General features: G+C 59.6%; 4 protein-coding genes across 4 annotated transcripts in view; all 4 read left to right on the top strand.

Moving 5' to 3' along the window:
- Positions 1–779: 779 nt before the first annotated feature.
- Positions 780–8,496, top strand: ABHD17A (abhydrolase domain containing 17A, depalmitoylase). Its single transcript, XM_055430029.2, has 5 exons — positions 780–927; positions 4,371–4,907; positions 5,348–5,542; positions 7,742–7,921; positions 8,020–8,496. Exons 2-5 carry the CDS (start codon positions 4,576–4,578, stop codon positions 8,243–8,245), a joined length of 933 nt encoding a protein of 310 aa, XP_055286004.1. The 5' UTR covers positions 780–927; positions 4,371–4,575; the 3' UTR covers positions 8,246–8,496.
- Positions 8,497–16,557: 8,061 nt separating this feature from the next.
- Positions 16,558–25,807, top strand: KLF16 (KLF transcription factor 16). Its single transcript, XM_055430744.2, has 2 exons — positions 16,558–17,218; positions 25,170–25,807. Exons 1-2 carry the CDS (start codon positions 16,762–16,764, stop codon positions 25,469–25,471), a joined length of 759 nt encoding a protein of 252 aa, XP_055286719.1. The 5' UTR covers positions 16,558–16,761; the 3' UTR covers positions 25,472–25,807.
- Positions 25,808–30,724: 4,917 nt separating this feature from the next.
- REXO1 (RNA exonuclease 1 homolog) lies at positions 30,725–49,515 on the top strand. The gene is made up of 16 exons (XM_055430477.2): positions 30,725–31,025; positions 40,053–41,773; positions 42,744–42,848; positions 43,691–43,901; positions 45,535–45,698; positions 45,814–45,945; positions 46,023–46,146; positions 46,624–46,737; positions 46,846–46,983; positions 47,133–47,246; positions 47,803–47,876; positions 48,073–48,183; positions 48,593–48,708; positions 48,825–48,963; positions 49,117–49,237; positions 49,323–49,515. The coding sequence occupies exons 1-16, from the start codon at positions 30,869–30,871 to the stop codon at positions 49,409–49,411; spliced, it is 3,630 nt and encodes a 1,209-aa protein (XP_055286452.2). The 5' UTR covers positions 30,725–30,868; the 3' UTR covers positions 49,412–49,515.
- A 4,366-nt stretch (positions 49,516–53,881) lies between these two features.
- The window catches only part of ATP8B3 (ATPase phospholipid transporting 8B3), a 22,352-nt gene continuing 9,184 nt past the window's right edge, over positions 53,882–67,049 (top strand). Inside the window, exons 1-19 of the mRNA XM_088838673.1 lie at positions 53,882–54,718; positions 55,287–55,345; positions 55,819–55,910; positions 56,286–56,399; positions 57,453–57,551; positions 57,898–57,959; positions 58,334–58,406; positions 58,637–58,707; positions 59,103–59,185; positions 61,114–61,272; positions 61,804–61,892; positions 62,444–62,634; positions 62,753–62,964; positions 63,920–63,942; positions 64,029–64,185; positions 64,568–64,756; positions 64,838–64,950; positions 66,412–66,576; positions 66,675–66,786. Coding sequence (XP_088694799.1) covers positions 54,537–54,718; positions 55,287–55,345; positions 55,819–55,910; positions 56,286–56,399; positions 57,453–57,551; positions 57,898–57,959; positions 58,334–58,406; positions 58,637–58,707; positions 59,103–59,185; positions 61,114–61,272; positions 61,804–61,892; positions 62,444–62,634; positions 62,753–62,964; positions 63,920–63,942; positions 64,029–64,185; positions 64,568–64,756; positions 64,838–64,950; positions 66,412–66,576; positions 66,675–66,786 — 2,245 coding nt within the window. The 5' untranslated portion in view covers positions 53,882–54,536. The remainder of the gene's footprint in view (positions 54,719–55,286; positions 55,346–55,818; positions 55,911–56,285; positions 56,400–57,452; positions 57,552–57,897; positions 57,960–58,333; positions 58,407–58,636; positions 58,708–59,102; positions 59,186–61,113; positions 61,273–61,803; positions 61,893–62,443; positions 62,635–62,752; positions 62,965–63,919; positions 63,943–64,028; positions 64,186–64,567; positions 64,757–64,837; positions 64,951–66,411; positions 66,577–66,674; positions 66,787–67,049) is intronic.

Consider the following 67,049-nt stretch of genomic DNA (forward strand, 5'->3'; position numbering starts at 1 on the left):
GGATAAAACCTATATTGCAGGCGGATTCTTTACCACTGAGCCACCAGGGAACGGGTGGTGGGGGTGGGGGGGGTGGGGGGGTTGGTTGGGGGTTGGGGGGCGTGGGGAGGGGAGCCTAAAGTGATGCAAAATGACCCATGATGAACAACACATAAAGATTTGAAATAAAGGCTGAATCATCCCAGCCAGGGGCCTAGTTCCACCAAAACTTTATGTTATTTTAGTAGTGCATTAAAATATTTCTTATGTTGACCACTGAGGTTTTTGTTCTGTGCTAAATTGCTTCAGTCATGTCCGACTCTGTGCGACCCTATGGACTGCAGCACGCCAGACTCCTCCGTCCATGGGTCCTCCAGGTAAGAAGACTGGAGAGGGTTGCCATGCCTTCCTTCAGGAGATCTTTCAGACCCCAGGGATTAAACTCCAGTCTCTTACGTCTCCTGCATTGGCAGGCAGGTTCTTCACCACTAGCGCCACCTGGGAAGCCCCACTGAGTTTTTTGGCACCCTGTAAATTTTGATACCAGAAGAGTTCCTCACTAGAGTCCTAGGTCTGGAATGAGAGAAGGATTGAGTGAACGGTTACGAGTCTCCACTCCCAGAAACCTTGATTGGAATCTGAATCTCGGCCCCTGCCCACTCAATCGCCCCGCCCACCATAAGTTCCCCGCCCACCATGAGAGTTAACCCCGCCCCCGGACGCGCTCAGCGTCGGCTCCCGGTCCCACCCCCCGGCCCCTCCGGCCCCCACGCACACCTTTACGTCACTTCCGGGGCGGTGGCGGGAGTGAGGCTCACTTCCGCCCGCGGGGGAGCGGCGGCGGTGGAGGCGCAGGAGACCCGGGCGCCGAGGGATTGACGGGCGCACGGGCGGGCGGCCGGGAGCCATGGAGCGCGGCCCCGGGGCCGGGGGGCGCGGGCCGCGGCGGTGAGTGTCAAGCAGGGGCTGGCGTGGCGGCTCTGAGTGCCTCCCGCGGTCTCCGTGCCTCCCGCGGCCGTTTGGAGAGCCGGGCCGGGCCGCGAGGACGGCCGGACGTCCCTGAGACCCCGCACTCCCGGGGCGGCCGCGGTCCCGGGTGGAGGACCACTGATCAGGGCCCGGGACCGCGGGACAGCGTCTCCGACTCTGGCAGAGCTCCGTCCGCAGTCCATTCAGTCCTCCGACGTGGGATATGCGCTCACTCTCCCGGGGACGCGGCCCCGCCTTCGAGGAGTGCGCTGTCCGAGCCGCGGACTCTGACCCCCGGCCCCGAACAAATGCCCCAGCCAGACGCCCCCGCCCGCCACAGCAGCCGGAGCCGAGCCTTGCTTCCTAAACGTCTCCAAGACACCTTTGCCCTTTCGCAGGCGTCCTGCGTCCGGCTTGGACACCTGGACAGGCTTCCCAGCCTCTGCTCCAGTCCCATCTGCAGGCTGCTACCAGGGCACCATCCACAGCCCCTAACCCATGGGCTCCACCCCAGACCCCTACTCCTTAGTCTCTCCGTTTCCCCCAGGATGAATTTCCCCCAAATTCTGCAGCTGGATTTACGGGTGGGGCCTGACCCAGCTCTCTCCAGGACCGCTCTGCTCACTGTTCCTCCCAGTGTCTGTCTAGTCCAGGACCCCTAGTTCCTGGAACCCGCTGTCACCTATGGGGTTTGAGTATCCTCTCCCCGCTGTCCTGGTCCCTGTCACCAGGCACTTTGCAGGCGCCTTTCAGACTGACTGGGAGAGGTGTGGTCACAGTTGTCCATATTTAGGTTGTCTTGGAAAGTTGTAACTGCCTGGCTCCTTGTTGGTCCTCATGATACCAGCAGCCCACACTAGGCCTGGCAGCGGGGTGCTGGATATGTGCTTGTGGACAGAATCGCTGGGCTCTGAGTGCTGGGAGTGCCTGCCCAGTGAGTGAGGCATCTAGGTGTGCTCTGCAGTTTGAGGCCCGGCACACTCATTGATATCTGGCACCCTCGTTGATATCCGTGTAAGACCGCGGGAGGTCCCAGGTCTGGGAGACCTGAGAAGACACTGTACCTGCTCTGTGTCAGGCATGGCAGACTGTAGAGCCCCCCTTTCCCCCGGGGTCCTTCATCTGTTCATTCAGCCAGTGTTGATTGAGTGAGAACCGGTGGTGGTCCTGCCCTCATGGAATTTCTCTTTGGTTGGAGGTTGGGGGGTGAACGCTGAATTTATACGTACAAGCTATGGGGTCAGATCTGGAGCCTAGAGCCTGTGGGGAAGGGACTAACTTGTTTGGAAGGGCTCTGGGAGATGTGAAGGGTGGATGGGACAGGGAGCTCAGGCCGTGCGATTAGGGGAACTGCTTGGGCTGCAACTCTTGAGGCAGGAGAGGACAGTGTGGTTCATCTGGGGAGAGTGGGTTAGTGATGAGCAAGGGAGGCTGCAGAGATGGTGGTGAGGGATTTGAGCTCCATCATAAAAATAGTGGGACCCCTGGAACAGCCCAGTGGCTGGTAGATTTGTGTTGTGAAAAGATCTTTTGGCTGCAGAGGGCAGAACGGCTTGGAACAGGGTGGCAGTGATCAACGGTGGGGGGAAACCAGCGAGGAAGGAGACTGTGTGTGCCCCAGGTGGTGGTGAGAGGGAGAGAGGCAGTCAGCAAGCCCTGTGATGGGCATGTCTGAAGGTGCAGGGAGGTGTCAAGGATGGCATCCTGGTTTCTGGCTTGATCAGCGGGTCCTTGTCCATCTTGGGGTGCCTGTTCATCCTCGGGTCTCCAGGGGCCTCCTGCCTGCCCACTGGCTCTCAGCCTGGCCTCCCTCTCAAAACCAGCCTCGCCTTGCTGCCCAAACTCTAGACCCGCCACGCCATCAAAGCACCAGTGGAATGTCAACCTGTTGGGGCCAGGACATCTCTGAGACTATGTTGGAGCAGCCTCAGTTTGATTGACACTCTGGGGAGTGTGTCCTGGGCTCGGTGTCTTGTTGAGCAGCATCCCTGGGTTCCACCTACTCAATGCCAGTAGTAACCCCCCCAAGTCATGACAGCCATAGGTGTCTCTCCAGTGGTTGGCCAGTGTCCCCAGAGTGCAAATTTACCTTGGTCTGAGAACCAATGTGATAGACTCTCCCTTCTGAACATACTTGAACGTAACACCAGTATCCCACCTGGGAGTCTGGGGGCTCCTGGAGGCCGTCTGTGTCCCTGCCTCCCTCTCCCACACCCCTCCATGTGCCCCTGATCCAAATGACTATGACATGTAGCTTTCTGCAGCCCCAGCCTCAGGTCTGCAGATCACAGGTCTGCAGAGGGCAGGTGTGTTTCTGGGCCTTGGACTGCACCAACCTGCTCTGTATCTGTGTGACCCTGGCCCAGTGGTTTTCAAATGCTGTGGTGGGAAACAGAATAGGCTCAGGTGCTCTGCTGCCAACAGTGACTGTAAACATGTGTCTCTCCCTCGCTCCAGGCTGTAAGGACAACGTAGTGAGTGAGTAGGTTTTTCTCAAACCTCTGCGTTTTCTTCTGGCCTCTCTGTTGGCAGCTCCGTGCGTATTTGAGTGTAGTTGCTTTCGCAGCTCAGCTGTAGTCTGCTCGAGATTGCATTCAGGACATTCTGTGCCAGTCCTGAGCCCTGCCTGTCCCACCTCTTTCCCCCATTTACTCTCTTTGTGACCTTTGTGGTGTCTATACTGATGGAAGTGTAAACTGAGGCCCAGGGAGGCTAAATGACTTCCCCGAGGCCACAGACCACCTAAGTTGGCAGAGCAGGGGAAGGTGCCCCAGGCTCCTCTGGACCCCAACCCCCACTGGGGCCTGGCCCCAAGCACAGGAGAGAGCCATTGTCCCGGCTCCTTGGGCCTTCCCAGCCTGGAGATGTATCCTGCTTTTGTTCCCAGAGCCTTTGTTTGTTGTATTTCCTCTGCCTGGGCTCCTGTCTCCGGACATCACAGGCCCTGGGAGCATGCTCCTGGGTCCCTGTGGTCAGCAGTCTGTCCTCCCTTGGCTGAGCTGTGTCACCTGGGGGTGGCAGATGGGAGGGGGTGGCAGATGGGAGGGGGTGGAGGAGAGTCTGGGCCGGCTGTGTGGACAGAGGTCTGGGGGTTCCGGTCTCCCTGGACCTGAGGCAGGGGCAGTATTGGGGAGAGTTGGGTAGCCAGGGTGCTGATCACCCAGCACGGCCTGCAGGCAGAGACTGGACTGATGAATGGGGTTAAATGGCAAGACTCACCTGCAGGTTGAGGAAGTGTGGTAGCAGGCAGGGGGCTGGTTGGGTCCCACCAGGGTCACTTGGGAGGCCCTGGTGCCCCAGGGAGGGCAGGCCAGGCCATGGGGCCGTGGGTGGAGCTGTGGAGATTGGGCAGAGGGGAAGGCACAGGGCTTTGGACCTGTAGGAGCCCCAGGGGAACCCCTGTTCATGCTGTCCCCCTACAGGCTTCCCCTCTGTGCCACACGGAGACGCGAGGCTGCGAGGCTCCTGAGGGCTCAGCTTGGACCGCGATGGGGCTGGGCCACGGCCTCCTAACGGGGCTCTTGTCTGGGGCGGTGGCCGGGGGTCGCCCTGTCCCCTGCCCGCGTCTCCGAGCACCCCCAGCCCTCCCCTGCCGGGTGAGGCCCGCCCCGGCACCCAGCACCCGCCATGAACGGCCTGTCAGTGACCGAGCTTTGCTGCCTCTTCTGTTGCCCGCCCTGCCCCGGCCGCATTGCCGCTAAGCTCGCCTTCCTGCCTCCGGAGCCCACCTACTCGCTGGTGCCTGAGCCTGAGCCCGGGCCTGGTGGGGCTGGGGCTGCCCCCTCAGGGAACCTGCGGGCCTTGGCTGGCACCCCTGGGCGCTGGAAACTCCACCTGATGGAGCGCGCCGACTTCCAGTACAGCCAGCGCGAGCTGGACACCATCGAGGTCTTCCTGACCAAGAGCAGCCGGGGCAACCGCATCTCCTGCATGTACGTGCGCTGTGTGCCTGGTGCCAGGTGAGCCATGCAGACACGACCCCTATGGTGGAGGGGCCAACTGGGATGGGGGCCCCAGATATGCTCTGTTGTCAGCCTCTCATTGTGGCCCATGGAGATCACCAGAGGGCCAGAGCCAGCAAAAGCCCATTTGGGGGGGCAGGTGCCCCAGAGATTCTTCTTGCCAAAGAGCAGCAGATGAGATCTGCCCACGCTACTGAGAAACTGCTTGGGGTCCTTTCACATGCAGCCTCTTGCGGGCCCTCTCTGGGAGCCTCCTGCCTCTGGGTCTCAGTGTTCAAATGCCCTGGGTCAGTTTCCCCTGGATGATGGGGAGCCTGAGGCTTCACTGTCTATCCTGGCTTAAGTCCCAGTGAGCAGAACCAATCCTCTGCTCCTTTTGTAAGGGCGCCAGCTCCCTCCCTCCATCATCTCTGACTTGTGCTTCCCCGCCTCACCAGGTACACAGTTCTCTTCTCACACGGCAACGCAGTGGACCTGGGCCAGATGAGCAGCTTCTACATCGGCCTGGGCACGCGCATCAACTGCAACATCTTCTCCTACGACTACTCTGGTTACGGCGTGAGCTCCGGCAAACCCTCCGAGAAGAACCTCTATGCTGACATTGATGCTGCCTGGCAGGCCCTGCGCACCAGGTGAGCCCAGGCTGTAAGGAGGGGCAGGGGTGCTCATCTTCTCACAGGTGACTGGACCCCGTGGGAAAAAGCCCAGGTGGGGGGCTGCAGGGTGAAGCCTGACCCGCGTTCTGTCTGCTTGGTGTGCAGGGAGGCTGGATGGGGCCCTCCGCCCTCCTTGGAGTGATCTCCTCCTGGGAGCCCCAGTCGGGGAGGAGCAGGGAGGGACAGGGCCTGCCCCTGCTGAGGGCCTCCCTCTGCCTGGTGGGATTAGTTAGGCAGAGGACCCAGGCCTCTTCCTGGGCCTGGCACGTGGTGTGTGAGGGTGGTGTGAAAGGACTCAGAGATCCCCACGCCTAAGGGAGCACTTGAGGGGTGGGGAGGGGCCAGACCCCTTGTGGAGCTTGGCTTCATTCTGGGGAGGGTCTCTGGGCCTGGAGGTGTTGTCAGACAGCTTAGTTCCCAGCACAGCCCCTTTGGGAGGTCAGCTAGCAGAGGCTGGGGCCTCCCCAGCACAGTTGCTGGCTTAACTCAGACAGTGTCCCTGTGGTCTGGTCTACGCCTCTGCCCCTGGAGCCCACCGCCCTTATCATCCAGGTCCTGGCAGCCCCCTTCCACGCCATGCTTGCTCACTGAAGCATGGTGGCTCAGTCTCAGAGCCAGCACACACAACCTGTGGCCTGGTGCCACATGCTGCCCTGGAGGGAGCACCTGACCCCCAGCCTCCCGGAGGCGGTGCCCTCTGCCTGCCCAGGGCGGCCTGACCTCGGCCCTGCCTAGCCAACTGGTGCGACCAGCTCCTGTAGGGCCCACAGCCAGCCTGCCCTGGGGAGGCGGGGCTCTGGTTGTTGTAGCGATGCATCAGGAGTCCTTGATGCAGGCCCTGGGAGCAGGGTCCCCTGGCACCTCTGTGGTACTGGGGACTCATGCTGGGTGGCCTGGTGCAGGTGTTACACACTCAGCTGCCTCAACCTGTCCCCGTTGGCTGGGGGTTGCTAGCAGAATCATGCCCTGCCGAAGGGTGATGATTCTGAGCTCTGTCATCTGTCCATCTGTCCTGCTGCCAGCATTGACCTCCAGCAACTTTGTCCCTCAGCCCCAACAATTGAGAATCATTAGGAGGGCGGGAGGCATGGGCCCAAGCAGTGGTGCAGGGTAAGGAAGGGCTGGAAAAGCTGTGGAATCCGGCATCTGCTGCGTTTGTCCAGGTGGAGACAGCCAGGTGCAGCTGGGAGTCCTGCCCGGAGCTGGGTGATAGGACCGGGCTGGTGCTCAGCACAGCGGTGCTCCTGGCAAACCAGGAAGCAGACTGGGGTGGAGTGGCTAAGGGGGCTTGGCATAAGCGTGGCATCCCCAAGGCCTGGGGTTGGGGCCAGAGGGCAGGGACAGGTGCTGATGACCCCTGGTTGCCCAGGTGCCTGAGTGCATTTGGAAGAGGGGCACCCCCTTTGAGATCACAGCTGGGGGTGTGTGGAGGGAAGGCCATGGAGACCTCCTATACTGGGAGGGTGGTGAGTGGGTCCTTGAGTGGTCAGGGAAGAACTGCGCCGAGGTGGTGCTCCGGGAGGTCTGTGTGGAGTCGGGGGGAAGGGGCATAGGACCTGACCACTATGTAGGAAAGGTGCCCAAGGAAGGAAGTATTGACCACTCACTCCCCTTAGGGGCCACTGTTCCTGCTCACCCACATTTTACTAAGCACCTGAGGGGCTGCATACTGGCTGAGATAACTGGGCAGGACCGTCTTCATTCCCCAAGACCAAGGGAGTGGGTGAGGGTGACTGGAAGACACGCCCCCTTGCAGTGGGACCAGGAAGGGCTATCAAATTCCGAACTGCAGCGGCAGGAAGGCCCCAAGCAGGTTCTGCATGTGGCCCTGGTCTAGTGTGTGTATGGATCGGGAGGGCTGGGTGACCAGAAGAAGCAGGAGAAGCCCCAGGGACCTGCCTCCAGGAACCACAGCGCTGATAGGGCTTTCACAGGTGTACTGCCCAGGTGTGACCAAGTAGATACTACCGAAACTGAAGGTCTGGGCTGCGGGCAATCAGTTCTCACACCTAGGGATCCTGCCTCCCCTGCTGAGCCAACCCCCTCGGTGCTGGCAGGTAGGGGAGGGTCCCATGTCCCTATCATATTTCCTGGAGCCTGCGCAGAGAATGGAGGGCAGGCAGTGGGAGGGGTGTGTGAGTTCTTCGCTGCTGATCCTGCCCCTACCGCCGCCAGGTACGGCATCAGCCCGGACAGCATCGTCCTGTACGGGCAGAGCATCGGCACGGTGCCCACTGTGGACCTGGCCTCGCGCTACGAGTGCGCCGCGGTAGTGCTGCACTCGCCGCTCACCTCGGGCATGCGCGTCGCCTTCCCCGACACCAAGAAGACCTACTGCTTTGATGCGTTCCCCAAGTGAGCGGGGCGGGGGGTGGGGAAGCGGGGGCGGGGCGGGGGCGGGGCGGGACCTTGGAGGGGCGGGGCGCGGAGGCCTAACGTGCCCCGCCCCGCAGCATCGAGAAGGTGTCAAAGATCACGTCGCCGGTGCTCATCATCCACGGCACGGAAGACGAGGTGATCGACTTCTCTCACGGGTTGGCGCTCTACGAGCGCTGCCCCAAGGCCGTGGAGCCTCTGTGGGTGGAAGGCGCCGGGCACAACGACATCGAGCTCTACAGCCAGTATCTGGAGCGCCTGCGCCGCTTCATCTCCCAGGAGCTACCCAGCCAGCGCGCCTAGCCTAGTGGCCGGCCCGAGCCGTGCCGGGACCTCAGCAATAAGGCGGCGCCCGGACCCTGCCCCGGCCCCGGGGGCTGCATGTGAATCCTCGGGCGCCCCATGCCCTAGAGGCAGCCGGCCGGCAGGGGTCGGGACCTGCTCCGGCCCCTGGGCCGTGGACAATGTACAGGTGACGGAGCTATGCGCACCTTTCCTTTTGGAAGCAAAACGAAGGAAAAACGTGAAAACAAATTAAATATTTAAAATTTTAAGGTTCCTCTCCTTTTCTTGGCTTGTGCGTGCTCTCCATGTGGCTCAGCGAGCCCATGACGAGGGGACCAGGCTTTGTCCCCAACCCCCCAGGGGAGTTCACAACTGCAGATGCCTGGTCAGAGTCCGGTCCTTGAGGCTGTCGGTTGCCTAGGTGGTGATGGAGGGGCGACAGCATTCGAATCCAGGACCCTGCGTGCTCCGAGGGCACGCCTGGGGAAGGTGGTTGGCTCCTTGTCCGCAAGACAACCCTGGGGGTGGAAGTGGCCGCCGCGGGTTTAGGCTGGGACTGCTCTAGACCCTCAGCGAGACAGGCACCCTTCCGTACCCGTGTGGTAGACATCGCAGGGTTAGGGTTAGCTCCCCCATGCGGAGAGGGCCAAGAAGAGTCTTGCACGCTTGGGTCCAGTGGAAGGAAGTGGCAGGTCCGAGGCCCCGTGCGGCCTCCCCAGGAATGGGGTCACGAGGAGCACTTCCGCAGCACACCTCCGGACCTTGGTCTGTGCTCAGTACTCCGCGGGGGATGCCCTTAAAGACAGGGACGGCCTAGGTCTACCCTGGCAGAACGCCAGGCTCTGCGACCTCTAAGGGAGGCGCTCTAGAGCGCGGAAGGCGTCAGAGACTGGCAACCTGTTGTCCACGCCGAAGTCGTGCGGCAGCTCCGTGTGCCCGACACCAGGCAGTAGCGAGGCCGGGGGCCACCGCTGCTTCCGCCTAGTCCCCTCGAGGTCCGTGGCCCCTTTAAAGGGGGCGGTGTCTCAGACTGGGGGCGGGGATGATGCCGAGCGGAAGCGGAAGCGGAAGTGGGGTGGCGCGCGCTTGGCTGCGGTGGCAGGCGTGGAGCGCGTGGAGGCCACGGCCTGGCTGGTAAGTGGCTGCAGCCCGGCGGCCGGCCCTGCCCTTGCCGCCGTCCCGGCCGTGGGGCCGCGCCCAGCGGGCTGGCCGACGCCGGCGGGTGTGTGTCAGCGCTTTCTGTGGCTCTCAACTGGGCTTCGGGCCTGGGGTGCTGGGAGAACCGAGAGTGGCCCCGGGCACGCGAGATCGGCCCGGCGGGAGCCCTGGTCCTGCGGTCCCCGACCGAGGACGGTGCCCAGGCTTGTCCCTCCCGAGTCCCCGGGCCCTCCCGCTGGGAATCTAGGTTCCCGTTTGATAATCCAGGACGTCTGGGAGCAAAACTGAGCGTGGGTGTGTACTCCCGGGAGCAGAGAGCCTCCTTTGTACTGGCTGGTCCTGGTGACCTAAGTAGCCGTGTCTTTACCGATCCCTCCCAGCACGTCCGATTCTTCGACCGTCAGCTGCAGTATTCCTTCCGCAAGCCCCTACCTTGATCATCCTGCCTTGTGCTGCCACTGACCGCCGCTGCTGCCCCTGTCAGAGAGCCCGCCGGCTTTTCACCCCATCAGAATGCAAGTTCCCCGAGGGCTGGGGCTCCGCTGTGCAGCAAGTCCAAAGCGACGGCTTACGGTTGAACAGAAATGTTTTCAGGCACAGAGTAAAAACTTAAGAGTATAAGAGTGTTGGGTGATAACTCTCTGCTCTTCCCACCCCTGACCTCCAGTGTTCCCGTCCGCGGCGGCACAGACAAGCAGTTTCTTAGGTGTCAATAGAGAAAGTGCATGTGTAGCCAAAGAGTTTATACAGAAATGTGATCCTGTTACCATCATGGCTTGGAGAATGTTCAGTTACCCCTACATAGATTGGATTCAGTTCTTCTAATGGCTGCACTATATTTTATTAGCACTCTAATTTATTCTTCCTGTTAGTTTTTGGGTGATATTTGTTGTTTTTCCCAAGTCTGTAACAGGCAATGCTAGGTCCAGTATCCTCATACACTTCTCTTCCTAAGTATGGGTATTCCTGGAAACTGAATTCCCTACTGCAGAAGGGCTTTCCATAGATCTATAAATGGGCATATGATCTCTTAAAATAGTATTTCATTGTAGCTTCATTTGTGTTTTCTAGAAATATAATCAAACATCTCAGTGCTTCTGTCAGGCTTATTTTTTTATGTTGATCATTTCTATCACTAATATGGTCATTTTGAAACTGGAAACTATTTTAAACAGTAGATATTTAAACGCCATTTGTATTTCACATTCTTTGTCCATTTTTCTATTGGGTTCTTGGTGTTACTGTTTGCTAGGAACAGATTTAAGAAAATTATCCCACTGTGAAGAAAAAAAAATACCTTTTCCAACTTGTCATTGGGTTTGACTTGGATTGTATGTGGATTTTTTTGTGTTTATTAATTTTATTTTTGCCAGGCATTTAAAATCGTTATCAGTCATTAATTTATCAATTATGGCTTCTACATTTCAAATTATGCTCAGAGATATCTTCCCTACTCCAAGATTATAAAACATTGACGTTTTCTTCTGTAAATATAATAATTTGTTTTTTAAATATGCGTTTAAATTTTTTATCTAATTCTAGAACCGACTTCTGGGAAGGAGTGAGATAGGAATCCAAACTGCTTTTCCCCAAATCGTTTGTCCCCAATTTCATTTCCCCAAAAAAGCCATTCTTTGCCGACTAAAGCCCACGTTTTAGCCTTGACCACAGGAGAACTCTCCGTGCCTAGGGGTCTGTTTCTAGACCATATCATCCCAGCTAGCCTGAACCCTGCTGACTTCTCTACTGGGTGTCCAGAGGCCCCATGTCCCCTCAGGAAAGTCAAGAGAAAACTGTCTAAGAAGTAGTCAATGGTTTGCACGCCTTTTGTGTAATGCTAGTTCTGTTAGAAAGGGTTCTGAAAACTTAAGACTTTAGGGCCTCCCCTGCACCCCAGTGCTGACCTTGCTTGAGGCAGCAGCTTTTGTCAGGAGCCCCACACCCCTGCATGCCTGCCCAGTGAACAGAAGGGATAAGCTAAGGCCAGGGGCTCCTCAGTCTGGCCTTGACTGTGGGCTCTGCCCTTCTGCAGTGGGTACCTCTGAGGGGCTCACTCTGTGGCCTCTGGGGAACCACAGAGGGGCCTCGATGGGGAGGATGCCAGTGGTAGCTTCCACGATGCTCCCCTCTTCCTTTAAGTTGGTACGGCCCATGGGCCAGGCCGCCTGGGACAGGGGCCAACTTTCGGTTCTCCATTTTGTGGATTTCCCAGGACACATGTGTTCACAAGTGGCAGCGTTCTCCCCCTGGTGAGCAGGCGCCACGGCTCCCCAGAACCTCAGGTCCTCCCCTCAACACCTGGCCTGCCACACCTCACCTGACACCTGGCCCCTGGGTCCCAGAAGCAGGTTTCTGGCGCTCTGTTAGCGCCTGGGTATGCCCTGACACCCAGAGACCCCAGGGGATACAGCCTGCCCAGGGGCTGTGGGGTTCTCGAGGGTGGGATCTGGGTTGTGCACAGGCCCCTCACCCTGAGGAGCCCCTACTGGACTTCCTGTGGGCCCTGGAGTCCCAGCCCCCAAGGGCCAACCATCCATCTTCCCCTCCCTTCCTCTGGCGACCCTGCTTCACTGACCACCTGTCAGTCAGACTGAGCTGGTGGGAACCGCCTCCTCTGGTTCTCCATGTGAACTGGGGGCCTCAGAGGTTCCAGAAGAGTTGGGGGGAGTTAAGTGTCCTCAGCCCCTTGTGGCTGTGGTTGACAAGCAGGGACCTTGGGGTGGGTGCCACCTCTCAAGGCCCCCTGCACCCCCATCTGAGGCCTGGGTGTTCCCCCAGGCAGGCACTTGTCTGTCTGGTTCATGGTCAGGGTGCAGGGTCAGCCTGTTAACCGTGGAATTCCATGAGGTGGGGGTGCCAGCCTAATGTCGGGGTCCCCCTTTCTTAAGTTTTGAAGCTCCTGCCGTGTGACAAGGGGATCTTCACGTCAACAACACTGGGCTGCTGGGGTTGCTGTCCCCACTTGGGGGGAGATGGCTCAGGCCAAGCTGCCCAGAGAAGCAGCTCTAGGGTTCAGGCCTAGACTCTCTGCTGCTCAAGACGGTCTCAGGACACAGGCATGCCCCAACTAGACAGCGAGCTCTGTGCTGCCAGACACCAGGGCTGGGGACACAGGTCAGAGCCATGTCTGTGTCCACAGCATGCACTGGCAAGGTGGACGGACCTGGCTGCGGTCACGGTCACAGCTGGGAGGAGCTGGGCTGGGTACTCTCCAAAGCCTAGCAGTGCTACCCAACCTGCCACGTTACAGAAGAGGGCTTGCCCCCTCCATCAGAAGGTCATGGGGAGGCCAGACCCACGGGTGACACCCATTGCAATTGCCCATCTGAAAGGCACTCTAGGAGTGGATGCTTTTCAGGGAGGATCCCGGGCCAGCGAGGAGTGGCGGATGAGAAGGAGCCCTGATCCTGCAGGCCAGATCCCATTCCCTCCTGCCTCCTAGAGAAGGGATATGGGGGCCCTGGGTCTCTCGCTGCAGCTGGGAGAGGGGCCTGGCACCTCCCATGGGGGAAGACAGCCACATGCCCACTGCCTGTCTAGGCCTGGCCAGAGGCCCACTGCACCTCCTCCTTTGTATGACGACCCCTCGGACTGCAGTGAATAATCTGACATGTTAGAAATAAACACGGATGGGTTATAGACGAGGCAAAATGGACATGAATCTTTAAAAAAAAAAAACACTCATCAAAGTACAGCAACCTCATCTCCAGGAGGGATGGGGGCTTTGGTCCTTTGAGAAACATAAGAAGGACCCACACGGAGAGGCTGAAGGTCACATACACACACACCTGGTGCCAGGCAGGTGGCAGAAATGGGTGCATCTGCCTGCCCAGTGTGCCGCTCTGAGAAGATGGACCCCTACCCCTATTCCCTGCCATGTCCCCTTGCTTTTCTTGTGTCTCCTGGCCCCTGCAGAGGTGACCACTGTGGACAGGCTGGCAGAGGCCACTGCACCAACAGGCTGCTGAGACAGGTGGAAACACCAAGAGTTCACAGTGTGAGGGGGCACGTGACTTCCAGTGAGCTGGAGCTTGTGGCTGACCCTGTCTGTGTCCTGGGCCCCCATGGCCACATGCTCCATGATGCAGTGACCAGCACTCAAGTTCATCTGTCCATTCTCCTTTTCTCCCATTACAACAGTGCAGCCATACACAGACATACTTGTTTCCTTAAGAATATTTCTGGGGGGACTTTGCTGCTGGTCCAGTGATTAGGCATGGGTTTGATCCCTGGTTGATGAACTAAGATCCCACATGCTGTGGGGTACAGCCAAAAATCAAAACAAAAAATGGAAGTAATAGATACACATGGATTAAAAAGCTTGAACTATAGAGAAAGTACTATTAAAAAGTAAAGGCTTGGGTGGGAGGGAGACCCAAGAGGGAGGGGATATGTGTATACATATGGCTGATTCACTTCCTTGTACAGCAGAAACTAACACACCATTGTAAAGCAACTGTACCCTAATTAAAAAAAAATAAAGACTTCACAGTTAAAAAAAAAACTATCCCCCTTCCAGCATGTCTATACATACACACACACATACACATCTGTACAGCAGCCTTGATTCTGACCCTGACCTGTCAGGGACCCCCTGTATGTTGCCTTCTCCTCCCCTTCTGTAACTTCCTCTGTCTGCCGCCTGTGCAGCATGGTTCTGTGGGGCCCATGGTCTGGTGAGAGACCCCTGTGAACCCCTTGGTCCCAGAAGGGAAGGCTTGAGATGGACCCCCGTTTATAGATCAGCAAACTGAGGTCTGGAGAAAGACAGGACTGACGGTCCGCTGCCTCTTAGCTCTGTGCACAGGCAGCCGCTCCAGGCCACTTCTGGATCCTCTCCCAGCCTTGACTTCTTCATCTATGAAATGGGGCTGACAACTCTTGAAGGGTATTAGTGAGGACGGAGTGACAGAACTTAAGGTGGAAATGAGCACACAGTCAGGAGGGTCATCAGGCTCCACGGGACACTCACATTCCCCTGGGCCCAGAGTGTGAATAGAAACACTGTGAGTCGAGAGTGGGCCCCGCTGGGGTCTCCTGCCTGCAGGGTGGCTGGTAGATGAAAACCACAGCTCCAAGACCCTGATTCTCCCTGGGAGTGGGTGCACATTTGAGGCTTGTCCAGGGCCACGAGGCCTGCCAGGATGGCAGTGCTGACCACTGCCCTGACAGGCTCCACCCCCCACCTTGCCCATGGGGAGAAGACCCCCCTCAGTTATTGCCCCACTTTCCTCTGGGTGCCCCCTTGAACAGCAGGCCCCAGGTGAAGCCAGCTCTGGGATACTCCCCCAGCCCCTCCACGTGTCAGGTTTGAGTCCCAGTTGCCTTGCCCTAGACTCTGGGCCCCTGGCAAGGTCACAGGGGGTGATGTTGCTCTGGGCCCAATAAACACCACTGGAAGGAACTGACAAAGGGTCCCTGCCTCCTTCTTGTCCTGCTTCTTCCCCACATGCTGGGGTGAGCTGGGGCCCATGGGGCAGCCTGCAGAGCACTTCCTGCCTTACCTGGACATGGGAGAAGCTGGGCTCAGGGCCTGGGGACCACCTGTGGGCTGGGGTGCTGAGGCCCTGGAGGGCTGTGGAGATGGGGGAGGGTGAATGCCTGCCCAAGTGGTCCACCCAGCTTGAATTTCAAAGGCATGGGAGGCGCAGGCCAGCAGGAATGCTGACCACCAGTGCCCATTGGGTGCTCACCTGGACAGTGGTTGTCCTGAGTGGGCTTCTCTGCTAGAGGAAAGGGCTGAGTGTCTCTGCAGCCTGAAGTCAAAGCTCTAGCACGCCTCTCTTCCTCTCAGAGAGGGAGGCGCCACCAAGGATGGTCAGGCTTAAACCAGATGGACCCGAGGGACAGCAACAGGCCTGGGGACAAGGGTCTGAGCCAGGCTATATAAGCCACAGGGCGAGGGAGACGGGGTGCTACAGATGGAGAGGGTGTGAGAATACTGCCCTGGGAGGGGGGTCGGGCGAGTCCCCGGCTGCTGTCCACACCCAGACCTGGGTGGGTCACTGAGAAGACTGGAAGCCGTGGCGGAAGGCCCCCTGGAGGTCGCTTCGGCCACTGCAACGTCCCATGGCCAGCCTAGGAAAGGGCGGGGGCGTGGCTGAAATGGAGGGGACCACCCCCACGCCCTACTTCCGCCGCCTGCTGCTTCAGACCTGCGGGTTAGGCGGACCCCGGGCGTCTGCTTTCCCGCGTTACTACAAAGTTAAACAGTTTAGCCTGGACGTCCTCGGGAGCGAGGTACCACGTTCCCTGTTCGCGCCCCAAAGATCCCAGGCCGGCGCCGGGGAGCGAAGTTCCCAACCCCCGTATTCTGAAAAGGCTGGGCCACTCTTTCTCCCCAAAGCACCCCGAACCCTGCCCGCCCTTTGTGACGGCGGTCTTCCTAACTCCCAAATGGGGCTCAAAAAGAGAAACGAGCGTAAGCTCGCTCGACACAGCCAGGAGAGGAGTTCCTCCCTCCCCTGTCTAGCTGCGGGTCTACGAGAAGGGCGATGGGGTCCCCCATAAGAGAGGGCGAGGAAACGCAACGGCGTGCGGCCCAGCAGGGCCACAAGCTGGGGAAGAAGAGAGGGGGAAGGGTCGCGCACGTGGTCGGGGGGCGGAGCTGGTCGCTTCCGCACCCCCACCGGGCCACGTGGGGATAGGACCCCTCCCCCATCCCGACCTGGGGCGCGCCCCGGACCGGGTGGAAGCGTCCGGGGAAGGGGCGGGCCTCCGCCGGCCGCGCGCTCTAGCGCGCGGTGGGCGAGCCCGCGAGGAGGCGGGGCGCGCCTCAAGCAGGGAAGGGCTCGCCCTAGGGGGCGGGCCCACCCAAGGAAGGAGGGGCGTGCCGGGATGGGGCGGGGCTCGCTCCGGAGGCGGGACCCTACCAGGGACGGGGCGGAGCTTCCTGGCGTGAGGAGGGGGTGCTCTGGGGACGGACAGGAGGGAGCTACTGAGGGAAAGGCGCGCCAGAGGGGGCTGGCTCCTCAGCCTGCTGCCCGGCGTGGAGAAGGCGCGCTCGGGGAGGGAGGAGGGCGTACTGCGGAGCCAGAGTGGGCGCGACAGGGGGCGGTTCCTTCGGCCCGGGATCCGCCCCCGGAGGCCTCGCGCAGAGGGCAGGGTGGTGGAGGGCGCGCCGGGCGGGGGGCGTGGCAGCGCGCCCCGAGGGGGCGTCCTCCGGGCGGGGCGGGCCGCGGCCGCCCCCGCGGGCTCCGGTGCGTCAGGGCGCGTCAGGCGGGGCGGGGCGGGCAGAGCGCGGGCGGCGGCGGCGGCGGCGCGCGCCGGCCTCCTCCTCCTCCTCCCGCACTTGAGCAGCCACCACCGGCCGGACGGGCGCCGCTCCTGCCGCCTCCGCTCCGCCCGCTCGGCCGCGCCGCCCTCCCCTGCTTGGCATGTCGGCAGCCGTGGCGTGCGTGGATTACTTCGCCGCCGACGTGCTCATGGCCATCTCCTCGGGTGCCGTGGTGCACCGCGGGCGGCCGGGCCCCGAGGGCGCGGGCCCAGCCACCGGCCTGGATGTGCGCGCGCCGCGCCGCGAGGCCGCCCCGCCCGGACCCCCTGGGCCTCCGCCGCCGGCCCCCGCTGTCCTAGGCCCAGGCCCCGGCGCCGCCGCCGCCGCACCCCACCTGCTGGCCGCCAGCATCCTGGCCGACCTGCGCGGTGGGCCCAGCGCCGCTCCGGGGGGCGCCTCGCCCGCCTCCTCTTCTTCGGCCGCCTCGTCCCCGTCCTCTGGCCGCGCCCCCGGCGCCGCGCCCGCCGCCGCCAAGAGCCACCGCTGTCCCTTCCCGGGCTGCGCTAAGGCGTACTACAAGTCCTCCCACCTCAAGTCGCACCTGCGGACGCACACAGGTGAGCCCGATCGCGAGGCGGACCCGCGCAGGGGCAGCCTCCCGCGCCCCCTCCCCCGCTGGGACCCCGAAACTGCGTGGCGCGTCGGGGGCGGGGAGGGGGGCGCGCCCGGGCAGCCGCCGCGCCGGCCAGGAGGGCGGGGCCTCGGTGGGTGGGGCGCGCGCGGGGGGCGTGGCGGCCACGCGGTCGGGCGGCGAGCGGATGGCGGGCGTGGAGGCAGCCGCTGGAGCTCGCCGGGTGCGGGTTGCTGCGGGGTCCGCGGGCGGGATCGGGGCTCCCGGGTAGTCCCCTTCGCCCTCGGCCTGGTTTCTCTTTTGTTTTCCGTTGGTTTCGGATGGGCGCGGTGGGCAGCGTGGTCGAAGCGCTCAGTTCTGAGGTTCTCGTCCCCTCCCCTACCTTGGTTTCCTTATCTGTAGAAAGGCAGCAGGCACCGTGGCGCTGCCTCCGAGGTGGCCGCGAGGATTCACCCCGGCGAGCGGCCGAGCGCCTGGTGCTCGGCGAGGTTGGGGGATGCCCGGCACGTTTTCTCTGTCCTTTTGCTGTGTTTCAATAAGGCGGAAGGCGGGGCTGGGAGTGCGGGTTAAGACTTGAGCCTCGGGAGGAGGGGGATCCCTGAGGGCGTCACGTTATCCCCCCGTTTCCCAACGTACTGGATCCCTCCCACCTGCTCCGGGAGCCGAGAAGGCTTGGTGGCGGGGGAGGGCTCGGCGATACTGTCACGTCTCACAGCGCAGCCCGGCGGCAGGGGCTCTGGCCACCCTTTCACTCGGGCACCCCCCTCTTTTTCCTCTTGCAGTTCCTCCCAGTTCTCCCTATGAAGTCCCACCTTCAACCCTGAGAATTTTTTCTTAGGCTGGGGGCCAGGTGTTGGTGGTTACCAGCCTGAGGTTGAGCATTGGAGGTGATCCTTCGGTTGGGAAGGGCAGGGAAGCTGGGTGGGTGTGGGCTTGGACTCGGTGGTTCTGACACTTTATAGCACAAGACCTCCTCTTCTTGGTGGGTTTTTAGTCTGTATAAAGGGCCCTCTGACCGCCTTCTCCTGAGGGTCCTTACGTGGGTCACGTCAGCGCACATGGACATGGCTCGGTGGACATGCTCCCGTTGTAGGGACACATGGAGGGCCGAGGTGGGGCTGGCCCTGGAATTGTGGCAGAGACACGGATGGTGTGACCCCTGAAAGTGGCTCAGACCCCCTGGTGCCTTGGTTTTAGGGCAGGCCACCTCCCACTGTGGCTCCCCAGGGACACCTCCCCAGGGTTTGCTGGGATTTTAAGGACTTCCATGAGTCCCTAGGCAGTGTTGAGTGCCCCCTACACCCGTGAAGGAGAAAGGACTCCTTGTCCAGTGCCTGTGTGTATGTCAGTATTGCCATCCCTGGCTTTAAAGAGAAACTGAGACCCAGGAGACCGAGTCGGGGTGTTCCAGTGATGGGTGGGGGAGGGCAGGGAGCCATTCCTCCATTCCTTGCTCCCTTGATAATAACTCCTGGGCACTGGTGGGCACCGAGGTACTGAGAGGCAAAGTCCTACAAAGTCCTGCACCCAGGCTCCCTTGGCTCCTGTTTTGGATGCTTTGGAGTACCTTCGTGCTTAATGATGGCTAATGCAGCATCTTTCTGGCACTCAGGACCACCAGACTCTTACCTTACCAAAAGCCTCTGTATCAAGGCCTCTTGGCTTTTCCAGCCCCCAGGGGTGGGGAAGTCATGCCTGTCTTAGGTCTGTACGATAGAGTGGTGTTGCCCACAGCCAGGGGCAAGCCGGGGGACAGATCTGATGAGCAGCCTTAATTAGATGCTGGCTGTCCGCTTCAGGAGCCAGTGTGCCCCAACGGTCTTTGGGAGGGGTCCTGTCTCACCCATCACTGCCTGACAGCAGCTCTTGTCTCTGTAGAGAGAACTCCCTTCCTGGTCTGGCCCCATTTTACAGATGAGCAAGCAGGCCCAGCAGGAGCCATCATTGTCTCTGCTCCATTTGGCACAGAGGGTTGGGTGGGGAGATGTGGAGGGGTGATGGGGTCTTCTTCGGGGCCACACAGCTGCATGGAAGCAGCTGGGAGCAGGGATGGCTGCTGTCCCCTGCATTTGGCCTGCAGTCCCTGGCCTACAATGAGCTCCCCTGCTTCCCGCGTGGGGCAGGGAAAGACTTGGAAGCTGCAGGAGATGTTGACGCGGTTGCCATGGATACCGAGATGGAGAGGGAGGGAGGTGGGGCGGGGGCGGAGGCGAGCTGGCAGTCTACTCCTTGCTCTTCCCACCTCCCTCATCTCCCACTGTTTTCCTGCCCCAGAGCCCCCAACGCCCAGCACCTCCTGGGGGGCTCAGGCCCCTCCCCACAAGGAGCTCAGATCTGGAGTTGGGGGGACTGTTAGTCTTTGGCACTGCTCACTCCTAGACCGGGTCTTCTCTGTCCGGCATCCTGGCTGCTGTAGGGTGTTGAGCAGCCTCCCTGGCCCCCACCTGGGGCACCTTTAGTTGTGACAATAACAGATGTCCTCAGACAGCACACAGTGTCCCCTGGGGCTTGCGGGATCTCTCCTGTTGAGACCCCTGTCTGGTTACGCCTGAGAAAGAGTAGCAGAGCGTTGATTGTGTGTGGGAGGGGCACTGTGGGGATGACCCAATCCCTGTCCCCCGGGACCCCTGGAACGTTTGTGGGTGGCGGGGACAGCAGTGGTGATGGAGATGAAGCCTTCCTGGAGGAAGCAGCTTCTCCGGCGGATGCTGTGGGTTGACTGCAGCCTGGAAGGGCGTGTCTCAGGAGAAGGGCAGCACCGTGGCTGCAGGGGTTGGGGGCAGGGGCCCAGGGGGTTGGACTGGGAGGCTAGAGGCTCTGGTGGAAGGTGGGGAGGGGGCAGGTGAGCAGTCTGGTTAATCCCCAGGGCAGGGTGGGGGTGGGCGGGGAAACTGGCCGGCTTTGCAGAGGAAAATCCGTTTATGAGGACGGGATTAGGGTCCAGGAGAGGGGTTGAGGAACGAGGCTGTGGTGTGGGAGGCAGAGGGAAGCCCCGTGACACTGGGGACAAGAGGTGGCTAGGGGAACCCCTGTGTGCTGACCGAGGCGGGTGGGGGTGCAGCTTGGGGTATTTTTTTGCTGAACAGGAGGGGAAGCAGATGGGGAAACTGAGGCAGCAGCAGACATGGGGGCTATGTATGGAGGCAGACCCCACCTCTACTCCTTGCAGAGCCATGAGTGCCCCTAGGGCCAGGTGGGGCTCAGGAGACTATTGGCTTATCTGGGGGACCAGAGTGTGGCAGTGCCGAGGTGGGGTGGGGCATGCGAGTGCCCAGGGCTGCCTCTCCATCTAGCCCCCTCCTCTTGGCAGCAGTGCAGTGAGCAGCAGGGACTGGCCCCGCAGTGTCTGTACCCCCAGCTGGGGGCGGATGCACCAACATTTTTTTGGGGTGGAGAGGGTGCCCCAACATTGTGGGGGCGATAACCACCACCCACCCAGGCTCCCTGATAAAGGTGGCCCAGATGGCCTGGGAGGGGGCACATGATACCAGCCTGAGGAGCCAGCCTCCCGGAGAGGGAGGGAGCCACCCTTGCCCAGTCCTATTTCCAGAACAGCAGGGCTCCAGAACATACATGCTCTAGGAGCCTGAGGGGGCCGTGACCCCTCAGCCCTAGGCACTGAGAGGGCCACCAGCCCCCACGCTGAAGATGCCAGTCTGGGTGGGGGGTGTGGCAAAGCCAGGGCTGCCTGGTTTCCCAGGGAGGAAGGCAGGGTGTGAGGCAGCAGGGGACCTGCCTTTTAACTAACAGGGGTGGGGGGTGGGGTGGCTCCTACCTGGGGGTTGGGGGTAAACCAGATGATGCACCAGCACACTAGGCAGCTGGTTAGCTGCTGCTGGAGCCAGTCACTCCAGCGTCATTGTGTCTACTCGGGCCCTGTAGACTCTGCACATGTGTATCACTGCACCCTCGGGGTCGGGGGCGGGGCAGGCTTGCGCCCTCAGACTTAGTGTTGGCTGGGGGCACAGATCACATCCAGGAGAGACTCAGCTCCAGCATAGGAAAGCTGAGAACGGAGACAGTGGACGGGGTACGCCAGGAGAGTGTGCTCTGAAGGATAGAGCAGACATGGGATGGAGGAAGGGGCAGAGGTTCCAGGCAGCAGGAATCAGGGGTGTGAGGAGCAGCTAGGCTGCGGTAAAGACTTCAGCCTCCACCCTGAGCCCAAGAGCAGAGCACTGAGCGGGTGGCTCCGGCCCGCACCAGTCCAAGCTAGAGCTAGGGCCTGGAGACAGGGAGGTGTGGAGATATTTTGTTTGAAGGGGGCTCTGATGGGATCTGCTGCCAGGTACCACCTGGGAAGGTGAGAACCTGGGAGATCTCGGCCTAATAAGCTTTTGGTGCAACAGGCAGAGCAATTGAGATGGAAAACCTGTAGGAGGAGTGGGGACTGGGAGAGAGGGAGGGAGGCGGGAAGTCTTGGGTTTGGGGGAAGGGGGTAACATCTGGGGGGTACTTAAGATCACAGAGTGGATCCTCACGCCTGCTGGTCCTTGTAAAGCCTTCAGGATGGCCAGCGCACAGGGTCCGTGGGCCCGGCTCTCCAGACTTCACCATTAATTTTCCATTCTTTTGGCTGCATCTCTGTACTGCCCTTTGGGTTCTTTGTGGCCTGTTCAACCCCATCTCCTTTGGAAAGCTTCCCTGCTTCCGGCCCCCCACCCTGCCACCTGCTGCAGCCCCAGCCTTCTCCAGCTGTCCTGGGATGCTGCCTTACCTGAGCCCCGCCCCCGGTGCTGTCCACCTGGCAGGTGGGCATTTGTGCAAAGGTTGGCTGTGGGCTGCACCTTCCCCTCCTTAGATTAGAGATGACCTCCGGAGGTCAAGGAGAAGGTTAGCTGTCGGACCCTTGGCCCCCAGCCCGGGGAGGTGGGGCACTGGCTTCCCGGCCCCACCCCACGCCCTCTTAAAAGGCGGAACAGGCTGAGCCAGGCCTAGCGCACGGTCGCCCGGTCGCCCGGACCTCCTGGCCTTCATTTTCTGGCTGTCCTGAGTTCACCCCAAAGCCCAGCCCAAGCCAGAGGGTCGTCCACCGCAGCCCCGCCCACCGCATCCTTCTCCAGCGCCCAGGTACACTCTAGAGACAAGCGGCAGGCCAGGTGTAGCCAGGCACGGAGCTTCCGAATATTACAACACGCCCACCCCCCACCTCCCTTTGCACCCCCGCCAGTGGGCTGAGGGGGTGGCAGGACATGGCATCCTGCAGGCATTCGCCTAACGTTGTGGGGGCGGGAAGCCTGAGCTCCGGGACGGCCACCCACGTGTGCACGTGCGCCGCACTCCCGGGCAGCCCGGCGTGAGGCGGGGCTGGCAGGCGTCCAGCCGGCGGGGCGACCCAAGGCCCCGGCGGGAGAGGGACCACGTGAGCAGGGCCGGCTGGGCCTGCGGCTGTCCTTGCCGCCGCCGAGCTACGTGCGGCAGCTGTGTTCCCGGCGGCTGCGTGCGTTCGGCCCCTACGGGCCTCGGCACCGCTCTTGCAACCTGCGGGTGGTGGCGAAGGAGAGCTGCGGGGCGGAGGGAGGGAGGGAGGGAAGAGGAGGGCAGGGTGGGAGGCGGAACCAACCCCGTTGCCCTAAATGGGGAAGTGAGCCAACCCGGGCGGGAGGGCCCTCTTCCCCGCCACCGGCACCACCTGCCCCCTCCAGCCCCTCCGCTCCTCCCCGCCTGCGCCTCGCAAGATGGCGACAGGGCCGCATGCTCCACGGAGGGGCGTCCCTCCCCCCCCCTCCCGTCACTGTCTGCCTGGAAGCCAGCAGCCCCGCCCCCATAGCCAGATTCCCCCTCCCCCAGACTTCGGCCCTCGGGACCTGTCCGTTCCAAGTAGGGTGGGGGGTCCTTTCCCGCACTGTTTTGAGCCCCGTGATTCCGTTGAGGAGGTCCCCGCCCCGACCCCTCCCCCAGCTGCTGCGGACTTTGCCCTCTGGATTGTTCCAGGGGAGGCGAGTGGTGGTGGGGGACAGCCTTGGGGATTTGGGGCCACCTGTGGTCTTGGGGACAGTTGCTCTTGTGGCCCGTAACTCGCCTCCCCCAGGGAGGTGGCACCAGCACTGCTGGGTTCGCAGCTTCCTGGGGTCTAACCTCCCCCAGCTGCAAGCATAACCGACAGGTATTCCACAAGAAATCTTTTGGGGAGGGGTTCTACTGGAACCCTTTTGTGCTGTGCTGGGGGTGTCCCGAGTCTGGCCAGGAGGAAGGATGGGGGGAGGGGAGGTTTTACTGGGCCTCCTGGGCCGCGAGTGATAGTAGGAGCCTCTCTGGTCTACCGGTGCCCCTCTGCGGTTCCTCACTCCTGGCCTTTCTGCCTAGGCAGGCCTTGCTTCCAGAGCGGAGATGTCACTGGGTCACCCTGAAATTCCAGCCCTCCCCTACGGCTGCGGCTCTGTCCCATGGCCCCTGCCGCTGGCTCCTGGTCATCTTTGTATTCCCCCATCAGAGCGCTTCTCTGATCCCTGGCAGAGGACACCCTTCAAGTCTGTCTCCCTCGCCACCTCCCCCCAGCGGTGGGCGTGTTCTCTGAGGCAGGGTCAGCCTGGGTCACCAAAGTCCCCAGGGCCCGGTGTGGGCCTCCCTAACCCCACTGTGGCTCCCCCCTTCTTGTCCCCCAGCTGGCGTCCCCCCTTCCTCTTCTGGATTCCATTCTGTGCCGCGAGGGGAGACCCTGCCCACATGTCCGCATCTATTTCCCCCAACACAGCCCGCAAAACCCCTGCGCATTGGGCACACAACGTCTGGGGGGTTCCAGGGTCCCAAGAACCCCGCCGCGCTGGGTCCCGGAGAGTGCAAACTCTGGGGAGCTCACCGCCCCTAGGACGGGCGTGGCGGGGGTCCCCCCGAGTTGGCTGGGGACACGCTGACGATACACGGTTGAGGAGAGGGGATGGGCGGGCGGGGATGGCGGCGGCCGCCGGGGCAGGATGGGCGAGGCCGGCCTGGCGGTGGGAGGGGTCTGCGGAGGAAGTTGCCGGTGGCGGCCCGCCCCTCCCCTAGCCTTCTGCTCTGCGGGGGCGGGACAAGTCCTGGGCTGCCTCGGGCTCCGCCTCTTCCCGCGCCAGGACCCAGGGCCAGTCCCCGCCGCGCCTTCTGACCCTTCCCACCCGGCTAGCGCGGCCCGGGGTTGGGGGTGTCCCTTCACATGTTCCTCTGCTCGTAGAGGGCCACAAGGGTCAGTGGTGGCGTCAGGCCCGGGAAACCGCCCAGATGATGCCCGGCACCAGCGCCCCTGGTGGTCATTTCCCAGAGGAAGGGGCTTAGCTGGGATCGCCAGCACCTGGGAGCCCTCGGAATGCCCCACAGGAAAGGTAGAGGGAGTTTCGCGGGGGCGGGACAGCAGTAACTGTTGCCTTAAGATCGGAGCGGGCACGTGTGTGGCAAGTACATTGGGAGACACATGTCACCGAGATGACGCCGTCTTGGGGGTAGGGGTAGGTGGACAGGCCTGGGAGAACCGGGTCTCTAGGTTTTCCTTTCAACTCGTGGCAGCTGCTCGCAGTCTGTAATTACCATTGTGCTCAGTCGCTTCAGTCGTGTCGAGTCTTTGAGACCCCATGGACTGTAGCTCACCAGGCTCCTCTGTCCATGGGATTCTTCAGACAAGAATACTGGAGTGGGTTGCTATGTCCTCCAAGGGGAATCTTGCCGACCCAGGGATCGAACTGTCTTCTGCATTCGCAGGCGGATTCTTTCACTGGCGCCACCTGGGAAAGCTAGTAATTACCATTAGTCGTAGGAAATAGACGGGATATTCACAGGGTTTGGGAAATGAGTTGGGGTCATTTTCTTTATACATTTACGCGTTTTAAATTCACACCCAGAATTCAGCCTCTGGAACAAGTTTTGCGGGGGAGGAGGGTGTGAGACAAATGACCAGCACCCTTTGAGATCTGATGGGACGGCCCTCTCTCCCCCCACACACTGACCACTGTCTGTCCTCCACGCAGGTGAGCGCCCCTTTGCTTGTGACTGGCCGGGATGCGACAAGAAGTTCGCACGCTCTGACGAGCTGGCCCGCCACCACCGGACGCACACCGGCGAGAAGCGCTTCCCCTGCCCGCTCTGCTCCAAGCGCTTCACCCGCAGCGACCACCTGACCAAGCACGCACGCCGCCACCCCGGCTTCCGCCCGGAACTTCTCCGGCGCCAGGGCGCCCGCAGCACCTCGCCCAGCGACTCGCTGCCCTGCAGCCTGGCGGGCAGCCCTGCGCCCAGCCCAGTGCCCAGCCCGGCCCCAGCTGGCCTGTAGAGCCCTGTTCCAGCCGCCCTGAGTGCACCCCCGCTGGGCCTGGGCATGGAGAACCAGCAACCCGCCTGCTGTCCCGGGCCCTGGTGGGGCTCGGACTGACTGCCAGACCGGCCCCTTCCAGTGTCCCCCTAAAGGCCCCCCGAGTTGCCCCTGCCCCCTCGAGAAAACCAGGAGGGGGCCTGAGACTGGACCGGGGTCATTTGGGCCTTGGAGGTCGCTCTCCGGGAGGAGCATGGCCCCGTGTCTGTATATAGCCATGATGTTAACTCTTCCCAGCTGTTGAACAGGGACCCTAGGTGGGGGGCCAGAAGGCATCCCTTCTCCCTCGCCACCTTCCTGCTTTGGGTGGCATGTGGGCCTTGGGGGAAGGTGGGGGGATAGGCACCCCTTAACCAGCGTTCAGACCTGGCCCCCAGGCCCCTCTCTCCAGGTTGGGATGAAGTGTGCAGAGCCATAGGTGAACTAGGGGTTACCGCGTGGGCTGCCTCTTGTCCCCCCATACCCCGCCCGGGAGCCCTTCACCCCATCGAAAGCCATTGGAGATGTTCAGGGAAACAGGGTGCGGCCTGGCCGCCCCCATTCGGGTACTCAATCTCAGGTGTCCACAGGCTCTGGCCCACTGCCCAAGGGAGGGGCCCCTCAGCTCCCCAGCCTCCTCTGGGGTGGGGTGGAGGTGGGGGAAGTGGTAGGGTCTCTACAAGGGGTCCTGATTTTGCTTCTGAGACTTGGGGTAGGGAGGGAGAGAAATGGGGGTTCTTCCAAAGAGCAATTAGACTCACTTGTGGGGGTGGATATCACGGGATAAGAGTAAATGCAGGCTTATTTATTGTCCTCTGTCTGCTGGAGTGGGGGCTGCACTGCCCCTGGTTGGGTGGTTGTGCGAGTGTGTGAGTGAGAGACTGGGAGAAGCTGGCGCCATTGCCGGCCTCCTTCCTGCAGGGGAAGAGTCCCCGACACTGGCCTTGAGCAGCATCATGTGACAATCAGTCCCTCCTATTTGGACCAGAACAGCCTTTGGGCCAAATGGACCCTTCCCAGCACTGCGGATGGGGGTGAAGAGGCCCTGGGCCCTGGCTCCATCCTGCCCCCCTGGTGGTGGCGGCCGGGTGGCCCTTGGATCCGCGGTTGAGGTCCTACCCAGGGGGGCGGGAAGTATAGCTCGATTTTTTTTGGACCGGGTAGAATATTTTTTCAGGCTCCAATCCCTTCCTTGATCTGGGCCCCTGTGGGTGGTCTGTTGTCCTCAGGGGTTGTGGGTGTAGGGGGAGGATCTTCGTGGTCTGAACTTAGGGTAGGGGAGGGATAAATGCCACATCCCCTCCTGGAGTTCCCCCACTGTGGCTGAGGTTGGATTTCATTTTGGACAGAGACTGAAGATCCCGGCCTTGGAATGGGAAGGGACCCACGCTCCCTGTCCCTTACTTTGAAAAGGCCTATTCCATAGCGTTTGGCTGCAGATCTGTGGTACCCTCCCAACCTGTTCCAGAAACTTCCTGTCTCCCAGTGGGGGGGCTGGGGCGTTTGGATGGCACTAGTGTGGACCCAAACCGGCCCTGGCAGGATCCAGGGGCAAAGCCTAGGCTCCCGGGGAGGGGGGCTGCGCCGTGGTGAGATGCCTTAGCCCGGGGTTGGGGGGGAGGAGCGGGGCGCCTAACCTTGTTTCCCTTTGTGTCCGTCTGGATGCCCCCTCCCCGTATTGTCCCAGCGCTGGCCAGTGCTTATCCACAAGAGGTGGACTGTGGTCTGAGGACCCAGAGAGCTGAGAACTCGCCCCTCCCCAGTGTCCGGGGGCCTGAAGTGACCGGTGGTCACTGGGACCTGGTTCCAGCCATTTAACTGTGGCCTCTAGAGGTGGGGGGAGGGGGAGGGCCCCAAGGGACTTTGCTTTCAGGTGACTCCCTTCCCCCTGTCCTGCCTGGCCTCATCCTGGTATTTAATTAAACAAGTCTTTTTTAAACCCGATTCCGGAGCCTGTGTGGTTTTTCCCTTCGCCGGTCCAAGGCGGTGGGCCTTCTGGGACTCTCTGTCCCCCTTGCTAGTGGGGGTCTTCGGCTTCGTCTTGCGGGAACTGAGCCAGTGGGTTGGTGAATCCGCGGACCTGCTGGCGGTCCTGGCAACGCCCCTTAGCCCTAAAGCCGGAGGAGGGGGCTGCCCTCTTCAGCTCGCGCTGCAGACTAGAGGCACCCACACCTCGCGCATCTGAGCCCCCAGCCCGCCTTCCCGCTCCGTTACCCGGCAACTGAGGCGCGGTGACACGGCGTCCGGGGGCGTCTGCTGCCCGCCTCTTTCCGGCGCAGCGGGCGCGGGGAGCCCGCACTTCTCTACACTGCTCTACAGGGTTCCTCCCGAGGGTACCCCGCACCCCCGCCCGGCTCCTGTGTCCAGTCGTCTGGCCGCTCCTGTGTCTGGCCGCTCCTGTATCGTATGCCTGCTGTATGCCGGCTCCCAAATGGAAGGGAGGGGAAGGAGCCTTCGGAGTGTTGAGAAATTGGTGAGCATTCTGATCCCCTTCTTAGGAAAAGTGCACCCCAGATTCCAGCCATCTCTAGAGCACGGAAGGACAGTGGGGCTGCAGTGACACGCAGCGCAGACACTCCCCAAGGGTTTTGCTACTTCCCGCCCTCGAGAAGGCGGCAGCCCCGCCATCTGGTGGTCGCCCACGGCATTGCAACACCGGCTCCGTTAAAACCCCTCCCCAAGGTCCTGCCCTTGGGACCACCAAGGTCGCTCCAATCTAGACACGTGGCCCCCGTCTTACCCTCTGGAACCCCCTTCCACCTTGCTCTCTTTCTTACTGGAATATGGCCCGAAAGCCCGCAGATATCCCTCCCCGGACCCCTGTCCCACTCCAGCTCTGGCAGGTTTCTCTGCTCCTTTGCAGCAGGGTTCCTGGAATGCTAGGTCCGCAAGCTCAGAGCCCCCTTAAATCTCTCTTGCATGCACTCCCCGTGTCCCAGAATCACCAGGAGGATTTCTGCTTCCTAGACGCTTCATTGGCAGGTGATCTCGGGGACCCCTAGCCCCCCTCCCCAGGTTCAGGTCTCCCTGTGCAAAGACAACCCCTGGTTCATGCCAGCCTCACCCTCAATTTAGGGCCCAGTATGTTCTTATCCCTCCCCCACTGCATATTCATCTTTCCAAGCATGCAAAATCTTTGGGGTCGTCCTTGACTCCCCGCTTTGGCTCACCATCCACATCTAGTACCTCCAGAAATCTCCCTGGAGCTCTACCTTCAAAACGTATCCAGAGTCCACCCACTTCTCCCCTCTCTTTTTCCTCCATCTGGTCCCACATCATGGCTCACCTGAACCAGTTCAGCCTCCCGGCTTGGTGCACCCACAGCCGCCCACAACAGCCACCAGGGGGTGCCCCTGAGCACCTGAGTCAGGTTTCCTTTCTCTGCCCACAGCCCTCAGGGCTCCCACCTCCCTTGGGTAAAAGTCCAAGTCTTCCCCAAGGCTCACAAAGCCCTGTATGACCTGCCCAGTCCCCTCCCTGCTCTCCCCTCTTCCCTCACTCATTCTGCTCCAACACCGGTCTCCTCCTCGCCAAGGTTGCTCTGATAAGCTTGATGCAGTCCTGCCCCTGGGCCTTTGCCCGTACTGTGCCCTCTGCCTGGAATGCCTTTCCACCAGATGTCTGCTCAGCGTCGTTTCCTTCTTCAGAACTGCTCAAATCCCACCTTTCCCATAGGACTACATGGACCATTCCCTTTTCCCAGCCCCCTACTCTGTTCAATCGTAAAGGAAATCAGTCCTGACCATTCACTGGAAGGACTGATGCTGAAGCTGAAACTCCAATACTTTGGCCACCTGATTCGAAGAACTGACTCATTGGAAAAGACCCTGATTCTGGGAAAGATTGAAGGCAGGAGGAGACGGGGACTACAGAGGATGAAATGGTTGGATGGCATCATCAACCCGATGGACATAAGTTTGAGCAAGCTTCCAGAGTTGGTGATGGACAGGGAAGCCTGGCGTGCTGCAGTCCATGGGGTCACAAAGAGCCGGACACGACTAAGCGACTGAACTTCCTACTCCGTTCTACTCCCCCCACCCCATAGCACTTTTCACCTTATACTGTGATATCTCACTTACTGATTTCCTGTTGTCTGTCCACATGCAGACACTACCTCCACCAGGGTGAGGATATTTGCTTTCTTAAGGAGCCCACCCCACTGTTGGCAGTGGAGGAGAGGCATCTAGAGATCCCGAGGGGTGAGGGGTCTCAAGCTTCTGTGTCTGCAGGGCCAGGTGGCTGAGGTAGGGAGAGAAGTGGGCTGGGAGAAATGGGAGGTGACCTAAGAAGACTATCCCCTGCTCAGGGGGATCCTTGGTAATTGCCAGATGGTGGACAGCCTGGAAACTGTAGTTTCTTGCGACATTTCCCCCAATTTTTTTTTTTTTCTGACCGCACCATGCAGCCATTTGGGATCTTAGTTCCCTAACCAGGGATCAAACCCATACCTCTGCATTGAGAGCGCAGTCTTAACTACTAGACCACCAGGGAAGTCCTCCCACAATTTTTAAAACGGGCAACAAACACATTTACACCATTTGAAAAACTAGTACTGAAACAAAACTGGTGCTCAGATACATATATACGCATGTTCACACTAGCACAGTCCACCATAGACAAAAACCAGAAACCACTGAAATGCCCATCATCTGGTAACTAGATAAAATACTTTGGGGCATGGCCTTGATATACAGTAGGTGCTCAAATGTTAGGTAGACCAATGAATGAATCGGAGCAGGTCTCCTCTGGTGGATCTGGAGATTTAAATGCCGCAAGTGTCTAGGTGGAAAAAATGAAGCACTTCCGGCGAGTCAACCGGGGCGGAGTTGTTTCAGAGCCTGAACTGGGTAACTCAGGTGCCTTTGAGATGCATCTGCAGAACTCGAATATACCAGCAGAGGGCGCCTTAGGAAGACAAGCTAATAAAACGCAAATTGAATGCAAATAAGCCATAGCAGGACAGTGAGGGGCTTTTTTTTTTAATCAGGCGCGCCTTGGACAGCCCTGGCGCCGCAGGGGCCTGGGGCTCAAGATGGCGCTGCTGCCGCTAAAGGACCCGGCGGGGGCGCCGGCGAGGCACTCTGAGGCCTCAGACAGGGCAGCCTGTGTCCTCTATCCCTCCCTTGGGGGCCATCTGTCTCAGACCAGAAGTCTGCGATCCGTCTCGGCCCCTCGGGAGCAGGCGTTTCTGATCAGGCGCACTTCGGACAGCCGCTCCCGGGGTCCCTTGCGGCAGCATCCCGGGGGCCTTCGGGGACCTCGGAGCAAGATGGCGGCGGTGGCGGGGTCCGTGAGGCGCGGGCGGCGGAGACCGCGGCGCCAGTGAGGGGGCCCGGGGGCCCGGCGGCTCCGGGCCGGGGCGCCGCCGCGGGACGGACCATGCTACGCTCCACCGGCTTCTTTCGGGCCATTGACTGCCCCTATTGGGCTGGGGCTCCCGGGGGACCCTGCCGGCGGCCCTACTGCCACTTCCGGCACCGCGGGGCCCGGGGCCCGGGCGCGCCCGGCGAAGGTGGAGCGGTGTCCCCCGCAGCAGGTAATGTCTGCCTGCCCGCTTGGAGTTCGGTTCCCCGTCGCGGGTTGGACCCCAGTGCCCGGGCTTCCCCGGTTTCCCGTTCCCCGCTCAGCTCTCTCCCTCTACACTCACGAGCGACGTTTCTACAAGCCGGGGCCACCCACCCCAGAGCCCAGTGCCGGTCTCGGGTTCTCTGAGCCTGCGTTTTCGGGAGTGTAAAACCTAAACAATGAGAGGACCTGCCCTCCTAGAGGTGTCGCGAGCGTGAAGCGCGTGGGGGTCGGGAAAAGAGCACGGCCAGCACTGGTCAACAAGCTCGGGACTCCTGCCGGGGAACCGTTCCCGCCTCCCATCCCCGGCCCGGGGTGTTGGTTGCAGCCGTTGTTTACTTCCGCGCTCGTTCTCCCGCCGCACCTCTGCTCGTGGCCGCTCCTCTGCTCGTGGCCGCTCCTGTTGACAACAGCGGAGTCGCGAGGGTCTTGTTTAGGAGCTCTCCGACTGGCAGTCAAGCCCTGTGTATCATGCTAGGGTCAGGGAGGGAGTCAAGCCTGATTGATTGCGTGTGTGTGTGTGTGTTGGGATTGGGGGCAGACTTCCGAGAGGACGTTCAGAGGCTGCGCGTCTCTCTGCGTGGTGATTGTCAATGTCACAGAGTTCAGGTGAGAGCTGCCAGGAGGCAGGCACTGTTTTTCTTAGGAGGTGTGGGCCTTGAGCAGAGACATGAAGAACGGGGGCAAAAAGAGGGGTATCACAGGAAAAGTCATTAGGATGTGTGTCGTTCCTTTTAGGGGAATTCAGGCTCCGGTTGTGGCCCCTGTTCTCAGGGACTGGCTCCCTCTTTCCATCAGACCCAGATTTCCTTGTTCAGTATTCTCTTTTTTTCTGCTTAAGACACAGATCTTCATCTCAGAGCTTTTTTACTTAAGAAGCACTCTTGCTAGTATGAAGTCATAGGCCTGTTTCCCCCACCCCTCAAAAAAGGGGGAAAAAAAGGTAGAATTGTCTCAAATTTCCACCCTAAATTTTGCTTGGCCCATTGGCCTTGTATCAGCCGCCCAGATGCCATCATTCAAGGTCAGGCTTCACACCTGGGTGGGACACTGGCCTGGCTCTTGGGAACCTTCCCTCAAGGAAGGAAGATAGCTGTGCCCACAGGTGCCTGCGCTTCACGTCTGAGTGTGGGACGCTTCTTGGTGGTCGCCCTGTACTGTGCAGTTTCTCACTCCATCTTTTGGCATGCTGGTGCGGTCTGTGTGGTGTTCTGTAAAGAGCTCCTGATGTCTAGGGGCAGGACAGATGGGGCAGGCCAGCTCCTTCAGACCCTGGACAGCGACTGTCTGCAGGCCCACAGGTTGACTTCCAGCCATCTGAGCGCGCTAATTTATCTCTTCGTGTGTTCTTCCAAGTTCATTGGTCTCTTGATGTCTTCCTGCATCACAAATGGCCAGTTTCCCAAAGTGTCATTTTTGAGAACCCTTTGGTGATGTGGTCCTGTCTGCTTCACTTTCCCGCAGGAAAAAGTGCAGCTGCCTACCCCTGACCCCAGTGTGTCTGCATTTTCCTTTTGCAGGTGAGAACAAGTAGTCCTCTTCTCCTCTGGGGGGGTGGGGGTGGGGGCTCTTCCTGCAGCTCAGCCTCTGTCTTGCTGTGGGGCCTCTCTGATGCTCTGTTTCCTCCTCTTTGGCGGACTCAGGTGTGCCTCCCCCCGCCCCCGCACCTTTCAGCTCCCCCTTGCTCTGGACTTTGACAGACACACTTCCTGTGGGGCTTGGAGAGGCTGCAGGCACAGGCCAGACTTTGTCTGGGTCCCCCTGTGAGCAGACTGATATGACCCAAGAGCAGATGCTCTACCAGGGTGGGCTGGGCAGGGATGGAGATGGTACTGACTGCCTGCAGGTGGGATGTAGGGGTTCCAGCACCTCCGGCCTTGGTCTGCTGGCCCCCTGAGGCCCATGTAGGGCCCATCCCATTCTTTCTGGCCCTTAGATCCGCCCTCCTGTGCTCCAGGGTCCCTGCACCCATGCTCCGCTGGGGTTGCCCAGTTACTGCCACCCTCAGGCATGCTCTTTATTCATGACCCTTAACCGGTGGGAGGGACAATTGTCCCGATTTTACAGTCCAGGAGACGGGCCCAGAGAGGGGAAGCCACGCACCTGTGTACACATGGTCGGTAAGTGCGCCTCATGGGGTCGGATCAAGGTGGTCAGACCCTTGCCCCCTCACTTCCTGCTGCTGGGCACATGGGTGCCCATCATGTGTGGGCTCAGTGCTGTGTCCGGAGGCTGAGTGGCAGCAGTGAGACCTGGGGAACGGCCTCACCCATGCTGCAGGGCCTGAGCACTGAAATCTCCCGAAGACTGGACTGGAGGAAGCCCTGACTCATGCTGGAAGGCAGGGTGGCCCCAGCTGGTGGTAGTGGCAGCTCCCCTGGGTCTCACATTGGGCCTCTGAGGGACCCTTGTGGTCTGGTGTCCTGAGAACAAGCCTTGCTTCTTAAGGGAAGCTAAGGGCCAGGAGTCAGGTGGGAAGGGAGGGTGCAGCCAGAGAAGTGCATGCTTCCGAAGGGGCAGTAGCCCTTCTCTGCCTTCCCCGTGGGCTGGGGGCCATCAGGATTCACGAGGGCATGACTCCCCGTTGTCCTGATGGCCGTGCTCAGAGACAGAAGGGAAGTGTTCCTCTGTCTGGTGCTTTCTTTTCCTGAGTGAGCCATACACACCCTTTCCTATCCTTCCTGGGAGAGAAAGCCCAGCAGAGCGCAATGTCACCTGTGTATCTGAAGGTCTGGCCGGGTACTTGACTACCCTCACGGCTTCCCTAGCTTGCCACCAGATGTGGTCTTGGGTCAGGCCTGTCACGGGCCTCTGACTTTGTCGGGAGAGGATGGAGCTATGAAGAATACCAGAAACTGGTGGGGGTGCCATAGGGGGATATCCTGGGCTCTGTGCAGGGTGGAGCAACCTCCCTGGCCCCACCTCTTTGATGCCAGGAGTCCCCCAGTCTTAATAAGCACAGGTGTCCCCAGACTTCACCCAGTGTTCCCTGGGAGCAGGAGCACCCCGGAAAAGACCCCTGGTCATCAGTCTCACCTCCCTACCCTTCTTGGGGCGCTGTGTGCACAGGTGCAGCTCAGCCAAGGGAGCTGGGCCACCAGGCTCAGGGGACCCAGGCTTGCCACCTCCCAGGGGAGGAGCCTGCATTGCCATCCGGTGGGTGGTTCCATTGTTCTTGACTTTTCTGTGAAGACAGAGTGGAGGAGAGGTGCTGTGGATTTTCAGAGCAGCACGAATCCCTTTCTTAAGCCAGGACGAGGGCGGTCTAGGTTCAGTGGGTGGTACAGCCCCTGTCTTCAGAGGCAGTGTCCCATCCCAGCTAAGTCGTCTCTGTTCAGAGTGCTTTTTTTTGGACTCGGAGTAATGTTCATTTTAAACACACGGGAAAACGTTGGAAAGTCAAAGGAGATGCGTCTTGTATATGGCGATGCCCCCAGTCCCACATCAGCAGGCTTGCTGTGCCTCCTCCCAGCCTGGAACATAGTCTGTCCTTCCTGTACTTGTCCCTGCCCTTCTTGGGAGCTGGGTCCTTCTGTCGAGGTTGCAGAAACCCCAGCGAGGTGTGAGGCCTGCCCTGTGCTTCTGGTTCCCACACCTGGTGGTCCCTCTTGAAGTACCTGGGGAGCTTTCTAGACCAGCCTTCTTGCCCAGATCCAGGCTCGGGCCATTTGAATAAGGATACACCTGCCCCCAGAGCTGTATTTTTTGGCATTTTTAGGGTTCTCTTCTTAGTGTCAGCAAAGCAGTGTCTCGCCTGGGTTCATACTGACCTTCCTGGGGACACATCTGTGGTTGTCAGGAAGTAGGGGGCTCCTGGCACTGGGGGGGTGGAGGGAAGGGGTGTCCAGGGATGCAGCTCAGTGCTTCACAGTGCCCAGGACAGTTCCCTTTCCCTGCACACATGTGACCTTGTCCAGCTCCAAGTGTCGGTGCTGCCAAACGAGATGGAGGAGTCTGAATAGTGTCCCAGCCCTGGCCTGTTTCTGTATTTGAGGATGGGCTGAGAGAGCACCACCCTGAGAATCGCCACATCAGCCCCCCAGCTCCTCTGGGACCCAAGGTGAGAGGCAGAGCAGCCCAAGCGCCAGGGTTGGATCAGCGAGGACAGCACAGCAGCCCGGAGACCTCGGGGGCTATGCGGGATGCTTGAGTGCACCCCATCCCCAAGGCATCCAGCAGAGGGGAGGCACAAGTGCCACGGCAGGCTTGCAGCCCTGCAGGTGGAGTAGAGCCTCAGATGAAGGCGTTGGGGCAGCATCCTCCATGGTCCGAGGAGCCTAGCCTCCCACTGCTTAGTGTCACCGCCTCAGCCTCGGCCACCCCTCCTGCAAGGTGGGGTCATGATGTAGGCCCCTCAACAAGCAGTGCACCTCTCCTGTCTCACCCAGCTGTCCTGCACAGTATCCTGGCCCTGCCGTCCTCCTCTGCCCTGGCTCCTCCCTCAGAATCCCCTCAACCAAAGCATTGCACTTGAACAGTGGTTGTGCAGGAACTTGGTTTGTTGGTGTCGAAGCCATCCCTGTGTGGAAGGTCAACTTCTGTCAGTGTGATCTCACAGCAAAAACTGTGCCAATTGTTTTAGGGTGATGGGTCCATGGCTGAGGCTTTCTGTGAAGGCTGAACCCACCCTGAGTGGTCTGCACAGGTGGCAGGCAGGGTTGGAAACCCAGAAAAGTGTAGGGAGCAGGACGGATGGCTGGCGGACCTGAGCACTCTGGGGGGCGTGGGCTTTGGCCATCTTAGCTTTGAGCTCGGCACAGACACACATAATCATGGTCCACCCAGCCTCTTGAGTCAGCTGTGAAATCCGGAGCTGACTCTGGCACCCTCAGGTCTGTCTGAATTCAGTACTCATCTGTAGATCACCTGGGGGCCTCTGGGAGGGAAGGAGTGTCCAGCAGCACATATCTGGGCCGAAATTCAGGAGAGCGAGCCATTGGCACCTGTGGTTGCCACAAACGGTTGCTGAGCTGGGTTTTGAGGGATGAATAGGAGTTTGCCTGGTGTCTGGAAGCTGACAGTCCTCCTCTCTCTCTGCCTTCAAGGCTTCTGCCACCTGGGCAGCTTCTTGCCGAAGGAGTGGGTCTCATTGCTCTCCTTTGACTGGTTCTTTTGTCCTACTCATCTCTCATGTGGCAGGGATGGTGTCTGTCTCTTCCTGGCCCCTTGGCCTGCCCCCTTGGGTTGTGACCATCCCCTGGGGTGAAAGAGTTCCCACTGTTGTCTAACCAGGGCACAAAGTAGGGGGTGGCACTGCATATCGTCTTTTGATGGGGGGGCAGAGGCCTGAGGGGAAGGTGGGTAGTGGAGAGTCCTTCGGACCGTAGAGAATCAGGTGGCACTGGGTCTTCTGGTCTGGGGAGGGGAGCCAGGCTTTTGGGGTATGGCACTGCCCCAGTCCCAGCCTCCTCTGTGAGGGGGGGCCAAAGCAGGCAGGATGGACGTGAGGATTAAAGGGGAAGACCTCAGAGTTGGAGTCGATTGGGTTGGGGCCCCTGCCTCCCAATGGGGCCTTCCTGCCCACTTGTCTGCTCATTAACTGCACTTAAAGCTGGAGCTTGTGGGCCAGGTGTCTGCGGAGTGTTTCCTCAACTGAGGGTGGTAGGGGGAGCAGAGGACAGGGCTCAGAGGTATTGGGGTGGCTGCCACCCCACACTGTCCTTCCACCCAAAGTGGGCTCTGGGCGATCTGTTCCCTGAGCACTGTGGCCATGAGTGTCTGTTCCTGGTTGGAGGTGGGACAGCCGGCCTGGGCTCTGCCATGCTGGATGCCTGGTCACCTGCAGCTGGTGACCAGGGCATATTGGGACCAGGTCATGGGGAGAGCGGCCCCGGGATGCCAGAACCAGGAGAGGGCTGGCTCACAAAGACTGGCACGGGGACAGCCCAGGAGCTTCCCAGGGGCCTTCTAGGGTATCTCTTCAGTGGTGGCCCCGCTTGGCAGCCCATTTCTTGCCCTTGGTCTGAGGCAGGAACTTCTCCTGAGAGTGTAACCCTTGCAGCCAGGCCTTCCAGGAGCTTTCCCAGTCAGCTTGAGAGTCGACCCCTTGCTGAAAAACAGCCAATTAGTCTTGTTTACCAAAGGCATTCTTTCTGGTGCAAACCCCGAAGGAGCGCCCGTTGACTTCCAGCCAGAGTAACTCTCTGTTAACGGGAAGGTGCTTCTGTGGCGCCACGGGCCCTCTCCACCTCTTGAGGGTCACCTGTCGCTTGGCAAAGGTTTTCTTGGGAAGCTTCTCCAGTTCCTCCTGGTCCCCTGAGGACTGGTCCCTTGAGGCAGGGTGGGGTGGGGGATAGGTAGCATCACAAATGCCTTCTTCATCCACCTGCCTCCCCCCAGAGGCCTCCAGAAGCTTCAGCAGAAGCATGGGGGTCAAACTCTGGGCCCCACACACTCATTTCTGGGCCGTGGGGCTGCGGCCAAACCCCGGCAGCTGTGTGCTCGATGTGCCTAGACCTGCAGCCTTGTGTCACCGCAGGGACACTGAGACTTAGTGGGGAGGGTCTTGACCTAGACCCTCTGCCCTTTCCTAGGACTGTTTCTTTTTTTTCAATTTAGCCTGGTGGGGTGTGGAGAGGGAGCCTCCCTGGTACTGAAACATCCCATCTTGGCAGGACTCTGGTATGCCCAGATCGTGGGGACTGGGCCTGGCTAGGGGCTTACTCCTTTCAGAGTCTGAGTGTTGGGCCGTGGAGGCTGCTGGAAGTGGAGGGGAGGGGGTACTGCCCTCAGGAAGCCCCCTGATGCTAGTGCAGGCCCTCACAAGAGAGCAGGAGCTCCTCACCCCATCATGGTACCCAGTGGGCCCCCTGGGGCCTTGGCAGCCTACCACCCTCTTCCTTACTTGTGGCCTGGCCCTTTGGGCACCTCCTTCCTCTCCTTGCTTCCTAAGTGCAGGCTTGTTTGTGATGGGATTCCTGTCACACCGTAAAGTGCAGAGGTCTGAACTTTGGCATGAGAAGGGCATGAGGCACTCCAGGGGGGGTGGGTTCTGTGTTGCTGGGGCACCTTGCCACCTGTTCCAAAGCTGGTCAGAGTGGGGAGGACCTCCATCCATTAGAACCTGACTCCCTCCGGGGGGAGAGGCATTTCCCCCAGATGAGCCCTGCTACTGGGAGCCATCTCAACCTCAGGCGGGGAGGTCAGGGAGTGAAGGGGGTTGGGGCTGGAGGCCCCCCAAGACTTGCAGGACCCAGCCCACCGCTTGCTGGACATGCCGCGTCAGTGCCCCCCAGCTTGTGTTCTGGGCCCTCCACTCTGCTGGGCAGCCAAGACTTGGAGGGGAGGAGAGAGCACTGGCTTTTCTGTTCATGTGGGCCATGGGTGGCTGGGCGGGTCTGTGGTCTTGCCTGTGAACCTGCTGTGGGTTAGGGTTAGCTGTGGGGAGGGCCCTGGATCCTGCCCTTGGGGTTTCTGGCCCTCTCTCTGGACCTCTGGATGGTCCCTTTGTCTTGAACCTCTTCTGGGGCAGAGGGGCAAGTGGCTGTGTGTTCTGACCCGTCACCAGCACCCAGTCCCGCTGTGGCCTGTGTGACTCGGTTTTACCACCCTGTCTATAACCTGCAAGCTGGGGGTGTGTGTGTGGTCTGAAGCGCAGATACACACGTCCTTTTAAGCGTCACCTGAGAAATAGGTTCCAGGGTAAAAGCCAGACAGTTGGTTTGTGATGGAACCTGCACCCCGGCCCTGGTCCCCAACAGCCCAGCTACCCGCCCTTGTTCTGCAGTAGCACCGGTTCTCCTGTGCGTCCTCTCAGGGGTGTATGCATTTCCCGGGGCTTCTGCAGTAAGAGCCCCACTCACCAGGTATCTTAGAAGAGCACAGGGTTTTCTCTGGCGGTTCTCGAGGTCAGAGGCCCAGAGTTGGGGCATAGCTGGTTCCATCCTGAGGCTCCTGGAGCATGGCCAAACACAGAGCATCAGAACAAGTCACTTTTTCTTCAGAGTTGCATAGACTCGTGTCTGGGAGACACTCTAACCAGGAACCATTTTAAATTCTGAAACAGTTGAATCTAGTTACTTCTGGGAGCATTGGGCTTTACCTGCTCACATTTTAGGAGAAGCTTTGCACCTTTGTCCATAAGGGAGTCTCCTGTGAGTCCCTGCCATCTTGGGTGGTGGTGGGCTGCTCCTGTGTAATGCACCCTGGAGGCGGGTCAGTAACAGCAGCTGCTTGCCGGCCAGCTGCCCCACCACCCCTGTTCTGATGCAGACATGAGTGTGTCCCACACCCGCCCTGCGGTCCACCCCAGTGTGCTTCCGCAATGTCACGTGTTGTCTGAACATCATCGTTGTGGGGATAGCATGCCTCGCTTCCCCTGTGAAGTTTGCCATGTTGTCCTGCATACACCCCAGCTGCCACCTCCTCACAGTTGACACTTCAGGACCTTCCATGTCCTCACTGGTATATGTGCCACTGGTGGAGTTTTCTGTGGGCGAGAAAGCTTGTGGGAGGACAGAGCCCTAAAGGCACAGTCACCAGGCAGGGCTGTGCATGTCTCCCCGCTGCTCTGGGTGGGCTGTGTCATGCCCACCTTCTGCTCCCTATTCCCCAAGTCAGACGGCTCTGTGCCCTGTGCTTCTGGCCCTGGCTGGCTGGCTGACTGGTCTTCTGCCAGTGTCCTCCTGCCTCCCTGGCTTCAGGGAGCTGTGTGGTATGGCTTAAGCGTGGGCTGAGCCATGTGGGAAGCCCACCCTTCCCCAGCTCCCCAGACCTCAACATCCATGTTCCAGGTCAGGAGGACCCCAGCCTCTGCGCCCCACACCCCACTTGGTGGCAGGACCTGCATGGAAGGACCCTCCAGGATCCTTGACTTGCCGCCAGAGCTTCTGTGTGGTCAGCCGTAGACCTGGCCCTGGCAGATTCTGGAAGGCCAGTTCTCTGCTCTTCCCTGCTGGCCCCAAGGGTCAAGGCCTGGGATTAGGCAGTGGCCGGTCACCGGCTCAGGTGACCGCTGCTGCACCAGTCTGCTCATGGCTGTTTCTCTTCTCTGTTTCAGGGCTTGGTTATGACCCGTACAACCCTGAGCTGCCCAAGCCCCCCGCACAGAGGGAGAATGGCGCCCTGGGCAGAGGCATTGATTCCCGCTCAGACATCCTGGAGCTGGAGCTGGTCAACCAGGCCATTGAGGCTGTGCGCTCTGAGGTGGAGCTGGAGCAGAGGCGCTACCAGGAGCTCCTGGAGACAGCCCGGGAGTGCGGTTCGGCTGAGGCCCCTGTCCTGGCACCTCATGGCCCTGCTGCCTGCCCCGCCACCAGCCTGGACGGGGACGCCTTCCCACTGTCCTTCGATTACAACCCCAGCAGCCATGGCCTTTTGAGCCCTGATACCAGCTATCAGCCCACCCCACTGGCTGCCACCGCTGAGCCTGGCTGCAAGTACTCGCTGGCCTCGCCAGACCGGGCTCAGGGCCATGGTGGAGGGGGTGGCGGCGCCCTGGAGTATGTCCCCAAGGCCGTGGGCCAGCCCCGGCGGTATGGCCGCCCCGTCTCCAGCAGCAAGTATGTGGTGGACAACTCTAAGCCATCTACAGACCTGGAGTATGACCCCCTGTCCAACTTCTCTGCCCGTCTGCTCAGCAGGGCCAGCACCAAGGACGAAAGGGCCCCCAAGCGGCCCCGGAGCTCCCGTGGCAGCGAGCCCTACACACCTGCACCCAAGAAGCCCTGTGACCCCTTCGGCAGCTGCGACGCCAGGTTCTCGGACTCGGACGATGATGCTGCTGTCGCTCCGGGTGACAAACCCGTCACCACCAGCCCCCCAAGAGCTCAAGGGGGTACTGAGAGCAAGACCCTGGGGAAGCCGGGCTCCAGGGAGGGCCCTGAGCTGGAGGAGGGCAGCCTTCGGGAGACCAAGGAGATGGCGGTGCAGTGTGACGTGGAGGATCTTGGGCCACCTCCTCGGAGCCCGGGCAGGCCACCCCTGGCTAAGCCCAGCTCACCAGTCAGGGCTGTGCCAGAGCACAGCAGCCCCAAGGAGGGGAGGCCTAAGAAGAAAAGTGGGGTGCCACCCACCGCCAGCCACAAGGACAGCATCCGGAAGACAGATAAGGGTAAGGATGGTGCACGAGGGAGGCCGGCTGAGAAGCCCGCTGCAGACAGGAGGGGCCCGCAGGCCGGCAGCCCCTGGCACAAGGCAGAGCGGCCCCAAGGGACCAAGAAAAAGCCATCCTCAGCCACTCCGGTGGCCAGCTCAGGGAAAGGCCGACCTGAACGGCCAGGACCGCTGCCGAGCCCCACACAGGGGGCAGCCCGCCAACCATCAGATAGGATGGCTGGGAAGACCCTATCAGGGAAGCTGGCAGAGAGGAAGGCCCGCTCGCTGGATGAGGGCGCCCCCCGGGATGCCCCCAAGCTGCCCAGGCGGACCCTGAGCCATGCCGAGCTCTTCGGGGATGAGAGTGAGGACGAGGACCCGCAGCCCAAGGCGCCGGCCACCCAGCCTCCTGCTCCCCCCAGCCTCAGCTCCAGCTCGGACTCGGACTCAGACTCGGACTCCAGCCTTGGCCTGTCAACTGCGCGGGGACCGCCCAAGCGCCTCAAGGCCTCCTCGCCCCTCTCCTCCTCCTCCTCCTCCTCCTCGGGGGCGGGCTCTGACGTGGACTACTCGGCCCTGGAGAAGGAGGTTGACTTTGACTCTGACCCCATGGAGGAGTGCCTGCGCATCTTCAACGAGTCAACGGCCATCAAGACTGAGGACAAGGGCCGCCTGGCCAGGCAGGTGAGGGCAGGCGAGCCAGGCAACTCCCCGACTCCCCTGTGACCAGAGTCACAGCACCCAGTGGAGACGGCTTTCTCAGCGTCAGCTTCTCAACTCATTCATAATTCAGAGCCCTCGATGGCTGCCATTTCCCCTGCTCCTGATCCTGCTTCTCCCCTGCCTCTCTCACTGCTTCTGTATTCCTTGCAGCCCCCTCTCCCCTCCTTTCCCCTCTCCTTCTCAGACCCCAAAACTCAGCCAGCCTCCCATCTTTCTCGTTTCCTGCTGCAGTGTCCCCACTTCACCACCAGAGGGAGCTTTGCTCTGAACAAAGCTGGCATAGCCAGTCTCACAGGCAACCTGCAGCTGCTGGGGGATCCCTACTGGGACCCTGATCCCCCCTCCTTAGTGCCCCACCCTGTTTCTGGCCATCTGCTTTTCCTATTTCTTCCTTCATTCCCACAGTTGTGAACCTGCACCAGTCCCTGTGCTGGGTGGGCGGAAGCGTGGGCTGGGTGGTCTGCAGAACTCACCCTCTGGTCCCTCTGGGGACCTTGAGAGGTGGGCCCAGGTGCCAAGTCTGTGTCCTCACCTGGAGGCAGGGCCTGTGCGCGTTCTGGGGGGAGTGAGAACCCTATAACCCCCTCCAGCTGGGCAGCCAGTTAGTGTCTTCCCACCTGCTCTTTGGGGTCGCTAAGGGTCGGACACGACTGAGCGACCTCACTTTCACTTTTCACTTCACTTTTACACATTGGAGAAGGAAATGGCAACCCACTCCAGTGTTCTTGCCTGGAGAATCCCAGGGGCGGGGGAGCCTGGTGGGCTTCCATCTGTGGGGTCACACAGAGTTGGACATGACTGAAGTAACTTAGCAGCAGCAGCAGCAGCACCTGCTCTTGTCTCAGGCCTGGGTATACCCCAGGCCAGAACGAGTGAGAGGAGCTGTGGCTGGTGTAGGGTGGGCTCGCTGAGGGACAGATCTGTGTCTCAGCCCCCAAAGGAGGAGAAGACTGAGGACAAGGGGCATTCAGGCCTGACCACGCTGTTTCCCGGGCAGAAGAGGAGGATTTCTCACCTCTCCAAGCAAGGCAAGGAGGTAAGTGTCTGCCTCTGGGTCCTGGGGAAATGGGCAGCCATCTACAGAGGCAGGGCCTCCTCACGCTCCCTTGCTGCTGGGGACCTCTAGCTCTGCTCGTGTCCTGCAGAGCAGTTCTTGGGACCCACATCTGGTCATCAAGGTGTGCTTAGTGCTGGAGGGCAGAGCATGGACCATGGTGAGCCAGGTGAGGGCAGCCCTCCAGCAGGGTCACACTGTCCAGCCCCAGTTCAGAAGTGGTCTGTGATCCTGGGCAAGTGCTTCCACATTTCTGAGCCTAGAGTTCTTCCCTTGTAGTGTACAGACAGGATCAGTTGTCAGTCACCGTAGGGCTGGTCAGTGAGCTCGCACTCGGAAGGCTGGGGCAGAAAAGAGGAATGGAGGTGATCCACTCACCAGTCCCTCTGCACCCTGCTGGGCATTCTGGAAGGACCGTTCAGAGAAGATTGGATCGAGCAGGATATAATCTAGCGGGTGGGTGGGAACACACAGCCTGTGCCTACATAAGGGCTGAGGGGACTGGGCACACAGAAGCCAGCAGGGCAGGGCTGGGCAGGGCCAGGGATAGTGGAGTGTTATGGTGAATTTGAGTGCTGAAGTGCCAAGCTGGTTCCTGCCTGGGTATGAGCACACTTGGGAGGAAACCCAGCTGGTTCTTTCCAGGCGGTCAGCAGACTCAGATGAAGGCCAGCTGCTTCCCTCCAGGGCACTTGCCCGCCCAGGAGAAGGTCCCTGGGCTGGCCTGCCCCATTCCACAGTGCTGCCCCTGTCCTGATGCCCTGGAAGGCCTGCTCTGGATGCCTCTGATCCAGAGCGTCCTGGGCTTGGAATTCTTCACCCAGGCGGAGCCCACGAGGAGAGGCCCTGCGCCCCCTGCCAGGCCCCCGACCGCCCAGGAGGTGTGCTACCGACGGGCCCAGCAGGCGCAGAGGGAGTCAGCCGGCTGGCTCCAGGCCACCCAGCAGCTGGGTGAGAAGCCGAGCTCTGTCCACATCTCGGCCCCAGGAGAGAAGCGGAGGATCGCCCATGTCCCCAACCCCCTCCTGGCTGCAGGTGGGTCCCAGGGGCTGGGGAATGCTGCCACCAGCAGGGAGAGCCCCGGCCTGGCTCCTGCTCTGTCCTGGGCTGTGGCCTTGAGCGGTGCTGCCTGGATGTCTATGCTTATCTGTGACGCAGCCCCGATGCTAGTGGGAGGTGCCTGGTGGGGCTACCCTGGGGAATCTGAGGGTGGCTTCCTCCCTTCCCTGTCTGTCCCCAGACCCAGAGTGACTCTCTACTCCTCCCCTGCCAGTCTGGTCTAGGAGGCTCCCACCCAGGTGTGGCACCTCACAGGGTGTTAATGAGGGGGTGGCTCTGGAGGCCCTCAACCCTCCAGTCAAACCAGTGGATCTGGGGTAGGGGTTGGGACTGGGTTTCCCCCCTGCCACCCTGAGGCCACTGTCCTCTGACTTGGGTTTGTCTTAAAGATGTGTTACACCCCAGTGGTCCAACAAGCGTGGGACTTAGGCATGCAAAGGGAGCAGGGCTGTGTAGCCCCTGAAGGCTCATCCAGATGTAGAGAATTCGGCTTCCCTGGGTTGGAGACCCTGCTGTGTGACCAAATCCCTGGGTGTCCCTGCTGCTGCTTCCAAACCCCTCCAAGAGCCAGCCCCAAGGAGATGGCTCCAGGTGTCTGAAGGCTCCTTAGGTTTCCTGGTGCTAGAGCCTCCCATAGGAGAAGCCCTTGGCATTCCTGGCCTTCCCCCCGGGGTGCCTGAGGCAGCGCTTCCAGAGGCCATGCAGTCCATCTCCAGCAGGGCATGAGGGGACAGAAAGGGAGACAGCACTGAACCATGGCCCTGAGGCGCACATTCAGAAGCCTAACCTTACTCTGGGCTGTCTGGTCATCTCCGATGACTTAGGACAGTTCTGTGGCGGTGTCACTGCCTGCACTCTGGTGGCAGGGTAGTTCCCCCAAGCCTCAGGGGGACTCACCTGCCAACGCCTCCTACTCTACGAACCCTGAAAGCGCTCCTGTCACTGATAAGTGTGCATCCTTAGAGACGAGGCTGGTGGGGAGCTCACTTCACTCATGGCTGAGCCTGGTGTGGGCAGGCTTCGGTCACATTGCTCTGTCCGTGCCTTGGGGGTCTCACTCTGTCCCCATGCCCCTTCCCCAGCCTCCCTGCCAGCTGCTGCTCCACCTGGGGCCCTTGGAGACAGCCCTGCTGGCGGCCCCCTCCTCTGACTGGTTTGTGACCTCATCAAAGGGAGCGGCAGAACTCTGGGGCAGCTGCAGGCAGCCGGCTGGTCACAATGAGCGGGCCAGGGGTGACCCGCATGCTCTGGTGCTCAGCCCAGGAGCCAGGGCCTTTTGTCCCTCACACTTCCATGCCTTGGAGTCGGGGGCCGGAACATGTGGCAGAGGCTCCCTGCACCCCCCACCACTCGCCGCACCACCCTGGCGGTGACCTTGCCTGAGCCGGCCTCTGAAACCCCATTTTCGCCCCTGCCCCCTCGATGGACTTACCTGAAAGCCGATAGAGCCTGATGTCATTCCACAGCCCTCGGGCCCGACCCCGGCCCCTCCCTCTCTGCTCCCAGATGCATGTCCTACTGGCACTGCACGGCCGCGGCCGCCTGGTGCTTTGCAGCTCGGTGATGGGCGTGCTTTCCTCCTGCTCTCACGGCCCCTGTCCCCCCACAGCCCCCACAGGTGCCAAGAGGACCCTCTCAGCCAGCAGCAGTCAGCCCCCCAGCGGCCCCGAGCCAGGCAGCCAGCCCCTGAAGACACGCACATTGTCGGGCATGGCGTCCAAGACCACCACCACCGTGGCCCCCAAGCGCGTGGCGCACAGCCCATCCTTACAGGTGAGCCCTCGGTACTGCCTGCTGTCTCCCTTTAACTGAGCCAACCCTGAGCTGGGTCAGGCCAGGGTCAGGTGGGAGCAAGCGTGCCACCCTCTGCTGATCTCTGTTTCTCTAGAGTTTAAAGAAGCCCATTATCCCAAAAGAATTTGGGGGCAAAGTCCCCACTGTCATCCGCCAGCGGTATCTCAACCTGTTTATTGAAGAGTGCCTCAAATTTTGCTCTTCTAACCAGGAAGCCATAGAGAAGGTGCGTGATGAGGGTGGGAGAGTGGGGGCATGGTGGGAGGTGGGGCCGGGTGGGGCTGAGTCCATGTCCTCCCACAGGCACTCAACGAGGAGAAAGTAGCCTACGACCGCAGCCCCAGCAAGAACATCTACCTGAACGTGGCTGTGAACACCCTCAAGAAGCTGCGCGGCCTGGGCCCAGGTGCCGGAGCCAGTCTCAACAGTAAGTCATATCAGGAAGACCCAGGCCTCGGCCTTCAGCAGCCCCCCTCCTGTCAGGAGGCTGTCAGACAGGCTGTGCTGTCCCTGGTTGTCTGGCTCCTGTGGAGGATAATGTTGGCCCTGTGCCCTGAAAAGAGCCTCCTCTTACTGTTAACCGTCCTCCTAAGTGAGCAGTGGGGCTGCTGCTCATGGGGGGGCCTTTTCAAAAGCTTGAGGCAGGAGGGGGCTTCCTAAGCTTCTTAAAGGATGCATTAGCACCTTCTGCACTTCTGTCTGCTGCAGATCATCCCCCTTCTCCCATGTGGAGGTCTTGTCCTTCTTTTCTGAGTGGTGAAGACCCCAGGGAGGGGGAGGGGCTTCCAGGCAGCCTGCTGGTCCCCAAAGAGTTAAGGTCATAGGAGGTTAGGCTGTTCCCTTCTTTGGGGAGCCAGACACTTGGAAGGACTCAGGCTGAACTGTGTTCACTACCCTCTTCCAGAAACCAGCGGCCGGAGGGTGGTGTCCCATGAAGTGGTGCTGGGGGGCAAGTTGGCTGCCAGGACCAGCTTTTCGCTCAGCCGCCCTAGCAGCCCCCGTGTGGAGGATCTGAAAGGTGAGCCTGGCTCCTGCAGGGCTGCCCCGGCAGCTCTCAGCCCCCTTTCCAGGGCCCTGGTGTGGCCCCAGTGTGGCCTTGGGCTGACCGCCTTTCCCGTGTCCCCAGGGGCCGCCCTGTACAGCCGCCTCAAGGAGTACCTGCTCACGGAGGGCCAGCTCAAGGAGAATGGCTACCCCTTCCCGCACCCCGAGAAGCCTGGTGGCGCCGTCATCTTCACAGCCGAGGAGAAGAAACCCAAGGATTGTGAGTACCTCCTGCATCACTGCTCTGGGGTGGCGGGGCTGGGGAGTGGGCTGTCTGGGGACAGGAAGTGTTAAAGCCAATGGGTGTGGACACAGTTCTGGGCCGGGCAGGCTGGCCTGATGCTCCCCACCCCCACCCCCACCTGGTAGCCTCCTGCAGGATCTGCTGCCGCTGCGGCGCCGAGTACCTCGTGTCCTTCTCTGGTCGTTGCATCCGCGAGGAGGAGTGTTACTATCACTGGGGGCGGCTCCGCCGGAACCGAGGTGAGACCCCTGCCCGGCTGGGCTGGGCTGACCACCTGCTCTGATTGTAACTTTTCTTCCACTGTGGGTTTTTATGGAAAAAATAATACAAAGGCCTTCCTGTGACAGCATTCATAAAAGGAAAGTCTCCGGCCCCACCCACCAGGTGCCCTTTCCACTTCTGCTGCCTTTGAAGAACGGGGGCAGTTTGGTCCAAGGGAACCAAGGCTTCATCCTGTCTTGTGGCTGCTTGCTTCCTTTTGTCCCCAGTATGGCCATTTCCCACTCACTCACAGGGCTCCTTAAGTTCTGCCTGCTGGCTGCCCTAGACCCTCTCTGGGTGGGCAAGCCTCCCTGGGGCCACACCAAGCTCATCCTCACTGCCTAGTGAGGAGAACTGGTGCTGGGTGAGGGTGGGATGGGGTCTGCTAGGTGTCTCGGCCCCTCACGCCCTGGTTGGGCATGGCGCCCCCCTAGGGAAGGGGCCTGGGAAGAAGCCCCTGCCCAGCAGGCAGACGGGGTGTGGTGGACTGGGCCGGGGCGTTGGGTGGACCTGCTTGACTGCATCTGTTTGTAGTGGCTGGTGGCTGGGAGACTCAGTACACATGCTGCTCAGCTGCCATAGGCTCTACCGGCTGTCAGGTTGCCAAGGTGAGTGTCCTGGGTCATTCCTTGTCCTGGGGAGTGCTGGCCCCAAGCCTCCCTTTTCCTGTCCTTTATTTTCCCGCCTGGTGTGGGGACCTTGGGTACAGAACAGTCTGTGACTGCTGCCAGCACCGCCCAGCCCCTGAGCCCAGCCTTGCCCTTCCAAGCCTGCCACCTGATCTTCCCTTCCTCCCATCCCAAGCAACACGTGCAGGATGGCCGGAAGGAAAACTTGGAAGGGTTTGTGAAGACTTTTGAGAAAGAGCTTTCAGGAGATGCGCATCCAGGAGTCTATGCCCTCGACTGTGAGATGGTGAGTGGGCCCGGCTGCCCTGGACTTCCTCAGTCCTCAGGGGGCTTGCTGCCCAGGAGGGGCTTCCCAGTCCCTCTTTGAGAACCTCGGGCCTGTGCCGGCGTCAGAAGAAGAGGGTGTCTGGCAGTGAGTCCACCTCCCCGCCAAGCTCATGTCACAGCCTAGCCAGCACCTGAGCCTGAGGACCTGGTGCACAACACAGCCCCTGGCTCAGCTCTGGCGTGGGGAGGGCACCCATGTTCTTATCTTCCTCTGACCCCCCAGAGAAGCCCCTGGAAGCCCTCTGGCATGGGTTTTGTATCTAAAAACGGGGCCTGAGTTGCCACCTGTGGGGCTCAGGGACTCTGGGCTGTGGAGCAGGAAGGGCTGTCGGGATCCTCTGTCTGAGGCGTGTCCCCTGGCCCCGCAGTCCTATACCACGTACGGCCTGGAGCTGACGCGTGTCACGGTGGTGGACACAGACCTCCAGGTTGTGTACGACACCTTTGTCAGGCCAGACAACGAGATTGTCGACTATAACACCAGGTGCGCACCCTCTGCCCGTTCCCCGCCACAGCCCAGCCCCCTGCCTGCAGCCCAGCCCCCACCCGGCCCCAGGCTGGGGCCTCCCAGCTCCATAACACCTCCGTCCTCCCGCCCAGGTTTTCAGGAGTGACTGAGGCTGACCTTGCAGACACGAGCATCTCGCTCCGGGATGTTCAGGCCGTGTTGCTTAGCATGTTCAGTTCAGACACCGTCCTCATTGGTCACAGTCTGGAGAGCGACCTGCTGGCCTTGAAGGTACCCTGTCCCCTCCGTCCTGGTTCCCAGAAGGTTCCCAGGAGGAGGCTGGGGCCCATTGTTCTCAATCCAGGGAGGGAGCTGTGGAGTCTGAGGCCAGCCCCCGGCATGCCCTCTGGGACCCTCCCTGACCACCCGCCCACCTGCCTGCAGGTCATCCACAGCACCGTGGTGGACACGTCCGTGTTATTCCCGCATCGCCTGGGCCTTCCCTACAAGCGCTCCCTGCGGAATCTCATGGCCGACTACCTCAGACAGATCATCCAGGACAATGGTGAGTGCTGGGGCACGGGCACATGGGGGCCTTGGGGGCTATGGGGCCACAGGCTCCCGGCCCTGACACACCCGTTTGCCTGCAGTGGATGGGCACAGCTCCAGCGAGGATGCCAGTGCCTGCATGCACCTGGTGATCTGGAAGATCCGAGAAGACGCCAAGACCAAGCGGTGACCGCCGCCTGCCCGCCCGCCCGCCCGCCTCTCCCACAGCCCCGGCCCGTCCTCTACCCCAGGCCTCTTCCAAAACAGTGCAATAAATCTCGAGAGCTAACCCTGTCCACGTCGCCGAGACACAGAAAACCGAGAGAACCAGATGAGCTGGCGGCAGAGAGCCCAGCGCCGAGACCAACCCTGGAGCCATGAGCCCCTCCACGCCCGTGCCCGTCCCCGCCTCTGCCCCTAACCTCTGTTCTCTGAGACTGCTGCTGACTCCACAGGCGGGGCCGGCCTGCCACCCCAACAGGCCCTGCTGGTGCCCCTTCTTGTGGGTGGAGGGTGCTGGGGTGGCAGGCTTGTCAAGGGTTTGTTTGTGACAGGGGTTTGTCTTTTTATTTTGTATTGTTATTTTTATTATTTTGAATTTAAACCTGATGACTTGACAGTTGTCTTCCCCACCCGGAGGAGCAAGACCCCGGTGCTGCCTTCCCTCCTGGGGGGTGGGAGTGGAGCTGGGAGCGCAGCCGGCTCCCCAAAGGCCACCAGGACCAGGGAGTTCCACCTAGCCTGGGCCTGGACAGTGGGATCTGGCCTCCCCAGCCTACCTGGACCCTGGGGCTTCTGGGAACCAATCCAGCCCCTCCATTTAGCCCCCCAGGTCTCGCCTTCTGGACACCCTAGGGCCTACTGGCCTCTGGACATTGTCTTATCGCCAGAGCCCCGCCCTCCCCTGGGGGCTGTCTGTAAAGCCCTACAGGCCCCCCATTCCAAGACCCCCTCCCCCCCCAGGCAGGGGCAGAATAAATGTTTGTATGGATTTTAGAGCTTGTGACATCTGGTGGTGTTCTTGGTGCCAGGTGTGGCTCTCCATGCACAGTGGAGGTCACTGTCACCCCTAGTCAGGGAGGGAGGGCGGGTCAGGACCTTGACCCAGGGCCCCACGCTTACAGACCCTTCCCAGTACTGGTGATTACAGCCAGCAGCCAAGAGTCAGAACCCTGCCACCAGCCACTGACCATCCTGAGCCTCTGGGACCCATTATGACCCATGTTCTAGTGACCTATGGACTTTCCCCCCCTTTTTTTGAACAAGGGGTGGTTTTCTAAATACAGGATGCAAGCACGTCTCTGAAGGACATTACTGTGTGGGTTCCATCCCTCTCGCCCTCCCCAGAACATGAATAACCCAGGGAGGCCTTTAGCAGCTGGAGGAGGGGCTTCCGGATATAGGGGAGGGGGTCAGGTTGGGAGTGGGACGAAAGCTTTCAGCTTGCCAAAACTGCTGGCTCACAGAGGCCAAAGAGCCTCTGCAAACCAGATTCTGCCTGCTTGGGAAACTCCTCTCCCTTCTGTCACCATGTGGGGAGGCGAGTGCTGAACACCAAATGCCCTACCTGGTGGTGGTGTCTCCTGGAGGCTGTTGGAGCAATTTGTCCAAGCCCCTCCCCAGGGTGTTTCTCAGTAAGCCCTGGATAGGGCTGGAAGAGCGGGACACTGCTCGATGTGCAGGGCTCCCCAAGAAATGGGGGTGGAGGCTGCTGCTCTGATGGGGCGGTCAGCTCCTGTGTGCTGTCTCCACTCCCATCATTCCTTCACCCAACGTCAGTTCGGAAGGCAGGACAGGCAGGCACATTTGGACTGTTGGGTCACAGTTGACCAGACAGAGCGCCTAACTCCAAAGCTGGAAAGTACCTTCCCAATTTCTGTTCTTCAGAAGGTTCTTTAAAAGAATATGAAAAACAGCTTAATCACCTCCCCTGAACCCTCAAACTTGCCCCTCCTAAGAGGACCCTACCTTTAGGAGTGCCCCACACACACTGCCCCTCCCTGGCCCAAGTACCCCGCCTCTGGCCTGAATGCTGCCCAAGCCTCATCGCTGTCTCCCACCCCTGCCCCCTCCAGGAAGGCCCCCGGAGCCCTAGCTGGGTGCTGAGTAGGCAAACCCCAGGCAGCAACCCTCTGTGCTGCTTCCTGGTAGGATGGGTCTCAGTGGTTCTAACAACCTTCCCCAGCCAGATGCCCAGCACTCTACCTGTGCATAGGAGATACTCATTGAATTGAAATGGGATGAATGAAAGAGAACCCAGGCCCATGGCTCAGACTCAATTCCGGATTATTTAACACCCCAGCATCCTTCCTCTGCCTCTAGCCTCTCCCCAACCCTATGGCCCTACCCACTTCAACCAGGTCCAACCCACCTCACTGAGTGCAAGCTTTACAAGATTGCGCCACTAAAGGACTTGACCCCGTGTCCTTTGAGACCACAGTTTGTTGTGAATGACAAACCTAGACAGAATGTAAAAAAAACAGAAACATCACTTTGCTGACAGAGGTCCGTATAGTCAAAGCTACGGTTTTTCCAGCAGTAATGTATGGATGTGAGAGTTGAACCATAAAGGCTAAGCCCTGAAGAATTGATGCATTTGAAAAGTGGTACTGGAGAAGACTTTGACTTCTGACCTGTCTGACTCAGCGACCACATGGACTGCAGCACACCAGGCTTCCCTGTCCTTCACTGTCTCCTGGAGCTTGCTCAAACTCATATCCATTAAGTCAGTGATGCCATCCAACCATCTCGTCCTCTATCATCCCCCTCTCTTCCTGCCTCCAATATTTCCCAGCATCAGGGTCTTTTCCAATGAGTCAGTTTTTCACGTCAAGTGGCCAAAGTATTGGAGCTTCAGCATAAGTCCTTCCAATGAATATTCAGGGTTGATTTCCTTGAGGACTGACTGGTTTGATCTCCTTGCAGTCCAAGGGATTCTCAAAAGTCTTCTCCAGCACCACTTTTCAAATGCATCAATTCTTCAGGGCTTAGCCCTTATGGTTCAGCTCTCACATCCATACATGACCACTGGAAAAACCATAGCTTTGACTATATGGGCTTCTGTCAGCAAAGCGATGTTTCTGTTTTGTTTTTTTTTTTTTTTACATTCTGTCTAGGTTTGTCATTCACAACGGACTGTGGAAAATTCTTAAAGAGATGGGAATACCAGACCACCTGACCTGCCTCTTGAGAAACCTATATGCAGGTCTAGAAGCAACAGTTAGAACTGGACTTAGAACAACAGACTGGTTCCAAATTGGGAAAGGAGTACCTCAAGGCTGCATATTGTCATCCTGCTTATTTAACTTATATGCAGAGTACATCATGAGAAATGCTGGACTGGATGAAGCACAAGTTGGAATCAAGATTGCCAGGAGAAATATCAATAACCTTAGATATGCAGATGACACCACCCTTATGGCAGAAAACGAAGAAAAACTAAAGAGCCTCTTGATGAAAGTGAAAGAGGAGAATGAAAAAGTTGGCTTAAAACTCAACATTCAGAAAACTAGGATCATGGCAACTGGTCCCATCACTTCATGGCAAATAGATGGGGAACAATGGAAACAGTGACAGACCTTATTTTCTTGGGCTCCAAAATCACTGCATATGGTGAGTGCAGCCATGAAATTAAAAGATGCTTACTTCTTGAAAGAAAAGTTGTGACCAACCTAGACAGCATATTAAAAAGCAGAGACATTACTTTGCCAACAAAGGTCCGTCTAGTCAAGGCTATGGTTTTTCCAGTAGTCATGTTTGGATGTGAGAGTTGGACAATAAAGAAGGCTGAGCACCAAGTAATTGATGCTTTTGAACTGTGGTGTTGGAGAAGACTCTTGAGAGTCCCTCGGACTGCAAGGAGATCCAACCGGTCCATCCTAAAGGAAATCAGTCCTGAATATTCATTGGAATGACTGATGCTGAAGCTGAAACTCCAATACTTTGGCCACCTGATGCGAAGAACTGACTCATTTGAAAAGACCCTGATGCTGGGAATGATTGAAGGCGGGAGGAGAAGGGGATGACAGAGGAGATGGTTGGATGGCATCACCGACTTAAAGTACGTGAGTTTGAGTAAACTCTGGCAGTTGGTGATGGACAGGAAAGCTTGGCGTACTGTAGTCCATGGGGGGTGCAAAGAGCAGGACACGACTGAGCGACTGAACTGAACAGGTTTGTCATAGCCCCTTAATACAAAAGCCGAGATTAAGACTCTTCCATCAAGCCCCACTGGCAAGGCCTCACTCGGCACCGCCTTCGGCCCCTCCCCTTTGGTCCCGCCTCCGCTAGCTCCATTGCGCGAGATCACAGTAGGCTCCGCCCCCTTGAGCCCTGTTTGGCGTGGATGACTCTCAGCCCCGCCTTCTCCCCCGCCCCGCCTTCGGTATTGGCCCTGCCTTTGGGTAACGCCCTTCTCCCTTGGACTCACCTTCCGCTCAGGCCACGCCTTCGACGTCCCGCACCGTCCTTGGCCCCGCCCTCTCTCTCCCCGTTCCTCGAGGTCACTGGGCCCCGCCTTCGGCTCCGCCTCTTTTGACCCTGTTCAGTTTGGCCTCGCTCGACCCCGCCTTTGGCCCCGCCCCTACCTTGGTATTGGCCCCGCCTTCGGCCCTAGACCCCGCCCTCCAGCCCAGCTCCGCCCCGCGCCCGCGCCGCCCGTTTCAGGCCGGTTGGCAGTCGGCTAACAGCTTCCACCAAGTCCGTCGCTTTGAACTCCAGCGGACTGCCTCAGGCAGTCCGGCCCCGCCAGCCCCGGCCCGCGCAGGTGAGCGGCGGCGTTTCCACAGCTGTGTGTCTCCGTGGGCCCGCGCACCCTCTCTGAACTCCGTCGGGCCTGAAGGCGGGAGGCCGTGGCAGAGGAGTGGCCCCCTAGAGGTCCGCGCGGCCAGGGTCCGGACGGGCGCCGGAGCTCACGGTATCGAGTGGACCGAGATCTCCCGGTGCATTTTCCGGGGGCTGGGCATCGAATCCTGCGTCGCTTCGCTGTGGGAATGCTCGGGATTTACCCGGGGTTAGTGGACGTTCTGGTGAGCCGAGAGTGCGGTGAGGAGGAAGCAAGCCCTTGTTGGAGGAGGCGTGTTGCTGTCTCCAGATACACTGCGTGAATTCTGACCAGCAGCAGCCCTCTAACCCCATCTGGCCCGGGCCGGGGTTCCTAGTGGCTCTGGTCCCACAGGCTGAGCCTCACTCATTCTGAGCCTCGCTTTTTCTCATCTGGCGAATGGGCACTGGCCTTCATCAGGCTCCCGGGAGCATCAGCGCCGGCCCTGAGTCAGGCCCTCCCCCCATCCCACCCCGGGGCCCTGGGGACACCAATGACTCAGACGCCAGCAGTTCCTGCTCTGGGAGGTTCCGGTTTTAGCAGGCAGCCCAGATGGGGAAGAAGCAGAGAAGGGGTGATCAGAGCTGGAATGGGGGACCCTGCAGGCAGAAGCGAGGCCCAGAGGAGGTGCCAGAACAAGCCTGGGCCGGAGAAATATGAGCTGAGAGCAGATGGGTGAGGAGCCTCCAGCCAGCCTGTCAAGAGGAAACGGTCCTGCTGGCAGAGGAAACAGGGGGACCTGGGGTGTGGAGTGCTGGGGCTGGGGGTCATTTGGGAGCTGCCAGGGGCATTGAAGGACTCGGAGGGACCAGACTCCTGGCTCTGGAAGTCTGGTGGTTGCTGCCCCAGGGCAACACTCAGACCTCTCAGCCCCTTGGCTGCATACACTCCCTTTCGAGATATGACAGGGAACCCTGGGGGCCCACTTAGTCTGTCAACAAAGAAATCGGTCGAACACCTGACCAGGCTGGATTTCCTGTCCTGTGTGGAAGGACATGTGTGCAGCCTTTCCAGGAGCAGCAATGAGGGGCTTGGACTACGGAGGGCCGTACGGGGATGTGGGGTGGGGAACAGTGGCCAGGTGACCATAGCAGTGAGCAAGGACTCAGAGCTGGTGACTGGACCTTCAGATTCTGGGGAGGAGACTTTAGCAGGTGGGCGCAGGAAATGACTTTTCCAAGAAGGTTGGAGTGGTGGGCACTGTATTGCCACCAGTGTGACCTCAGGACACTCTGCCCGACAGCCCTACCAGCATGGGCAGTCTCGCGTACCGAGAAGACCTTGACGAGGAGAAGAACTCAGGTGCATGTCTGGGCGAAGCATGGGCATAGGGTGGGGGGAAAAGGTGTGGGCACAAGGTGTGCTCCGCCAAGGGCCGTTAGAAAGTGCAGTGGCTGAAGTGGGGAGACAGGAGGCCCATTGCGGGATTCTCATGGGGTTACAGATAGTTCAAAACCCTGGGACTGAAGGGTGGACTCTGGACTTGGAAGCCTGGGACCCAGAGCACCTGGGCCGGGCATGGAGCCTCCGACACCTTGGAGCTCATCCCCGGGGCCTTGTAGTTTACCCCTCTGTAGAAGGAGTGGGTGTGAATAGGTCTCCCATAGCCTAGAGGTTGTCTCAGGGTAGCTGGATCCTCAGATCTACCTGGGCTCCCCGAGCAAGTGCCTTCCATGTACAGAGGCCGAGGGCCCTCCAGTCTGTTTACCAACTGGATCCCCCGGGGGCCCATTAGCCCTCCTCCGAGGTGTCATTAGCCTGTGTTTATCCTCCAGAGTTCACCTGGGAGGTGCAGGCCAACAACCGGGCCTACAACAACCAGTTCAAGGAGAAGGTCTTTCTGTGTTGGCAGAGAAAGAAGTACAAGGTGGGCAGGCCTCCCCCTGTCCCCGCTCCCATGGGCTTTGGGGACCTGCCAGTGAGGGAGAGTGGCCACCGGGGCTCTGCTTGCTGGGTTCTCCCACTTGGTCCTGAGGACTGTAGGGCTGCCCTCGCAGAGTCACTGGTCCAGAACGGATGCCCCACGTGGCTCCTCTGCCCTAAATATGTTCCTAGGCAGCCTTCACAGTACAGTGTGTCCGTCAGGCTCTACCTACCTGCAGGGAATCCTGGGGTCACTGACCCGGCTCACCAAGCCTGCACCCAGTAGGGGCTCTGTTCACACCGTTCATGGCTGGAGGGCAGGTGGGTGGAGGCCAGGTGGGGCTGGGCAGGCAGACCCCCACGCCAGCTCTCCTTCCAGAAGAACATCATCCACACGGCCAAGTACAATGTCTTCTCCTTCCTGCCCTTGAACCTGTACGAGCAGTTCCACCGCTTTTCCAACCTCTACTTCCTTATCATCCTCCTCCTCCAGGTGAGGTGGGGGCAGCCCCAGGAGTCAGTGCCCATGGTCACTCCACTCCATCTATCTGCTTGAGCTGTCTCCTCCAGGAAGCCCCCATCCCCACCCCAGGCACTTCCCACATGGCTCTGCAGACCCAGGGTGGTTCCCTTGTGGCTCTGCAGACCCATGTGTCTGTCTGTGTGGTTAGTGGGTCAGTGTCCGTCCCCTACACACTGGGAGTTCCCTTATGGCTTGGTCCTCACTGCCCAGTCCAGGGCCTGGAACACAGGACGTTCTCAATATATATTGAAGGATGTGAGTGCATGGATGGCTCCTCTAGGTATGAGGAGGCTTCCTGACCCCTTTGGCCTCAGCAGGTACCAGAGGGCGAGGAGGAAGGATCAGATTTTAGGGACCCGCTGGGTTACTTCCTGGCATCAGGCTGGTCATGGGTGGAAATGGATGAGCAGTGGTGGGTAGGAGATGGGGCCCTGTGTGGTGAGGGAAGTTTCCAAAACACCCCAGCTTGTACCCAGTATCTCATTCTGATCTGAATAAAGTGAGACACTGCTTTTATCCATCAAGCCAATAAACACTTATTGAGCACCTACTGAATGCAGGTCCTGTTCTGGGCACTGGGGAGCCAGTATTGACCCTGACACCTGTCTTAAGGTGGCTCAGGACTGGGGGAAATGACTGTCATTAAAGCACATGATAGGAACCAGTGATGGGGTGGCCTCCCCCGCCCCCACCACCCCCACCCAGACTGTGCTGAGGGCAGATCTGAGGTTGCACAGAGGGGATTCCATGAGAGCCAAGTCCTTGAGGAGGGAACAAGCGTGGGGTTGGGAGGGCTTCTTGGAGGAGAGGACTTGGGGGGGTTGCATGGAAGAAAGAGGAGGCATTGCTGGGTAAGAGATCCAGACAGGGAGAGGGCCCAGAGGGAAGTTGCCTGGAGGTGGCAATGGCAGGATGTGAGGTTGTGGTACTAGATGTGTGGGTGGGAGGGTGCAGGATTGGGGGGAGGGGAGGCGGTTAGGGTGCCCAAGAGGGTTGGCTGGCATGACCCATCCTCTGTGTCAGGGCATCCCCGAGATCTCCACACTGCCCTGGTTCACTCTCTTCACCCCGCTCATCTGCCTGCTCACCATCCGGGCCATCCGAGACCTGGTGGACGATATTGTAAGCAGGGACAGGGTGGGGGCAGGGCGAAGGCAGGTGGGTCCTCCTGACTCCTGGGTGCAGTGGGAGGAAGGTCCACACAGGCAGCCCCGGTGGGCTGTGTTGTCCATTGTGCCCTGTGGCCACTGGGGCAGGTGCCAGTGTCCCTTCAGCAGGTCATCCAAGTGTGCACATGGGCGGCCTGCAGGAAACCACCCTCTTTCTGCTGCCAACACCCTCCTGGGGGCAGGGTCACTGGACAGGCACCGCAGGGTTTGGGCTCTCAAGCTGGGCACCTGTGTCTGTCCTGTTGCCTGAGCGGCATGAGGGGAATCATCGCTGCTCTGACCTACCCCCATCGGCCCAGGGGCGACACAGGAGTGACAAGATCGTCAACAATCGGCCGTGCCAGATCCTAATGGGGAAGAGGTGAGGCCGCAGCAGTTGGGTGCGGGATCTATCCAAGGGAGGCAACCCCAGCACGGCAGAGGGATGGACACTCAAGACAGGGGGTGCCTGGAAGATCATCCAGTATCTTCTGAGATCCTGGACATCCTGTGGGGCCAGGGGAAACCCAGACCAGCACTTATTAGATGCCTGCTGTCTACCAGGCTTGGGGTGGGCCCTGTGAAGGGGCAAGGGCTGAAGATCCAATTGTTCACCCTCATGGAGCAGAGTTCAGCCAAAGGGGAGGGCAAGAAGGTCTGAAGGGCCTTGGAATCTGGGAGGAGGGGGCAATCAGGGTGGGGGTGAGGGGGCTGGGAGGACCCCCCACCCCACCCCTGCCACCCCCACTCATGCAGCTTTCTGTGGAGAAAATGGAAGAATCTACATGTGGGCGACCTGGTCTGTCTGCATAAAGACAGCATTGTCCCGGTGAGCTGCAGAGGGGAGCTCCGGAGACAGGGCAGTACCCCCCTCCTCCCCGTCCCTCACCCTGCTGGTCCCCCACACCCTGCCCCTAGGCAAGGTCATCGTCTCCTACTTCTTGAGCTGGGTTGGGGGGCGGGGTTCGGAGGCAGGGCTGCCTCCTCCCTCCACCACTGGTCTCCCCCTTCTCTGCCCCCATGCAAGGCTGTCATCTCCCACCCTGCTCTCCACCCCAGGCTGACTTGGTTTTGCTGGCCAGCACAGAGCCCAGCAGCTTGTGCTATGTGGAGACGGCTGACATTGACGGGTGAGACCAGGTCATCACTAGGGCTTTTGGGGACTTGGGGGCTGCACACCCAGCCCACTTGGATGTTGTGGTCCTTTGCCCTGGCAGCATGCGGACACCTGAATGCCAGCTGGGGCAATAAAACGCACCACATTTCTGGAAGCCCATCTCCCCACCCACCATGAGCCAGGTGCCAAAGCAAGAAGGCCCAGGGTCTGGCCTCAGCCCTTTGGCAAATACACTATGTGACTTTGGGCAACACCCTCTCCCTCTCTGGGCCTCAGCCTCCTGCTTGGCAGCTGGCGCACAGTAGGTGCTTAGGTAAAATGCCAGAGTGGCTCTGGAAAGAGGTTGGGCATGCCCTGACCAGGCACTGTCTGTCCCACGTTTTGTCTTGCTCCCCTTCTTGTCACCAGGGAGACCAACTTGAAGTTCAGGCAGGCCCCAATGATCACGCACCATGAGCTGACCAGTATAAGGAAGATAGCCTCCTTCCAAGGTGGGAGCTGGCAAACCCATCCAGCCCCTCTGGGCCCTGTCTCTCCCACTGCAGTGGGAGCACAGGTTCCCCACCTGCTGGGTGGAGGGTGTTGTGCAACTTCTGACATCCAGATGGGCACATTACCCTCTGTTGTCCTGTCTTATTTATTCCCAGACCATTAGGGCTGAGAGAATTTTTAGCAGACAGACTTCTTCCAGGTCCATATCAAATCCCTTAAACCAATGTAGCAGTGGAGGCATTTCCTTTGGTATTACAAAGTGTGCTACAGTGTTTGATCAAGTGTTACATTTTATTTTTAACCCATGACCACTTTAAAGCAAATGCTTTTGGTTCTTTATTCAGAAAGGCAGCCTATGGGAATTCCTTGGATGTCCATTGGTTAGGACTCAGCACTTTCACTGCCAGGATCTGGGTTCAATCCCTGGTCAGGGAAATAAGATCCCACAAGCCGAGTGGTGGGACCAGAAAGAAAAAACAAAACAAAAAACAAGGCAGCCCGTGTACAGTGGCTAGCAATTCACCTACATGTTGGGAAAGGCCGACAGGGACATCTCCAGGTTTATTTTCTGCCAGAAAAGTATGACATTTCACACCTATTGGTTCAGTTACTGTTTGCTGAGACCCAGCAAGGGGATAATTTTTTTAAATTGTTACTGTTTGCTATCATTATTTTCCTGTCACATTGCAAAGGCAAGTTACTCTAATTGGTTCTGAAGCATGCCAGAACCTTTCTCTCCAAGCACAGTCCCTCTGCTCCTGATATCCAGACACTGGTTGTGTGTGTGCTCACGGATCTGGGGAAAGGCCTTGCCACCCTGACAGCTCTGTCTGGGTCCTGACTCACTCCAGCTAGCCCAGCATCCCTGCCCATTTTGCAGAGGGGGAGACTGCAGTTCAGAGGGGTAGTGAGAGGTGTGGGCTTGCCCCATGGCTCCTCCGTCATTCTCCCACCCCTCCCTAGACAGCTCTCATGTCTACCTTCAGGAAACACAGGGTCCAGCCCCTGAGAAGGAAGGGTGGGGGTCACTTAGGAGCCCTGTGTCCCCCCAGCCCACTCCCTGCCAGATGCTGCCTTGGGCCAGCCTTTGCACGCTGGGTGGGTTTTGTCAAACGGAAGTGAGACCAGTGGCTGTACTCTCTCAGGGTGATAGTGACAGGCCTTTCCCTACTGCCTACTGGGGAACTCTGTGCCCTGTGTTTGGTCCCTGTAGTTTAGGGCGCTGGATGGGGGCACCCCTTCCTTCCCTCCCTCTTCACATGTATTCAGCACTTACTGTGTGTCACGTGCTGGACTGGGCCCTGGTGTCCCCAGCCCAACTGAGATAAGGCTGGTGCCTGCACTGGTGGACCTTACAAACATTTAAAAAATATTGATTGATTTATTTGGCTGTGCTGGTATGTGGGACCTTTTTAGTTGTGGCATGGTAACTCTTAGTTGTGGCGTGTGGGATCTAGTTATCTGACCAGGGATGGAACCTGGGCCCTCTGCACTGGGAGCAGGGAGTCTTAGCCACTGGACCACCAAGAAAGTCCCTCACAGACATTACCCATGTGGCTGCAGGAATAAACATCTGGTGACATCAGACACTAGTGGGAGAAAGAGGCTCGATGTGGGGGGACCATATCTGGCTGGAGGATCAAAGAGGGCTTCCCTGAGGAGGTGTGTGTACCGCCACAGGAGACAGCACACGCAAAGGCCTGAGGCCAGGAATGCCCAGCTTGGAGCATCCAGGAGGAGGCTGTGTTGTATAGTGGGGGTGGAGGTGCCATTGGGGCCAGTTTGGGGTAGTGTGGGGCCCATGCAGGTGGCCCTGGCTGGAGAGTGACAGGAACATTCCCTGAGTCCCCCACCTCCAACCCGTATTGAAGAGGGGTGGCTGAGTTGCACCACACTCATGGCTCCCTGAACACTGGGTTGCCCACAGGGAAGGTGGTGTGTGAGGAACCCAACAGCCGAATGCACCACTTCGTCGGGTGCCTGGAGTGGAAGGGCAAGAAATACCCGCTGGATAGTGGCAACATCCTTCTGCGAGGCTGCAAGGTCCGGAACACAGACACCTGCTATGGACTGGTCATCTACGCTGGTACAGCTGTTCTCCAGGGACTCTGGGGCCTATTCTGTCCAGGTCAGGGGTAGGGGTTGAGTGGGTGAGAACCCTGAAGTCATTGGCAGGAAGTCACAAGGCCAGGTCTGGCCACCGTATGTCTGCTGCTATGGGATGAAGGGCTCCTGGCGTGGTTTCTCTGGACTCTCATTTCTGAAACTGCAGGAATGGACATGTTGAGCCAGCACCTTTGTTTTGACTGGAGAAATGGGGGTATTTATAATAGATGGAATGATGGATGGTGGAGTAGGTGGATAGATGGGTAGGGGGTGACAGAGAGATGAAGGGTGGGTGGATGGATGAGCAGACGGGAGAGTGGATGGATAAATGGATGGATGGATGGATGGATGGACAGATGGTAAATGGATGGATGGATGAATGAATGACTGGTGGATAATGGATGGATTGGTGGATGGATGGATGAATGGATGGTGGATAGATGAATATAGATGAATGGATGGATGGATGATGAGTGGGTGGTAGATGGATGGGTGGATGGAAATCTTGCAGGTTTTGACACAAAGATCATGAAGAACTGTGGCAAGATCCATCTGAAGAGAACCAAGATAGACCATCTGATGAACAGACTGGTGGTCCTGGTGAGCTTTTTAGACCCCCTGCCCTGGGTGGGGGACCATGGAGGAGGGGAGCGAAAGGGTCCACCGCACAGAAGCCCTGTGGCTGTGATCTTCCAGGCTTCCGTTTCCCTCCTCTGAATAATATGCAGCTTGATCCCCTGGACAGGCCAGAGAATTTTTTCTTCAAATGACGATCTGGGGGAAAAAAAAATTTTATAAAACAATATTTGATTGCAGCATTTCCAAAACCCGCAGGAGATAACAAGATGCCCACCTATCCTCCACTAACCTTTAAAAATCCTTAATTTTTTGGCTAAATCAACTTTTACCTTTTTAAAAATTATCGAAATATTAATTTCGCAGCCGCGAAGCTCGGCAAAAAACCTGCAAATTGCCCTCCCCCTGGACTGCCAGCCCCTCCCCACCCCCTGTCACATCCTAAAGCAGTGCTGGGGGACCCCCGCTCCCCGCCCCGTGCTTGTCCGTTCACACTAAGGGTGCGCGGGTCCCCGAGGTGCCTCGCTGCCGCCCGGGCCCCCTCACGCTGCGCCCCTCCTCTCCTCCGCGCGCAGATCTTTGTGTCCATGGTGGTGGTTTCCGCGGCCCTGACCTTTGGCTTCTGGCACAAGGTGAAGGAGTTCAAGGCCAATCACCACTACGTGTCTGCCGTGCACACGCGCAGTGTGGCTATGGAGTCCTTCTACATCTTCTGGGGCTTTCTCATCCTGCTCAGCGTCCTGGCGCCCATGGCCATGTTCATTATGTGAGCCCCGGGACCTCCCGGCCCCGCCCCCTGCTGAGCCGGAAGGGAAGGTGGGGGAGGGACAGCAGGCCCAAGGGCTGGGCGATGACCCAACGTGCGAGTGCGCATGCGTGCGTCACAGGGCCGAATTCATCTACCTGGGGAACAGCGTCTTCATCAACTGGGACGAGCACATGTACTACAAGCCCCACGACCTGCCAGCAAAGGCACGAAGCACCAGCCTCAACGACCTGCTGGGCCAGGTGCAGTACATCTTTTCCGACAAGACGGGCACACTCACCCAGAACATCATGACCTTCAAGAAGTGCTGCATCAACGGAGTTGTCTACGGTGGGACCCCGCCCGCGCCCCGCGCCCTGCGCCCCGCTCCCTGCGTCCAGGGTCTCATGGCAGTGTCCCGGCATCCAGCATCCCACACCAATTGGTGCCCCACCACTATTGTCAAGGGGCTTCCTCTCACTTGGGGGTTGGTCAGCTATTCCTGTAAAGGACCCACAGGTCAGTATTTTTGGCCACTTAAAACCACTGGGTCTCTGGCCCCAGAAGGCAGCTGCTGCTCTCACCCAGACTCCAAATTTTTAATTTCATAGCATTTCCACGTGTTGCACAAGATAATATTCTTCTTTTCAGGTTTCTCCCAACTGTCTAGAAATGTGAAAAACATTTATAGCCTTGCAGGTCACACAGAAACTGGTACCGAGGTGGGGGCATAGTTTGCCAGTCTCCGGTCTAGTTGATAAGCAGCAGACACAGTTTAGACCAGGAGCCAATAGAGGCCCGCGGGGTGATACTGGGCTTCATGGGCAGTCGCATGACAGACCTGGGCCCCCGCCCTTGGGTTGATGCCACCTGACCCTCAGTTAGGGCACCAGGCCCGTGCTGAGAAGCACCAACCCCGGCTGGTCTCTGATGTTTCTAGAACTGCTTCAGACCCAGGTTTTCCTGTGAAATCACCCTATTTTTCAAAGTAGATAGCCAAGTCCAAGTTTTAAAAAGACACCAGGAGGAGGTCAAACCAAACATGTTCTATGGGGCTGAACCCTACTCACATACGCCCTCCACCCCACCGCCCTGGAGGGGGGCCCTGGGACACATGGCTGCATCCTATTCTCCAAGCAGAAGCTGAGGCTCGGGTCTTTGGCGGCTTGGGGCACTGGGTCCAGGGCGCAGGCCTGGCTGGTCTAGCTGCAGCCAGCAGCCCTAGGAAGCCTGGCCCGGGGAGGGGGTGCTGTGGGACCCCATGTGGGGACTGGGAGCTGAGGCCTAAAGCTGAGTCTTTCCCCAGGCCCAGAGGAGACATCGGGCAAGGTGAGCCCTGGCCGCCCCGGAGCCCTGGGTGGTGGGGGGACAGGCAGTGACCCACCCAGGGCTGGCCTGTGCCCCACCCCCCACAGGAGAACCCCTTCCTCTGGAACAAATTTGCTGATGGGAAGCTGCTATTCCGCAACACGCAACTCCTGCAGGCCGTGCGGGCCAACCAGGACTGGAGGGTGCGTGAGTTCTGGCGCGTGCTAGCCATTTGCCACACGGTGATGGTACAGGAGAAGAACAGTGAGTGCCCCCCAACCCTGGGAGTGGCCAGGCCCGGGCTCCCCAGATGCTCTCCCACTAGCTCCCAGGGCCCCCTCATCCCGATTAGAGAGCTCCCAGGTCCCCAGCCTGAACCCCACCTAGTGTCTGCCACTGAGGGTGTCCTGGCCTGTCATCGTACAGGGAGGAGGAGGACTTGTGGACTGGGATGCAATCACCCCCTTTCTTTTATTGGGCTTAGAGGTTGTGCTGGCCCAAGAAACTGTCGTCCTGCAAATACGTGTTGGACACTTCCTGTATCTGTTTTCCTCCCTGTGCTAAGCAGGTGCAGACAGGTGGGTGGTGGGTCTCCAACAAGGTCAAGCTCTCAGACCCCTCCCCACCCTGCCCCCTCCCTGACCAGACCAGCTAATGTACCAGGCAGCTTCCCCGGACGAGGAGGCACTGGTCACAGCAGCCCGAAATTTTGGCTACGTGTTCCTGGCACGCACGCAGGACAGTGTCACCCTGATGGAGCTGGGGGAGGAGTGTGTGTACCAGGTCCTGGCCATGATGGACTTCAACAGCATTCGCAAACGGATGTCAGTGCTGGGTGAGTGTCCGCGGTCCTGGGTGGGATGGGGGGAGGTGGGGAGGGGAGTGTATGTGGGCAGCCAGGCCTCTTCCTCCACAGTCCGCAAGCCCGAGGGCTCCATCTACCTCTACACCAAAGGGGCTGACACAGTCATCTATGAGCGCCTGCAAAAGAGGGGCGAGACAGAATGGGCCACAGAGGAGGCCTTGGCCGTGAGTCCCTGTGGGAAGGGAGGGTGGAGGGGCAGAGTCAAAGACACGGGCAGGGGAGGAGAGTGTGCAGAGAAATGGCCTCAGGGAAGCCATGTACAGTTGGTCAGGTTGCACACTGTTCTGCCCAACACACACACACACACACTCAGGGGCTGAAGATGGAGCCCAGCTCCAAGCTGCACTGCCCAGAGGGGATATCTTGAGTCAGGCAAGGACACCCTATGGGTGGGTTTTGCCCTGGATCCTGCCCCCCTCTTCCAGCCAGGCCTAGGTTCCGGGACACACTCAGCCCACTCTGCCCCAAACATTTCATCTCCACAGGTGAAGCCCAAAAGCCTTGGCCCCACTTTCCAAGCTTCATCTTTCTGTTTCCTGCTGTCTGTCATCTCTAACCTGGTCTCCCTGCTCTCAAGGGGTTTCCCAGAACCCCAGTTTCTGGTGTTGCCTCAGGGCCTTTGCACATGCTATTCCCTGTTCTCCCTCCACTCAGGCGCTCGGCATCCTTCTGCCCTTGAGGTTCAGCCCTAGGTCCCCACCTCAAGGGAGCTTTTCCTGCCCTGGCCCTGACATGGGCTGTCCTGCCATGCGGGCCCAGTCCTGAACCCATGGGTCCCTAGCCTCACCCAGCACAGGGCCCAGCAGGGCTGTTTGTGGAAAGAATGTCCTCTGTCCCTCCGCTCAGGGGTCTCCCAGAGTGCTCCACTCTGCCGGGAGGGAGTGGTGGGGAGCAGATGTCTGGGTCCTGACCCAGAACCAAAGAAGTGCAGTCACAGCAGTGACCCCGCGCCCAGGAGCTCAGCAGAATGACTGGGCTCAACTGCCCACGGTATGGATAGGGAAACTGAGGCATGAGAGGAGGCACACAGGCCTGTCTGGGGCACGTGACATGTCCACATGCAGCCACCCAAGCCCATGTCAGTCAGGAGCAGAAGCCAGTCGAGGGGCTACCTGTTGGGGCAAAAGACCTGGGGCAGGGTTGAAGCCTAGGAAGGAAGAGCTGCGATGGGGCGAGAGAGCCCTGGGTCCTCCCTTGGGCCTGGAGACAGAGTCCCACAGGATCCTTTCCGTGTCCCACCCCCTACCTCAGTTCTGTGAGAAGTGAGGCAGAGAGAGGGCTGTGGGGAGGACAGAATCCTGATCGGGAAGGGGCCTGGCAGGGCTTCACTGAGGGTCTTGCCTAACGGTTAGAATTTGCAGCACAAATCATAGGGTGGATGTTCCTGGCTAGGGGAACAGGCAGGGTGAGATCTGGAGGCAAAACAGAGCAAGTGGGGTGTCTGGAGGGGATGGGTTGAGACAGAGTGGGTGTGGAGCAGGGTGGCCTGTGGTCCTAGCCTCCCCCCACCACCGGAGAACAGACTGTGTGGGTGGGGCAGGTTGGGGGCCCAGGCAGAGGGATAAGGGCTGCAGGGGTTCCCCGGAGTGGCAGGGGTGCCAGCGTCATCTGCCTGCTGGCCCCAGTCCTTTGCCACGGAGACCCTGCGGACATTGTGCCTGGCCTGCAAAGAGGTGGATGAGGAAGTGTACGAGGAGTGGCGGCAGCGGCACCAGGAGGCCAGCATCCTGCTGCAGAACCGCGCCCAGGCCCTGCACCAGCTATATGAGGAGATGGAGCAGAGCCTTCAGGTGGGTGGAGCCGGGGGCGGGGTACCACACCCCAGCCCTACCGGGGGAGCTGGATCCCTGCTCAGTCTGTCCTCGCCCACTCCCTCCTTCCCCCCCAGCTTCTGGGAGCCACAGCCATCGAGGACAGGCTCCAGGACGGTGTCCTTGAAACCATCAAGTGTCTCAAGCAGGGGAACATCAAAGTGTGGGTCCTCACAGGGGACAAGCAAGGTGGGTCCTAGGGTGGCAGCCCCCAGCGCAGGGAGAGGGGAGGCATGGGGAGGGCTCACTGCATCCCAGAGTCACCGTCAGGCCCTCCCTGTTGTCTGAGTTCACTGTAGCCCACCACTGTGTGTCCCTGGAAAGGGAGAACCGAGACCCTGGGTGCCTCTCTCGGGTGGACTGATGCCATGCTGAGCGCCTCCTGGAGATTTGGCCCCCTTGGCAGTGCTGTTTGGTGGGGTCTTGATTACCTCCCGGGGCTCAGAGAGCAC

This window comes from Moschus berezovskii, chromosome 8 (assembly GCF_049115385.1).
Source record: "Moschus berezovskii isolate FMDL1 chromosome 8, NW_MosBer_1.0, whole genome shotgun sequence".
Taxonomy (NCBI): Eukaryota; Metazoa; Chordata; class Mammalia; order Artiodactyla; family Moschidae; genus Moschus; species Moschus berezovskii.

Excerpts from the sequence above, each read along its gene's own strand:
- ABHD17A (XM_055430029.2), top strand. The coding sequence starts at position 4,576 with ATGAACGGCCTGTCAGTGACCGAGCTTTGCTGCCTCTTCTGTTGCCCG. Across the intron at positions 4,908-5,347 it reads CGCTGTGTGCCTGGTGCCAG|GTACACAGTTCTCTTCTCAC; the intron begins GTGAGCCATGCA and ends CCGCCTCACCAG. Across the intron at positions 5,543-7,741 it reads TGGCAGGCCCTGCGCACCAG|GTACGGCATCAGCCCGGACA; the intron begins GTGAGCCCAGGC and ends TACCGCCGCCAG.
- KLF16 (XM_055430744.2), top strand. The coding sequence starts at position 16,762 with ATGTCGGCAGCCGTGGCGTGCGTGGATTACTTCGCCGCCGACGTGCTC. Across the intron at positions 17,219-25,169 it reads GCACCTGCGGACGCACACAG|GTGAGCGCCCCTTTGCTTGT; the intron begins GTGAGCCCGATC and ends TCCTCCACGCAG.
- REXO1 (XM_055430477.2), top strand. The coding sequence starts at position 30,869 with ATGCTACGCTCCACCGGCTTCTTTCGGGCCATTGACTGCCCCTATTGG. Across the intron at positions 48,964-49,116 it reads GCGACCTGCTGGCCTTGAAG|GTCATCCACAGCACCGTGGT; the intron begins GTACCCTGTCCC and ends ACCTGCCTGCAG. Across the intron at positions 49,238-49,322 it reads ACAGATCATCCAGGACAATG|TGGATGGGCACAGCTCCAGC; the intron begins GTGAGTGCTGGG and ends GTTTGCCTGCAG.